Genomic DNA, 72089 nt, shown 5'->3' with positions numbered 1-72089 from the left:
ATTTTCCTATAAAAACTTGTCCTGCTGAAGTTTAGAGGCTTCTCTGCCTTCCCTTCCAGTCCTGCTGTGTCAGGGTTGGGTTAAAGAAGAGCCTAAGCCGGAGCTTATAATACAGAGACCCTGATGCTATTACCTTAAAATGTATCCTTGGTGGCCTTCTGGGGTTCACAAACACTTCCTGGCACAACAGATGTGTTCTTAGATTCTATTTGTGAGTATTTTTGCATATCTGTTTATGAGGAAGATTTGTCTGAATTTTTCTTTCTCTGTTGAGTAACAGGGTGACTGTGGCCTCATAAAATGAATTTGGTAATGTTCCTTGGTTTTTATTTTGTGGAATATTTGAGGAGTACTGGCTGGCATTCCTTCTTCTTTGAAAGGCTGGCAGTAAACTAAAACCATCTGGCCCTGGACTTTTTGCAGGGGGTGAGGGAATGCAGGGAAATTTTAAGTGACTATTTCTATTTCCTTAGGGAATATGGGTCTGTTTAAATTGTGTATATGATCTTGACTTAATTTTGCTAAGTGATATCTATGAAGAAAATTGTCCATTCCTTTAAACTTTAAAAAAAATTGTGAAGTACAAGTTTTTGAAGTACGACCAAATGATTTTTTGAATTCCCTTGGTGTCTGTTATTACATCTCTTCGTTTCTAAGTTTGGATATTCTCTCTCTACCTTTCCATTAGTTTGAATAAGGGTTTGTCTGTCTGGTTGATTTTCTCAAAGAACCAGACCATTGTCTCATCAGCTTCTTTGTCTTATCCTCATTTCTGTTTCAGTAGTCTTGGCCCTCTGTTTGATTATTTCCTGCTGTGTACTCCTCCTGGGTGCTTTTTGTTCCAGAGCTTTCAGGTGTGCTGTTAATTTGCTAGTATAAGATCTGTCGAATTTCGTTATGAAGGCACTTGGTACTGTGAACTTTCCTCTTCTCACCATTTTCATTGTGTCCCATACGTTGGGGTGTGTTGTGCATCCATTTTCATTAAATTCCAGGAGATCATTAATTTCCTTATTTCTGCCTTGATCCAGTAGTCATTCCATAGAGAGTTGTTCTGTTTCCATGAATTTTTAGGCTTTCTGGTGTATCTGTTGTTGATGTCCAGCTTTAATCTGTGGGAGTCTGATAGGATAGAGGGGGTTATTTCCATTTTCTTGGATGTGTTGAGATTTGTTTTGTGGTCAGTTTTTGGAGAAAGTTCAATGAGGTGCTGAGAAGAAAGTATATCATTTTGTGTTCAGGTGCAAATGTTGTGTAGATATCTGTTGGGTCCATTTATTAAAATTATATTAAATAATATATTTAATAAATTAAGTACATTAAAAATGTCTTAGCCTTCTATCAGCCCCCCCGAGGTCTCACTCCAGGGGCTGCTGTAGTGTGAAGCCAATTGTATGGACTCTGTCACATAGTCCACAAGCCACACTCTCCACACGGTTCCCATCCCAGGCCGTTCACTCTGCCCACCCTGTTGCTTCTGTCCCGGGTAGAAACGACCGCCCCGGCGTGTTCTTTCTCCACCACCGGCACAAACATGACTCTAAGGCCCGATAGCTTTTTATGTAGCTTTATATATTAACTTCCCAATCTACAAACCTTCTACATAATAAGACTGAATAAAAACTGTTCTTCTATAAGAGAGAAAAAGACCTATAGAATCCCTTAAGAATTTTCATATCTACCTATTGCCAACTATGGCCACCAGGGTCTAGGTCCGCTTTCGCCAGCTCCATCTTGATTCTCTTCCACAATCTCTTCCCTCTTCCATTTCCCTACCTTTTCCCCGCCCACCTCTCCACTGTATAACATGTATCACCTTAACATTAATCCAAAACCATCTGGTTCATAACTTTCGTTACCTCCATTATTTCTCTACTTAGTTTTCTCTGGATGGAATGGGGTATTGAGGTCTCCCACTAATCATGTGTGAGGTTCAGTGTGTGACTTAAGTTTTACTAATCTTTCTTTTACAAATGTGGGTGCCCTTGCATTTGGGGCATAGATGTTAAGGATTTTTTCCTTTGATGAATATGGTGAATAATTATATGAGTGTGATTAATTTTGTTTTGAAGTCTATTTTGTTAGGCATTAGAATAGCTACACCAGCTTGCTTCCTGGGTCCATTTGCTTAGAAAATCTTTTCCTAAATCTCTTACTTTGAGGCAATGTTTCTCTGTGATATTGATATATGTTTCTCGTGTGCAGCAATAGATCCTGTTTTCGCATCCATTCTGTTAGCCTGTGTCTTTTTATTAGGGTGTTTTCATGAGTGTAGCGAATCTTCTAGGGTTGGTGTTTGCTTATAGTATCTTCTGTAGGGTGGATATTATTTAAATTTGACTTTGTCACGGAATATCTAGCTTTTGACATGTATGATTCTTGAAAGTTTTGGTGAGTATATTAGTCTGGATGGCATTTGTGAACTCATAAGAATCTGCCAGACATCTGTCCAGGCCCTTTTGGCTTTTAGAGTTTCCTCTGAGGAGTCGGGTGTAATCCAAAGAGATGTGCCTTTATATGTTACTTGGCTTTTCCCCCTTGCAACTTGCAATATTCTTTTTTTTGTTGTTGTTGTTCTGTATGTTTAGCCTTTTGATTTTTGTGTGGCAGGGGGACTTTCTTTTCCAGCCCAATCCACTTGGTGTTCTGTAATCTTCTTGTACCTTTATAGGCAGTTCCTCCTTTAGGTTAAGGAATTCTTTTTCTACAATTTTGTCAAAAATATTTTTTGAGAGTTTTTAAGCTGGGATTCTTCTCCTTCTTCTATTCCTGCTGTTCTTAAGTTTGGTCTTTCCATAGTGTCCCAGGTTTCCTGTATAGTTTGTGTCAGGAAGTTTTCAGATTTAATATCTTCCCAGCTGTTGTGTCTATTACTTCCATCCTGTCTTCTACGTCTGAGATTCTCTTCCATCTCCAGTATTCTGTTGGTGATGCTTGCATTTGCCATTCCTGTTTGCTTTCCTAGGTTTCCTGAGGATTCCCTTGGGTTGTATTTTCTTTATTGCTTCTATTTCCATTTTCACACATTACAGTTTTATTCATTCCCTTGGTTTTCTTTAAGGGACTTGTGTGTTTCTTCGCATTGTTTGACTACGTTTACCTGGATTTCTTTAGGAGATTTATCCGTTTCCTCTTTAAGGACCTCTATTGTGTTCATAAAGTTGGTTTCGATGTTATTTTCTTGTGCCTCAGCTCTGTTGGACTACCCAGGGCCTGCTGTGTTAGGATCGCTGGGCTCTGGTGATGCCACATTTGCCTGGATGTTGTTGTTTGTGCATTTGCTGGCTCCAGGTATCTGGGTTTGGGATAGTTACAGGTTTGGATGACAATCTCTGAGTTTATCTTTGTTGGATGGACTTTTTTTTTCTCGGTTTCTGTTTCCTTTCTGATCTTCTTACCTGAGTGGCTTATGGTCTGATGAGTAATGAGTTCTCATGTCCTATAGGATGTCTCCACTGGGGTTTTGTAGTCTGCTAGACCTCTAGGGTTCTGGGGTTCTGGAGGCTAGCATGGCCTCTGGGGTTCTAAAACCAGCATAACTTCTGGTAGAGCAGCAGGCTTTTGCTGGAGTTGTGGGTCAGGATCCTGGTAGAATTTTTTCAATTAGAACTCATCACGGCCATCTGTCTCTGACCATTGCTGGTTATTGAGGGAACTACTTTTACCCTGAGAAGTGCAAACACATCTCAAATTTCCTTATGTATATTAAATAACTATATCGCTCAAACTTCCTGTTGGCAAGGAGAGGTCTATGTCATGGACAATATCCTATTTTTGCCTCTGGATCAAGGAGAATGGCAAAACTGAGGAGTCCATCAACAGGATTAAGAATAATTCTCTCTGAAATAGACCCAGAGAGACCAACTTTCCTTGGCTTGGCACCAGGGCTCCTCCGGCAAAGCCTGGTTATGCTGATTGGAGTGATGTTGCTCATCACCTTGGTCTGCTGTGGGCTCTGACCGTGATGGTTACTGTAAATGGTCAGTTTGTCAGACTCTGGAATCTTCATGGAGAAGGACCTCTGAGCATGTCTATGAAGGACAATCTTGATGACATTAACTGAGATGTGGGAAGACCCGAGGTGGGTCGAACTATTCCTTGGATGAAGGGGGCATGGGGATGCTGGGCTATGGGACATGGAGGAGGGCCGGGTACTGGCTCACATCATGCTCTTCTCTGACTCCAGACAGCATGTGGCCAGCTATATCCAGCTGCCACCGCCGCCACCACTTCGACTCTCCTGCCAGCATGGATGGCTATACCTTGAACTGTGAGCTGCCTTTGACAAAGTATGTTGTCGTAGCAACAGAAAGAGAAATTAAAACACAGTCTCTTCACCCAGCTCCTTACAGCTCCTACCCATCTGGAACGAGGACGGACAAGGTTGTCTCTCCACTGGACTTCCAAAGGTCAAAGGCCGAGGACGAAGAGTATTATTCCAGACTCGCCTCTTACACAGGCCTGACCATGGGCAATGGCAAAGGTTTTGTGTGTTTACCGGGCAGCCTCACGGAAGAAAACAGCCCTCCCCACACGAGCTGTGGCACAACTGGAACACAACAGCCTCTGCAGGGAAGTGTGGTCAGAATTAACCAGCCCTCCTGCAGCCAAGCTGGCCGTGCTCGTAAGCATACTTACATGATACCAGGTATGTTCAGGGTAAAACGACCATAATCTCTTCCCCATACTCAATGAAGTAATCCAGTTGTCGGACTCTGTATTCTAACGGCGGAACGGGATGAGTACTTTTCAAGTTAGGGACTTTTCCTCCCATTTTAGCTTTCTAGCAGATTACGAAAAATTAGGTGTCTCAAATTATTCCAAAAGTTCGGGATCTTTGAAGATTATTATAGGATTTTTCTAACTCAGATTCTTTCTGATAAGATCGGTTTTTCATTATAATTGCATCATTTTTCCTTCTTCCCTCACTTCCTTCCACCTCTTTTCACCTTCACCGACCCTTGAACTCCCTCAAGTTCTTTGTTTCCTTAAAAGTTTCTGGAAACATGATGCCCCAGGGAAGAGGGATGCTGGTGGGGAGCACCCTCTCGGAGGTGGGAGGGAGTGGGGATGCATGAAGAACTCGGGGAAGGGGGACTAGGAAGGGGGAAAAGTTTCGGGTTGTAAATAAATAATTTAATAAAGAAACAGTTTCTTTAATTGTTCTTACACACACACACACACATTTCCAAATACATATAGTCCTAAATATATACATATTCATATATATGTATCCATATATGTATTCCTTAATACATAAATACAACCTGCTCAGTCCGAACAATGTTACTTTTATGTATATGGTTTGTGATTTCAGAGCTGACCCCTCGGTTTTGGATGAGTAATAGAAGGTGCTTAGCCTTATGAGTCCCCCCATCCCCCTTCCATGGGAGCATGCCCATTACTGTCAACTCTGTTCATGTCTTGGTTAGGTAGCCATGTTGATGAGATTTCATGAGTCTTGCTTCTCTGACATTTGTGGGAGACACAGTATCATAGTACACGTCCTGTTCCTCTGGCTCTTACACTGTTTCCTGCCCCTTCTTTTACAATGATCCCGGAGCCTTTGATGCAGGAGTCATGTTGTAGATGCAGGAGTCATGTTGTAGCCAGGCAACACATGATCTCTTGTTCTTCGCATTTTGATCAAATGTGGTTTTCTGGAATGGTCTTCATCTGTCACAAAGAGATGATTCTTTGATGAGAGGTGAGGACTATACCATACATGGATGTAAGAATAAATACGTAGAATGTAGTTAGGGATTGTGCTGAAATAGTAAAGTGGTGGTTATGGGATCATCTCCAAGATCCATAACTTCTCTAGCCCAGGGTGGTTGGCTAGGCTTCTAGTACCAGATAAGGTTTCCCTCAAACCCAATTAGAGAGCTGTTGGTTACACCAAGGTGTGTGTGCCGCTACTGCACCTTCAGGGAGATCTTGTCATTCTGAGTGCTGTGATTCAGGGATCACAGCTGGGTAGGACTATTGGCTGCTTCCTTACCTGGAAGCTTGCATCGCACCTTCTAGCACCATAAAAGTTAGTCCTCAGAGAGGAGGCTTTCAGGTCAGATCCAGCTCAGGGACCACTGTACCCTGTTTCTTGTGTGTGGTGTCTATAGCAACAAAAACTTACCCCCCGCCTCTGGAAGGCAACCAAAGGCAACAACAATAATAATGTTCTGGAAGGTTCTTTGGCAACCCTGACCAACAAGTAAAAGAAGGCTCCTTAGGTCTGCTGTTGGGGATTTTGTTATTTCATTTATGGTTCATAGAGGGAAGACTATTAGCCCAGATGGGAGATTTTTATTTAAACTGTGTACGTATTTGCACACAGACTTCTGTGTATTATATATAACTTTAGGTAGGCGAATAATCCTTATGATTTTTTTCAGACATCTTTGTTCTTATTTTACCTTCATCTCCATTTATCTCCCTCCCCTCTCCATGAGGAAAGCCCCCAGTTTGTTCTATTTTCCCCTTCAAATCACATGTACACGACTCCTCCCCTCCCAGGTGCCCCCTACAAAGGCCCTTTTAACATTCCTAGTCTCTGTAGTTACTTCAGCTCTAAACTCAGATCCCAAGACTTGGGGCTAGGAATTATAAATATGAGATGTGACATCTGTCTATGTCCCTCAGGCACAGAATTTGTGTGTGTGTGTGTGTGTGTGTGTGTGTGTGTGCTTGCATGTGTGCACACGCACTCGCACACAAGTGTGTGACATATAGTTAGAGACCCGAGGACAATATTCAGGCTTTGGTTCTCTCTTTCCCCTGTATTTTGGGTCAGAGTCTCTCCAGCTTTTCTGTTGTTCCGCACATTCCAGGCTAGCTGACCCACAGGCTTTGGCTTGTCTCTTTGTCCCATCTCACCATAAAAGTACAGTGTCATAGACTTGTCACAGGCCACCCAACCTGCTGCTGCACACGGATTCTGGGGATAACACTCAGATCATCAGACTTGAGCGGCACATGCTCTTCTGCCAGGAAGCATCGCGCCATCCCCCACCAGACTCTAGATAAACTACTGTCATCATGCTGGTGGGTTCAGAGCTGTGTGTGCCTGGCAAAATGAGCTGGGGTTTGACTATAAATACAACCAGCCCACATGGGATAGCAGGGTATTCTGAACCATTTTTAATCCAGACTGTTGCCCAGTTCTGGAATTATAAATAAATCCAATTAAAAACTGAAAGAAAAAAGAACGAGCTAGGAAACTTCTTTTTCTGCAGCTTGTCACTGTCTCTGTAACAGGAACAATTCTGTGTCTAACTTGGCTGTACACTTATTTTTGCTTCTTATTAAGTAACACACATCCCTGGCACTCATCCACTAGTGTGTGAATATTTTTGCTGTGTGTAGTGTGTGAGCTGGGTGCACACACCTATGCATGCACACAGCAGCCAAGGTGTCCTGTGGTTCCTTTTCACAACTCTCTGCCTACTCCTCTGAGGTAGGGTTTTCCCTGGACCTGGTGCTTGGGTTTGTAGACTGGGAGTGAGCGAGTCCCAGCAATCCCCCTGCTTCTGTGTCTTTGGAACTGGGATTGTAGCCGTATATAGGGCGCCAGGTTGTGACATAGGTCCTGGGATCAGGTCCTCATGTTTGCACAGTGAGTGCTCTTTACTGCCCATCCCTCCTTCTCGCCCCACCCGCTTCTGCCACTTTATCAATTGTATGGTGCTATGGTAAAAGTATTTCATGAACTCTACCCACCTTGACTGTCTTAGGTGTACATTATAGTATAGTCGGTTACTGGCCTTACACCGTACAGCATACGTGTGGAGCACATCATTGTGGAAACTTGAGGGCCATCTTTTAGTCACCCTTTCAGCCTCTTCCCAGATCCTCATAGCTGTCACTCCACTCTTGAGTCTGTAAATTTGAGGTTAGGGGGAATGTCAGTAGTTGAATGCTTGCCGAGCCTCTCCTCGGCCATGGTTTTGAGTCCCCACATTGAATTCGGTGACTTTCCAGAAACATTTAGATCATAAAGACTCTGACTTAAGGAAGAGATAAATACATTGGTAGACTCATAGTATCATTATTGAGAACGGCATAAACTAGGAGGTGGGCCTAGTTGAAACGAGTGACTTACTAGGGAGCTTTCTTGCTCTGGTATTATCTAACAAAACTCCCTGGAGACATACTATACACAATCTACTATCCCAACAAACCAAAGTTCAGATACCACCCAAGTCCAACTTGATGAACCAATGAGTCTTATTGGGGTTACTTATAGGAATATGGGTGAGGCATTACGTTCAGGGGCATAAAAACTCAAAGAAAGCTGGGTCATCATGCTCTACTCCAGCATGGGTGACAGATTACAACACTGGTGACCTGGAGCTCACTACCCAGCCTTCAGGCAGCTCAGCTGCTTTCTGCTTCTTGCAGGCTGCCAGCCTGAACTCAGAGTCTTCTCTGAAGCTTGAAAGTGTCCTTTTCCAACCATGTAGGGTGCCTTTGGGGTTCTTTAGAGCTTTTGGTTTTTTTTTTTTTTTCCTTTTAATTAACAAAGCTCTAGTTGGGTTGTCAGTAGGTGGAAGTATCCTTGCACCTGGTTGTCTCTCCAACGGCTTTCCAAACCTGCAAACGCTCAGAGGTCAACAGCATATCTACATAACAAAACCTTTCGTGAGGATGGAACGGACAAGCTGAGGATGGAACGGACAAGGCAAAAATCCCAAACCATTACCCCACGCAAATAATGAAGTCACAAAGATGACCTTCGTGAAGCACTATCAAAGCCCTTTCTCATCTGCTGAGCAAGTAAGTGTCAGGTGACCCCAGAAGCTTGCAGCTAAGGAGATAAAAACAGAACACAATCGACGTCTAATGCAGTCCTGAAAGGATCCGTCCATTTCTATCAATTGCTTCCATCACAGATCAAACTGGGCACAAAACACGGATAGAACATGGTCCTTTAATCAGTTCTCTGTGGTCCTCAGCCCTTCTCCCTGGGCCATTACATTTGCATTCGCTGGAGCTCTTCCACGGAGTGTCCCTACATTTCTCTACACCCAATAAACTCAGTGGACCATCTTATTCTGCTCATATCTACCACCCAAGACCAAAGGGGATACAGTCCTGCTCTCCTTTGCACAGCCTGCTAGTTCTCTGGGTCAGACAGGCTCTGGGGTGGCACTGGAGCAGTTGCCAACCCAGTCACAATGCCTGGCTTCTACGTGCTATGTACAGACGTCAGCGTACAAAAGTCTGCTACGCGCTGTACTGTACGAAATTTAGCACAGCAAGAATTTCGGTGTCAGGTTGGCTCAGTGTCTGTAAGCTACTTTAAAATCACTTATTTGGCCAGGCATGGTAGTGTGCATGGAAAGAGGTTGATCTCTGTGAGTTCAATGCTAACCTTGTCTGCATACTGAGTTCAAGGCCAGCCAGGGCTATGTAGTCAGCCCTAACTACAAACAAGCAGACAAAACCCACAAAACCCCTACAAGACCACTTACTTGTAGGCTCTTCCACTTTTATAAAGGAGGGCACGTGAACAGGGAACTAAAGTGGATCCCACGGCCCTCCAAGGTGCTCTGAGTATAGAGGCTCACTGACGTGAGAAGGACAAAGGAAAGTCCGGTTTCATGAATTTCTGTTTGTCAACAGGCAAACATTGAGCCAGAAGGCACTGAAGGAGACCAAGTCACCAGGGGCTTCTCAGGCTAAAGTAGCAGCTTCACAGTGTAGTGATACCAAAGGCGAGGTGTCAGGATTGCCCAGAACCAGAGGTGCTTCAGTGGACTCGGAAGGGATGAAAACTACAAACACAAGGGAGGAAAACCAGGAGGTGTGGCCACCAGCAAAAGCAAGTAAGCCCAACAAACAAGATGCCCAGGGAGTGGGGAGAAGACATGGAAAAGGGAAACCTTTCTTATCTTCCTTTTTTCTTCTTCCTCTGTGTGTGTGTGTGTGTGTGTGTGTGTGTGTGTGTAAGATAGGGCCTACTGTTGTTACATTACTGAACTTGAGTGTCACATCCTGTGCCCCAAGCCAGGTTCAGTCAATTGTCATTAATAAGCCAACTGAAAAAAGACAAATTAATAGTGGAAAACAGAAAAACATGGCCACCAACTGGGAACCACATTTCCAATACAAGACCCTACAGGGACATTCTCATTAAAACCACTACGGTGTCTCTCCTTCACGTCTTTGTTTAGTTTTGTTTGCATCTTCAGCCAGAAACCTACATCTCCCAGTGTCTCCAAAGTTTCTACTAAGGTTGTTTTGATGTGATCCCAAAACACCTCTTCCCCAGACCTCCTCTAACCACGTCATCGCTGACAGCCAAGGTTGTGCTGTATCATTGCACAGAGCAGGGCACCTAAGCAGCAAGGGCAGAAATAAAGACTCCTGATGCTGACTCTAACTCCCTCCCTTGCTGTGTGTCTTCCCAGCCAGAATAAAGCCAGAAGATGCAGTGAGGCAACCCTTCCCAGCTCGTGGTGCTTGCACATGGGAAAGGAAATGAAACCACTGGTTTAGAGAAGACACAAAGGAACTAGGGAGACATGGTTTGCCTGTCTAGTGGCTGAGAAGGACTGTTTGCTGAAAGCCTGTGCTCTCTGACTCAAAGTCAGTTCTCTGAACCATCTGTTTATGGTGTGTGCATGGGCAGTGTTTTCAGAGAAATTTTACACTTGAGAACCAATGTCTTTAGGTTTTTCTTTTTCTTAGTCCAAGACCTCTCTAAATACAACACACTACATCTAACAACACACCACATCCCCCTCCTATTTATCTTCTTCGTTTTCTCTGCTCACAGATTTTGCTTATGAACATGAGTCAGGATGGAAAGATGGGAAATTATGGGAACTAGGAACAGAAAGGAAACCCCCACTGAAAAGTCTGGTAAAACAAAACAAAACTAAACAAAACAAAACAAAAAAAAAAAACTCTTGTCCAGCTGAGAAGCAAAAATTTCAGCAGATCAATATTTGCTTGGGGCCTTCTTCATGACCAGTTACAAAGTAGGAATCACAGAGCATGCCTTTGAACACACACACACAAACACACACAAACACACAATCCATTTACAAAAACCAGACCAAATCAAACCAACAACCAAACAAAATAACACAAAACAGTCCCATGCAACTCAAGTGGGTCCTGATTTTACTTTATAGAATTGTGATCCCAGCCGGTCATAGTGGTACACACCTTTAATCCCAGCACCCAGGAAACATAGAGATTTTGTGAGTTTGAGGTGAGCTTGGTCTACACAGGGAGTTCCAGGCCAGCCGGGGCTTCATAAAGAGACCTTGTCTGGAAAACAAACAAAGGAACAACTACAACCCATGCACCCAAGCCACCTCCAGAGCTGTCCTTATAATCTTATCAAAAAGAGAATGGGAGCATTTTTGGGGCAACCTTCAAGGTACAACTTCAAGGTCACCAAAATGGTATAGATGGCTAATGCTAATAAGGCTTTCTTTCCAGACGTCTGGACACACTGGGCACACTGGACTCTTTCCCAGGGTGGCTATCATCTCACATCATTAAAAAATGTGTTAAAAAGTTACTTTTGTGCTGGGCAGATAGCTCAGTACGTAAAGTTCCTGCTACTCAAGCATAAAGAATTGAGTACAGCTCCCCAGCACATTCCAAAGCCTGGTGCGGTTGTCGGCACCTGAAACTGTAGCTGGAAGAGGGCAGAAATAATGGATTCCTCAGAGCTCACACTGACCTCCAGTGTAGACAACCAGTAAGCTCTAGGCTCAGTAAGAGCCCTCTCAGGGAGTATTGGAAAATACCCAACGTTGACCTCTGGCATTCACACACACACACACACACACACACACACACACACAGAGAGAGAGAGAGAGAGAGAGAGAGAGAGAGAGAGAGAGAGAGAGATACAGACATATTCACACACACAGACACATTTACACACACACACTCATACACAAACACATTCAGATACACACAGACACACACATATTCAAATGCACACACACTCACACACAGACTCACACACACATGCACACACACAGACACATACATATTCACATACACACACATATGCACACACTCACACACCTGCACAAACACACACAGATACAGGCACATTCACACACACATTTATACACACATACAGAAACACAGTCAGACATATACACAGTCACATACACACAAAGGCACATACATATTCACACACACACACACACACACACACACACACACACACTTGAAGAAGATCTGAATAGTATAGACTATGTAGAGTTTCTGGGGGTGGCCAGGCCAAGAGGATATGGAAGCTAGGCACACTGCTTCTTGCACCCCAACCTTCTCTTCTAACATCCTTTGTAATAAATTAATAAATGTGCCCCCCAAATAGTTTTCTGAAAATAGTCAGATTTTTCTGATTAGTATCCAAATGTATTGTATTTTTACCATAAGTCATCTTAAAAAGGCCAAAATCGAGTCCAGGAAAGAGGTTTAGTTGTCCTTCCTGCTTCCTGATGGCCTGAGTTTGGTCGAAGAAACCCATGCGGTGGGAAGACAGAAGTAGTACCCTGTGTGTCTTATGACAACCCCTCACGCACACCATGACACGGCCCTCACACATACACACCTCCTCAAACACATACTCAACTAAATAAATAATAAATGCAATTTGAAAGATGTTTTGGGACTAGAGATATGGCTCAGCAGTTAGGAGTACTTGTTGCTATCACAGACCTGGGTTTGGTTCCCAGTGCCCACATGGTGGCTCACAACTTCTGTATCTGCAGTGCCAAGGGACCCACTGCCCTCTTCTGACCTCTTCCTGGAACCAGTCATGCATGTGCTAAACCTAGATATGTGTAAAAAAAAAAAAAAACACTCATGTATGTAAAAATAAAATAACTAAAAATTGATTTAAACGAACGCAATAAGGCTATATAAGCCAACAGCTGTCATTTTACCCATGTGTAGATGTAGCTTGTGTATCTGTGTAAAATCCAGTAGATAAAAGGGCATAAAATAGCAGAGGGTTAATGGTGTGCACCTTTAACCCCAGCACTCGGGAAGTAGAGGTATTCAGACCTCAAGTCCATCTTGGCTGGTTCAAACCAGCCGGTCACAGAGCGAGTTCTAGGACTGCCAGGGCTATACAGAGAAACCCAAGTCTTGAAAAACAAATAAACCAAAACAAAACATATAAAATATACTGAAAGATAAAACTGTGTAGAGTTTTGCATTAACTTCTTTGAATTTCAGCCCAACCCCCTTTCCAGTTTCCCTCTCCCTCTTTAGACTCCATCTCCTGTTCATTCACCTTGCTGCCCTCTGGTGGAATTGTTAGGTATTTGTCACAAATGGCACGAAATCCACAAAACCCACTGGGGTCAAACACCCTTGATTCTGCCAAAGCTGTGATCCAGGTGTGAGTAGCCAGGAATTTGCTACCACAGGTAAAAGTAAAGAAAAACCATTTGCAAACCAAATAGTACACTTGTGAATTATTTGCAGGCTAAAATATGAAATCAAGAAATGAAACAATAATGGACAGGTGTTCACACAGAGGAAGGTGTGAGACGGGGACCCTCACTGCCATGATGCCATCATTGCAGCCAGGCTGGCTTGCCATAAAGCTCCAGTGAGCCAACCATCTCTTCCATGCAACTCTGGGGTTACAGGCACACATGGCCATCCCCCGCTCTTACATGGGTGCTAGAGAATTTGGATTTCAGTCCTCTTGCCTGCACAGCGAGTCCAGTCCCTCTTAGCCATGAAACCTTTTCCTCAGCCTTGTCCTTTCTTTCCATTTCAATTAGTGATGTTATAGGGTGTTTCCAGAAATGCCCCGGATAGACGTAAAGTCTGAAAGGGTTACATCAGGAACTGCAAGAGTCATACACGGGGTTTAGTACATCTTTTTCTATAACTGGGTTTCTAGTGACAAGCCCAGAAAATTATAGGCTCACAGGTGGAATGGGAGAGTGGTCTGAAGAAGTTATTGATTGTCCTGGGATTCTTGCTTCTTTGCTGGCATTTAACTTCAACCAGAAGCCATGGTGAGGGGTTCTGCTCCCTTCTCGTGTCCCCAAAGATTCTCCCTGCCTTTCTATCCTGGGATGAGTTTGGCCTTAGTCTCATGGATCTGCCTTTCACTAAGAACTCAGGCACCTTCCTTTGCTTCATGGAGACTCAGTCTTTTCGTGTGAAAATAAGCCACAGGAAGTAAGCCAGTGCACACGATACTTGCAGACATTTTACACAAAGCATTAACTCCTTCCCCTCCAGCAACTAGGAGGCAGCCTCTTCCTGCTGCCACCAGGACAAGGGAGGGAGGCAGGAAGCTTGGGCTTTAGCCTCGCTTCCACCTAATCCAGACACAATGAGAACTGGAAGTCAACTGCTCAGGGTACATGACTCACCTTCCTCCAGACCTTTGCAGAACACACTTCAGTGGGGAATACCCTCCTCTACCCCCAGCTTCCTGGGGAGCTCAGTCCCCGAGTCTGAGTCACACCTGGCAATTGTTTCTTATTGCCTGACTCAGTGCTTTGCCATTTATTAATTAATCTATTGTTTGAAAACATACCACTTGTGTTGATAATTTCTGTACATGAAGGTTATAAAAATAAACTGAGTTCACATATGAGAAATACGTAGAACAGCTGCTAGGGCTCAGAGTAACACAAGAGTAGACAAATGTGTACATGTGTGCACGTGTGCACGTGCGTGCGTGCGTGTGTGTGTGTGTGTGTGTGTGTGTGTGTGGATTAGGGAGGGCAGGAGAGAGGGAGAGGGAGAGAGAGAGAGAGACTTGAAACTTGTCTATAACGTCAAGGTCATATCTGGGTAGAGGCGGTACACACCTTTAATTCCAGCACTTGAGAGGCAGAGCCTGGTCTACACAGTGAATACAGAACACCCTGAGCTACCCAGGAGAAACCCTGTTTTGAAAAACAAGCAAGCAAAAAAAGACAAAAAGTATACCCTCTCGTGTCACTATGCTACCTCTCTGCTTCTAAGTCACTTTTCGTTGACCTTGTTTTGTGACAGTGTAGCTAGGTAGCAGGTGTGCCTAAGCTTTTTACATTGTGACACAAAATTGTGTCCTACGAAGTTCACACTTAAAAAATCACAAGACAAGTTACAGAAAAAGAAAGCGCCCCCAAAATATTCACAATGTTTTGGGTAAGTTGACAGTGGGGTGGGGGTGCATTCTTGACTCTCCTAGGGCCCTGGCGGCCTCCTGACTCCAGACATGGCTGCAGAGTACCTTCTGTGCAACCTGGCACAGTTTTTAGATTTGTCTGTAGAGGGCACTGAAGGGACAAAGCCAGGCAGAGAGGACTCTCCATTCCCTGCTCTGTGGTAGTGTGATAGCCAGAACAGGACTCTGTGGGACTCTCTTAGAAAGTGTGTAGCAGTATCTGAGTGGGAAAGGTCCCTGCCAGTCAACCAACAACCCTCCCCCCAGCTTCCTGTTTGTCCAGTTCAGTGCCCAGCGTTGATGATCTTGGCAAGAGTATTCCTATTCTTCCTTGAGTTCCTCCTCCGCCCCTACAGACCACAGCTGCTCACCACCCTGGCTGCCCCAGGGCTCTTCTGAGGGCTCTTGAGCCCCCACTTGTCATAGAGTTTCTAGTGCTGTAGTAAAACACCATGACCAAAAACAACTTGAGGAGGAAAGCACTTATTTCTTTTGACCACTCTCAAGTTATGCACCATATATTTTAGGGAAGTCGGGGCAGGAACTCAAAGGCAGGAACCTGGAGGCAAAAGCTGAAGCAGAGGCCATGGATGGATGCTGCTTACTGGCTTGCTCTGCTTGCTTTCTGATATGACCCAGGAACCACCAGCCCCAGGATGGTGCTGCCCCCAGTGAGCTGGGCCCTCCCACATCAATCACTAATCAAGAAAATGTCTGGCACCTTACCTATAGGCAGATCTGATGAGGCACTTTCTTAATTGAGATGCCTTTCCCCAGATCTGAGGCTACTTTCCTGGAGCCCTTGATGTCCTGAGAATCCCATGAGAGTTCACTATAGATTATCCTGAAGCTGTTTGTATTTTAATGTTAATTCCACTTCTCTAAAAAGGGATGGCTAGTTAGTGACTCCAACTGAACCTTCCCATTTTAATTAGTAAAATAAAGGACAGCCAGTGACTGGGCGGGGCGAGGGAGGTGGAGAGGGCTGAGGGGTCTGAGGAGGTTAGAGGACCAAGAGTGAAGGTTGTGGAACTTGGAGGTTCTTAAGGACCAGCTGGACCCAGGTGGGATTTATTGGTGTTAAAAAGCTATGAACATTAAGGATTTTATAGGTCTAATATCTCATGTAGAAGGGCAGTTTGTATCTTTGTCTATTTGATGTAATCTTGTTGTGTAGAGGGTTTGTGAATTGAGAGTTGGATATATAAACCTGTATGAAAAACTATCGGGCTGTAGAGTTGTATTTATGTGAGAATTTGGGGTACAGAAACACCCTGGGACAGAGGCAGAGAACAGGCGGTGGAAAACCGCCAGGGAAGAGAGCTGGCGGACAAGTTGGGCCGTGGGGGTGGCTTGAACCAGGTAGCTCAAGCCAAGCGACAGAAGTGCTTCAAAATATACCTAAACTCAATACCTGAAAATCTGAAAGTACTACAGGAAAACATGGGGTGGGGAGAAGGTGAGGGAGGGGGAATGGGGGGTGGAGACCTTCAGATGTAAAATCAGGCAACAGCTTCTCAAGTAGAGCTCCAGTTGTCTGAGAAACACTAGCAAGAGTTTTTCAATAGTATTTTATTACAAGCTTTCTGCACAGCAAAGGGAAGAGCTAACAGAAAGAGGAGGCTGCTTACCATGGGGGAAATCTTTGTCAGCCATTCGTCCAAAAGGAAAGTAATAGTCAAATATAAAGTGAATTTAAAAACTACACACTAAGAACAAATAATCTGATTAATAGACACTTTCTAACTGAAGATGGACAAATGATCAATGAATATATAAAAACTTGGTCAGTGTCTTAAGCCATCAGCAAAGTGTCAATCACCCAAAAGTACTGATATTTTCTCTCATCTTAGTCAGACTGGCTATCATAGGAAAACAAAAAGCAACAAATATAAAGATCCAGGAGGAGAAAGGAACCTTTAAACATGATTGGTAAGACTGGAGATTGCTCCAAGCACCCTGGAAACCAGTGTGGAGCACTCGCCCTCCTCCTCAAAATTCAAATTAGGGGCAGGGGAAATGCGTCAGTGGTTCAGGGCACTGGCTATTCTTCCAGAGGACCCAATTTCACCTTCCAGCCCCCACAAGGTGGCTCACAGCCCCTGGGGATCCGATATCTCCTTATGGCTTCCAAAGGCCCCAAGTATACATGGAATGCACTGACAAACATGGAGACCACACAGTCGTCTGCATAACATTCTTAAGATTGAAAACAAGATTACTATGTAACTTGTCTACACCACTCCAGAGGCTATGCCCAAAAGAATGGAATTTGGCTTAATTAAACTTCTACACTCACCTGGGCACTACCCACAATACCAAAGTTAGGGACTGGGCCTAGGTGCCTACCAGTGGATAGTGAGTTAAGAGCAGACAAAGTCTGCAGTCAAGTCAAATTCAGCTCCTATCCTCTCATGATGGGAACTGGCCAAAATGGCTGCCACAGCAAGCTCTGCTGTCATGGGCTCTATGTCCCCAGCCCTGGGACCTAGGGATAAGTTTGGTTTCAGACATTGAAAAAAAAAAAAAAAACAAAAACAAAAAGAGCAGACAAAGTACGCTCTAATGATGCTGGCTTTAACATAAAGAAAGAAACTCCCACTGCAGGGAAATGGACGGAATTGGAAATCACCATGTTCGTAAAAATAGCCCAGACTCAGAAAGCCTGGCTCTCATATGTGGGACCCAGGCAGGAGGGGACGTGAAAAGAGCGAGAGAGATGATTAGAGATTTGGATAGAGACGGGGAGGAAGACTGAGTAGGTAACATTGGGAAGGGAGACCTTCAAAAGACTTTATACTCATCTACTCAGTCACCCTGAGGAAGTTTATACTTGGCACAATAAATACAAGCTAATAAAAATAAATTTTAGAGAAGAAAGATCAAGGTTGAAGATGAGCTCATTTGGTAGAAGGCTAGCCTGTCATAAACTGGGCAGGTGGCACGTGGCTGTAGCCTTGACATCTGAGACGTGAAGGCAGCAGAGGCAGAGAAACAGTAAAGGGGGGGGGGGGACAAGAACCACTCTATAAAGAAGCTTGACTTGCAAGGTTCACTGAGGCAACACATAAATATTATATATGGAAAGTACTTGTCTTTCCCAGAGTTCAAATATCCAAAATGATTCCGCACTCCTACTTACTAGATGCTGGCAATGTCATTTAAAAAAGAGAGAGAGATTTTTTTTTCCTGTTTTGTTTACCCTTTGCTTAAATAGTGGAAAAACGTGAATGCTTAACATCATCTCAAAACATGCAGACATGCCCCACAAATAAAAAGAAGGCAAAACAGATATTATGTCATACGTGTGCTGTGATAAATATGAAAGACAGCAGGTCTTTTTAATGTAATAACAGAGGCATCTTAAAATGAACAGAGTGGTTATGCCTGGGATCCAGCACCCAGGAGGCAGGGGCGGAAGGTAAACACCACACTTGGGCTACACAGTAAGACCCTGTAACAGAAAAAAAGACCCCCCACACAAAACAAAAAAAAAAAACCACATTCCAGTCAGAATTCTCCACCCCCTCCCCCCAGCACCATTTATACCAAGGCTTAATAGGAAGCTACAACAATCAAGATGGTGATTCTGAAATAATACATCAGTGAATCAACAGAATACAATTAAGTTTACAAACAGACCCTGCAAAAGCAACCCACAGATTGGAAAATGCTTTCAGTGCATAATACAGAATAAGCCAAAAAGCATGAAAAATGCCTGCATACAAATCTTTGCACAAATCACAACTCAGATGTGCAATATGTGAACTATTAGTGTCTAAAATAACCTTCATCTTGGCAACATTTTCTGTGGGCTTTTTAATTTTTACATTTATTGATTTATATGCACAGGGGGTAGACGCCCTCGTGGAGATCAAAGGACAGTTTTCTGAAGTTGGAGCTCTCCTTCCTGGGGATTTGACTTCAGCCTTGGCAGGAAGCACTTTACCATTGAGCCATCTTGCTGCCCCTAAAGCTCATTATTTCCCTTCACGTATGAACGTCCAGGAGTAGATAATCTGGGGCGGTATGGTGCTACTCCCTTTTCTTCAGGATGGAGCAAGGCATAGTTTGGCCTCAAACTTGTGACAATCCTCCTGCCTCTGTAGAAACTATCATGCCTGGCTGACTCTGCTCTTTAATGCTCCCATATTCATGTGCACCAGAAGAGGGCATCACATCCCATTACATATGGTTGTGAGCCACCATGTGGTTGCTGGGGAATTGAACTCCGGACCTCTGGAAGAGCAGTCAGTGCTCTTAATCACTAAGCCATCTCTCCAGCCCAGTTTAGAACACCTCATTTAAAGTGGGTATTTATTGTCTTCTGTAAATAATTATCTTTTAACATGTCTAAAATATCTTGGCAAAAAAAAAAAAAAAAAAAAAAAAAAAACACAGTTGGTGAAAAACAAAAGGCCTTATTCTGTATACAAAAGGAACAAAGACGGAATCAAAGAACCTACTGTTAAAGTAAGGAGAAATATCTTACAAGACAACTAGCTAAAGGAAAAAAGTGGGGCCTTCAAAGCGCTCCACATCAGGACCACATCCAGCTCCTGACTTATTACCCATCACTGTACACATTTGTTCTAGATAAAAGGCTACACTAAAGCACACGGTGCTCCTTCCTTCGGCTTACATCCTCTCTACCACGACCTGCAAAATCCCATCAACTTTTCAAAGTTTGAGTCAGTCCTTCCAAAACAGCCCCTTTATAGTGTGGCCTAATGATACAATTAATGATGCAATTAATTAATAGCATAGCTCAAAAGTGGTTGTAAAGAGCCTCATGCTTTGTCCTTGAAGCAGTCCTGGAAGGTGCTCTACTCTCCCTCTACTTTTCCCAGATCCGCCCCCCACCACACACACACACACACACACACACACACAACTTCATGTTCTCTCAATTTCTCAAAAAAGAAAAAAGTTGAAAAGCAAAACAAACAAGCAAACCAAAAAGAAAATAATAAAAAGACAAACACCCCAAGTCCATTTTATGTTAGTCAGCTACTCCTGGCTGTGGGAGCCTGCCCTGAGCTTAGTGGGTATGCTCAGCGAAACTCCACTGGAGAAAACTGATTTCCCTTTCTCAGAAGCTAACTATTGCATGAGCCTTCTTCGTTGAACTTCCCCTCTGTGGGCGTCTCTGCAAACACCTCAACCAGCAGGGTGTTGTTGATCCAAGAAAGGCAAGAAGGAAGTCTAGCTCAGTATGACTCAGTGGACAGTTTTCATTCGAACTTCTGGAGTCTGACACTGGGTAGTTTATTTTAGGAATATTTAAGCACAATTTCAAAATAGTTTCCAGTGGTAATTAATCCGTCCTGTGTGTACAAAAAAAAAAAAAAAAAAGCTTAAGATATGGCTATATCAAAACTCTTATGAGTACAAGCAGCATCTTCCCTACAGGTAGGTCCTCTGGATTAACTGAGGAAGCAGGCTCAAGGGAAACAGTGGTCCTGATGAGGGTGTCAGGGAAGACAGACTGCTGATTGACAGGTGAACATGAGTCTGAGGGAGGAGGTGTGGCCTGGCCATGCAGATAGTGCAGAGGCCACCAGCTACGAATCGCATCGTTCCTGCCTTCTGGGCAGAAACAGGTTACACATCTCTCCCCTCGAAGAGGCAGCCCTGAGTGCTGAACGTTAATGGCCCACGACTTCCTACCCACTTTCTCAGTGCTGAGACTCTGATTTGAACCTGTGCCGTCACAGGGTGCATGGGTCCTGTTGTGTCTGGAAGATGCTGCCTCCTTGGAGTCATTCATCACTTCTAACTCTTACAGTCTTTCTGCCTCCTCTTCAGAACTGATCCCCAAACCTCGAGGGGGGGGTTGACTACTATTCTTAAATACAGATAGAGATTCTATTATGAGGTTACTCAAGAGAACACAGAAGTAAAGTAACCATGTTTTATAGCAGCTAATAAAAATATACTGTGTTGGATGTGCTGGGATTTTTCTCTGTTCTCTCTCTTACAAAACACGCACACACAACCTCATTACACAGCCACTACATACCTCAGAACGTGGGATCTTTTGGCTTCATCCATCCTAGTACTAGTATGGCAGGACTTTTGCTAGATACATTGCAACCTTAGTTCAAAAGTATTTAATAAATAAATAAATCCTATCTGCTCTTGTTACAAAAAAGCTAGCTCTGTGAAAATATAAATAAGCTAATCTCTTTCCCTATGCAACCTTTTTTTCCCCTTTTTAGTTTTTTGATTCTTTGTGAATTCTACATCCTGCACCCCAACCCCACTCATCCTCCAGTCCTCCATAACCAGTCTCTGCCCTAGCAACCTGCCCCTGCCAAAGAAACAAACAGACTCCATAAAAGCACCTGTGTGTCCACACATCTTTGCTTACAAATGTTCACTGCAGTGAAGCATGGATGTGGCTTGAGGCCTCTGGCTCCTGGTGCACTACAAACACTGGATCCTCACTGGGACCATCCTCTCAGGTACCTCGTTGTTGTCCCGTGCAGTGAAGATCCTGCAGCTTTAGTTCTGCGGACCACGCCCCATGTGCTCCTGCAGTTCACGGATGGATGCCGTGGGGGCGGGGCCAACGCAAAGCCCTGGGTGGGCAAGCTATCTCACTCGATTTTGTGTTCCTGGGGCTGGTTCTACAGTGCTGCTCCGGCAAGGTGTGAGCTACTCTCCCAAGTGCTGCAAACTTCAAGGAGCAGGGCTAACTCTCTGTCACCCATGCCATTGCACAGCTGGGGAGGGTCAGGGCCAGCTCTCCCATCCTCATGGGTAACTATTTTTCTATCTATATGTGTGTGATGGTTTGCAAATGCTTGACCCAGGGAGTGGCAATATTAGAAGGCATGGCTTTGTTGGAGGAAGTGTGTCACTGTGGGGGTGGGCTTGGAGATCTTCCTTCTGACTGTCTGAGGATGGCCAGTCTGTTCCTGGCTTCCTTCAGATGAAGATGTAGAACTCTCAGCTCCTCCAGCCCCATGCCTGCCTGGATGCTGCCATGTTCCCACCTTGATGATACTGGACTGAACCTCTGAACCTGTAAGCCAGCCCCAATTAAATGTTGTCCTTTATAAAACTTGCTTTGATCATGGTGCCTGTTCACAGCAGTAAAACCCTAAATAAGACAGTGTGCTACAAAGCATTATACTGTAAATATTTAACATACATAATGAAATTTGGTTTTGTAGAATATAGAATATAGAGGTGGTGCTAGGTCATAAAAATTGGAGGCAAATGTGAAAGTTTGTGAGCAGCAATTCCCAAAACTCTACTCCTGAAGCAATGGGTACTTAAAATAACTTACTAAATTATTATACATGCACACCTTAGCCATGGAAATAACTTACTCAGTTACATGACAAACTCAGGTAAACCTCGAGTCATTCAGTGCCACGGTTCAAATCGTGAACAAGAATACTCAAGTCGAACTCACACAATAACTTAGTTTAACTTGGTAGATAAGCACTACCGCCCCCCCCCCAAAAAAAATTAGTTATCCCTTACTATTCTCCACACTGTGGCAAAACATCTTGCCTCATAGCTTTGGGGATTCAGTCCCTCCCAGTGGTAAAGTCATGGTGCCTGGAGTGAGAGACTCCACGGCAGCAGGAGTTCATGGCTCAGGCCCGTGCACTGGAGAACTGGAAACCAGGACTCAGGCCAGATCCAGAAGCCACTGGAACCTTCAAGGTGTGCTCCTGAGCAATCTGGAGCCAGCCAGCTCCAAGCCACCCTGGATGACGTGCCAAGAACTCTTTGGGTTTTCATGTCTGAGACAGGATGAGTTTCTTTCTCAGAGTGTGCTGCAGGCTGAGATAGTATTTCTCCTTAGAAGAAACACTGCTGTTCCAGGCATACACTTTGTCCATGAGTTCAACATGGAGATCCACGAGTGGACGTTTCCTAGAGGAAAAGAGAAAGGTGCAGTTTAATGACGGGCAAACACCAAAGGGAAGACAGATTGTCATTAGGGGAGAGTCAGCCAGCAAGTATTGAAGCCCTCTGAAACACATCCTTTTTAAATGCTCCTTAAGTTGCTTAGCAAGTAAACCAAACAACTTGGCCAGAGTCTCCTTCCACAGAGACCATGGGATTTTATTCTGAGAACACACCAGCTAGGGGATGAGCTGCCTGGATACCCCAGGCAGAGAGAGGAAGACTCTAAAGGCCAATGCCTGGTCCTTGGAGCATCTGCTCTGCAATGCTGTAGCCCTTTTGTCATCCTTTGTTATTGGGGAGCAAATTGAAAATTAATTAATCCTATACTTGAAAGACATAGTAGCTTCATTCCATTAACTAATAAACATCAAAGATGTTTATAGTCATCCTGTTATCTGTGAAAACCAAGACCATTAAGGGACCCATGTCTGAAACCAGGCCAGCACTGAACCCTACAGTGCACACACTGTGCTTTTTCTATAACACACACCTATCTAAGGCTTAATTTATGTTAGGCGAGTATAATAAATATATACAAAATACAAGGTGACTAATGCAATGTATTCATAAGCTGTGCAGAATCTATATTATCCCCTGAAGCAACTCTAACTGGGGAGGAATCATCTCTGTCCCGTGGAAGCCCATCGGGCCAAGCATGGTAGTGATATCCATCTGGGTAGCAAGGCGATAAACACGTGGTCAAGGATAAAGGCGAAGGGCACAGACCTTGGTGGCTCACCTGCCTTGCGCCAGCTGCTGCGAGAGTTTCTGCAGGTACACAGAGGATGAGCTGGAGGCGTGTTCCAGCCGGGATTCGTCTGCTGTGCACAGGCTCCAAAAGATATCAGCTTCGGGGTGAGTTGTGCAGGGCCTGGGATTCAGGGGACTCGAGTCCACATTTTTTATAGCTGGCCCATCTGTCTCTAGGCTGTTAGCTCCTAACGCCTCGTAGTTTTGAATAAAAAACAGCTTTGGTTTCCCTCTGAGAGAAGGGCACATGTCCCCCGTGAACATGTGCTTGACAGCGTCCAGGGAGAACCCTGAGTAAACCTGATCTATACCCATCATGCTTTGGGAGCCTCCCCGGCTCACCAGAACACACACGAAGCTGTCATAGTCTTGATGCTGGGTCCTACAGGCGAACTGGCGAACAATCCGGGCTATGTCACGTGAATCGGGAAACAAGAAAGGCTGAACACAATAGCCCAGGGAAGTGAAGGTCTCTTGAAGATATTCTGCAGAAAACCAACAGAAAACAACACAGAAGTGAGAAGAGCCAAGAGACATTGAGCACGGGAACCCAGCCTGGCCTGGTCTCCATTACGTATGCGCTTCTACGTAAAGATACGTCGAGACCTCTCAGAGTAGGAACAGCTAAACATGAAATGTGCAACTTTTGTGCCCCGGGTTTCTCATGAAGGCACTTTCTCTGCCCCCAGCCAAGGCTGACCCCACCCAATGCCACTAAACCTACCACTAAGCCAAGAAAGAACAAAACTGTTGTCTTGTCAACCAAACCGAAGTAGAAGGTTCTTCCAAAGGTTCTCGGAGTAGATAAGAATGAGAGGTGTTTGCTGGGTGTAAATGCAGGTGTTTGTTTGGGGTGTTTACATGGAAGTCTGGGTTATACGTTTCCTCTGCTTGCTGTGGACTTGCACAGAGGCGCTTGGATCTACGTCTTGACTATTTCTAGACGCCCAGTTTCACTCCCAGTCTGCAGCATTCTGGGCTGTCTTTACCGTGAACCGAAGCATAAGGTAGTAGAGCAAGTTTAAGCCCGACAAGCCTGCTTTCTAACCCCGACCTTGGACTGCAGGGCCTAAGAAAGGTGTGTCTCCCAAGCTGTAGAGGACGTGTTGACAGCCACCAATCAGAAAGAATGCTGTAAGGACTGAACAATATAAATTAAGGTACGGTGCTATTAAAAATAATATTCATTCTTATTCCATTTCTTATAAGATTTTCCACATATTCTAGAAGTTTCTATGGCTCTAGGTCCTATCAAGTCTGCTTTTTTTTTCATCTGTTCAGTTTTACTAGGGGAATAAACCAGCCTCTTAAATCAGTTAATATCTTTGATAATAAAAAAATGAGAATTTCTTTCTCTTCCCCATTCAAAACATCTACACCACTTTACATCGGCCATTGCTCCTTTGTTCTTTATCTGACAAATGCTGGGCAGAAGAGCTGCTCTGTCCTAAACCCAGAGACTCAGAAAGTATCCCATTCAGACTGTCCCGCTACCTCTCTGGGTCTGTCTGTGTCCGCAGTGCCAACCCCTCGCCAGTGGTGTGGACTTTCTAGAAGTTAATCCCAAGTTTGCTTCAAACCGAACCACACAATAACTACAGCAGTCTATCTTCTGCTGAGAACGAATGTTAAGGCTGCACTGAAAGGAATCAAGGAGAGAAAACTGAAGGCCACATGACTACCGAGTACCAGTTCTCAGCACAGCGTCCAACTAGGATTCATAGGAAGTGCAGATCATCACAAACAAGCCAGACGCACAGCTCTGGCTTCTCACCCACCCTGCCCGGCCAACCACAAGTAAGCTGTAAATGCAAGAGAGGAAGATCTCTCTTTGTCTTCTAGGTGTTTGGTGAGATACAGAAGGACAAAATGAAGACAAAAAGAACACAGCTTTGTGGAAGCAGTGATCCCTGTAACCGCCACCAGGCCAGTAAGAGCTGAATTTGCTCAGCCTATGAGCAGTGCCTGTGTATATACATGGTGTATGCTAGAATTTCCTTACCCTCCATTGACCAAGACGAAGTGGTTTTAAAATACATTCATGAAGTCTTACATGAGAGCTCAGGAGGCAGTGTCTTGGACAGGGCCACATGTGGGACAAATGGAGCCTCTCGGTAACATTTGCTAGCTTTCCAGACAGCCAACAAATGTCTCCTCCAACCCCAGTCAAGAGTTCAGTTGGCCCCAGGGTCCTCTGGGTGCCTCACCAGAGACTCTAAACTCAAAGAGTTCCCAAAGTCCTGACCCACAAAAACTGTAAGAGATACAATCAAATGAATAGTTTGTTTAAGCCCCTGAGTTGGTGAGTGGTTTATACACACACCATTAGATTAATAATGCTCTCCTATCAGGAAGAATGACCGATAATCATCTTTACTCAAGACTGAAGTAAAAATACAGATTTTGATTCTCTGCTTACCCACCCCCTCCTAGATCTGCCAGCCCACCCTCTCCTAGAAATGAATTATATTCTGTAACATTGAAAAGAGATAGAGAAGTACGGAGATCATTAAGCTCACAGTTAGCAAGCATCTTAGTAAGGAAATTCCGGACATAACTTACAGGTTGCTGATAGCCTATTAGATACCGCTTTCTCCTGGTAAGATCTGCGTGGTAGAAACAACCAGCCACACTGACTCACCCTAGCCATCTTCCTGGGGTGTAAGCAAGGCTTAAAGCACAGAACTGTACCCAGGTTGGGTCCGAGACAGGAGATCAAGAGAAGCTACTTTAGGACTTCAACCACTTGGCAGGAATAAAGACCACCTAAAGAAACACACATGCTCCTCCCTATGCAGACAGTTGAAACAACGGACCCGGAGAAATTATAAGTATCCCCAGAGTCTCATGCTGGGAAGAGGAAAGATTTGGTGGCTGGTCGGACAGATTTGCAGGAGAGACTAGAACAGAAGCAATGATGAGAAATTGCACCAGACCTTTTTTTAGGACAGCTTGGTTATGCAAACCTCCTGCCTTCTCCTTAAACCTAACTCATGGGTTAGGGGTTACCGAGCCTCTTTTTTCTCTTCCCAATGTGGCCACGCTAACTAAATCTCCCTTTTCTGCCTTTTCACTGTTGAGTGTGTTTTTAACTGGTCTACTGCAGAAAGCTTATTAGCACTGCAAGGCTAACAACTCCTGGGTAACCGGACCTCAGCCCCACTACTAGGTCCTTTCTCTTGCTATGGCGTATTCTCCCCTCTAGGGGGCAGATGTAGACAGGGAAATTCTGGTTCCAATGTACTGGCTGGCCAGCCTCACAATCCTCTGGTAAAGCCTTGGTGGAAAGCCCAGCAAGGCCTCTTACCCAGGCTGATGTGCAGAAATGTGTACGGGAAGAAGAGAGGCTGCTCTATGCCTCCTAACACCTTCCTTTTCCTCAGGTTCAGTGGCTCAGTGTCAGCCTCAGAGGGGCTAAGAGCAGGCTAAGCACCTTCTTATAAGTGCCACTGCATATGAAAGTCTCCTTAATTCTAAATTAAAATGGTCTTAGGGCAGACAGACTCTGTGTCCCATGTACAGCTTAGCTACCATGCCAGTGCTTGCAAACACAGAAAGAAACAGTTGGGTGCCGGATTTGGAAAATAAAACTAAAATACAGAAGCACTACTTCTCCTTCTCCTGATACCCCATGCCCACCCCATGCCCAACCCAGCTGCAGCTCGGAAGTTACAACTGCTTCTCAGAAACCATGGATGTTCCCTGGCCTCACAGTTAGAGCACGGCTGCCAGTAACCAATCACAGGCTCAAAACAACGCCAGGGCCTTATTCATTTAGAATTCATTTTGAGTTAAATAAGCAGATTTATCTCAGCACTTCCTAAATAGATGCATGAAAAAAACAAGAGGCGACGTGTCACCAGTCTATTTGTGACAAGTTACTGAGTGCCCTTTGTAAAGCCGAGATAAGGCAAATCAGTGAAAGCCAATGTAGGCAGGATATCCTGGGTGGGAAAGGGAGCTCCCCACCAAATCCTATAGGGATGGCAAGGAGGGCAAGGCTGAAGTGGATTGAGTGTGCTCATATGAAAGTGACAGGTCAGCCTTGGGTGCCCTCCTTCCATCTTGTGGGAGAAGCTCTCTTGGCTGTTCTGTCCTGTGTGTGTCCCGTGAGCTTCCAGAGATCCTCTTGTCTCCCATAGGAGGGCTGGGATTACAAGCTCTACATGTTGACCTTTATTTGGGATCAAGGGATTTGAACTCAGGTCAACACATTTGTAAGCATGCACCTTTACACATCGAGCAATCTAATCCTAAAGTTTCTTTCTTTCTTTCTTTCTTTCTTTCTTTCTTTCTTCCTTCCTTCCTTCCTTCCTTTCTTTTCTTTTCTTTTTTTAAGCTAGAGGACAATTCAATTTTTATTAGAACTTCACCCAGGTCTAGGAAGCTATAAAACTCAGCAGCTATCAGGAAGAGAAGAACAGGGAAGAAAAGGAAATTTTCCACTTATTTGAGCCAACGTTGATTCTGACACATAACAGAAAGCAGTCACCTGGTATCTGCGGCTTCTCTATGGGAGGGTAAATGCATACAGTCTGCACTTGGGAGGGAACAAACTACTGTGCTCCCAAACTTGAGTTTTACTAAGTTCCCCTTACTGTCTTACCAGAAGCTATGACAAGGGACACAGATGAAGCACACAGCTCACCAGAGAAGAAAGGTAACACGTGTGCACATGGATGATGAGGGGATAGTTCAGTGGGTCACTGGACAAATCAGCAGTCACTGAAACAAAGGGCAGTGTGGTCTTGGGCACTGGAGCATTGTGGGGAAAGCTGTAACTTAGGCCAGAGTCTGAAAAACCAGGGCAAAGGAAAGGAAAGTCCCTACACAAGTGGAAGATGTTGGTGAGGAAAGGCACAGATGGAGCAACAGGTGGATGGGAGCAGGGCCATCTGGCACATATCCAACTTTGCATCTGGTCACCTGGACCAGCTGAGGCCTCACTGCTCCACGCACACACTTCAAGCTACAAACCATCCTTTAAGAATCTTTATGGCTGGACACCTTTAATCCCAACACTCAGGAGGCAGAGGCAAACAGATCTCTCTGAGTTCAAGGCGAGCCTGTTCTACAGAGTAAGTTCATTCTTGGATAGCCAGGGCTATGTAAAGAAACACTGTCGAAAGAAAGAAAGAAAGAAAAAAAGAAAGAAAGAAAGAAAGAGAGAAAGGAGGGAGGGAGGGAGGGAGGGAGGGAGGGAGGGAGAGAGAGAGAGAGAGAGAGAGAGAGAGAGAGAGAGAGAGAAAGAAAGAAAGAAAGAAAGAAAGAAAGAAAGAAAGAAAGAAAGAAAGACAGGTTTCTGGTGTACCCAAGACAGATAAGATTACAGATCCGTGACTCCTTATCCAGAGTTCTAGCATCTGAAACACTCAACAACCTTAGGTTCTTTTCTGTCAGGTCATTTTCCGGGAAAGCCTCTCAGGAGGGGATGAGGCCTATCCCATATCATGTAAATATTCACTCGGTTTGCAACTGAAATATTAATATACTTGTCAAAGGGGCCACCTTGAACCCCAGGACATGTAGCACAACATCCTTTTAAATCTGAAATATGAGGGCCTCCAGCAAGGGCCCAGAGCCTGCCCCTCTTAAATACACCTTAGGTTTAGGCCTGGTGAAGTAAGGGCCTGAAAGGGAAATTTCATTAATAATGTTAAGATTTGGGGCTGGAGAGATGGTTCAGCAGTAGAGGGCACACTGACTGCTCTTCCAGAGGACCCAGGTTCAAACCCCAGCAACTACATGGCAGCTCACAACCACCATGATCTGACCCCTTCACATAGACATGCACACAGGCAAAACACCAATGCACATAAAATGAAAATAAATTATTTTTAAAAATAATGTTATACTTTTAAGCAAATATTTGCTTGGGTCCAGAAGATAGACATGCCCAGAAAACAAAAAGTTCCCCCTTCTACACACCTGTCCCCAGGAAGAAACCATTCTCAGTGCAATGATCCCATGAGAACCAGAAAGGGCCAGGATGGTTTGTCTACAGCTCCTCTGAACATAGCTCCCCTCTACCATTTTGGGGACCATTCGCCCCTTTTCTCCACGAGCAGAAGTTGTGATGAACAGTCTACCTCGTGTGCAGAAATGGTCCTATTTATAAATGTTACTACAAGAAAATAATATTCAAGGTTCCACTTCATTAGGGAAAAAAAAAAAAAAAAAACACATATAAGGAGGCACAGAGCAACCCCTAGCCTGTCACTACAAAAAGAGGAAGCTTCTTCACATAACACTACAGTGAAAACTGCAAAGTCTGCTACTAAATGTGTCTTAGTCAGTTTTAGCAAAACAAAGTTATCAGAGGCAGCAGCAGAGGGGAAAATACTTCCTCTTAAAAATCTGCAAATGTGCACTTTCCCTTCCTCCCTCCCCCTTCTCCCCCCATGCCCACCTCCTCTCTCTTTCTGCCTACTGATCAGGGTGCAGTTCCCAACTTCTCCAGACCCATGCCCACCTTTTCTGCTGCCATGTTTTCTACCACGGTAGTAATGGCCGAAACCTCTGAAACTCCAGTGGAGCCCAGAGCATCCCTAATGACATTCCTACCCATGCTGAGGGCCCAGGTTCCGAAGAGGAGGGCCTTGCTGTGGAGGAGACGGAAGCTGATGGGGAACTGTACTTCTGGGAGCATCTGAAGATCTGCCCTGACCATTCATGGAACAAGATGCCAACATTTTTAATGAAAACTGGGAGGAGGAGCTGGAAGCAGACTGAGGGAATACTTAAGATGCCAATGACATTCAGGGGATCAGTTCTCAAGAGATTAAACCTTGGGTGTGGTGAGCCCTACAAGGAGACATATTCCATGACCCCAGTTGGCACCATCCACCTCCACCAACACCACGTTATCCTAAGGTGGTCTTAGAACAGGTCAGCCTGAAAGTGTTGCTTTCTGCCTGTACAGCGCCTATGTCCCCCAGATCAAGCGTTGTTTCCTGGGTTTTAGGTGAGATCCTCTACCTGTGGAACTGCTCCCATTGTTCCTCATTAAGGGCTACAGACAGGTGTAAACCGGGCCCGCTGACCTCCCGTTTTGTTGTTATGGTTGTTAATGAACTCTTTGCAGTGTGTTGGCATTTTTGGCTGTGTCGAAGTTGTATTCTTTATAAATAAATTTACAAAAAAAAATGTCTTATGAAATTTTACAAAAGAAATCTGCAAATGCTGCCAATTATACAGACTCCAACACACACACACACACACACACACACACACACACACACACACACACAAACTCAAATGGCCAGAGCCTTAAACCAGGCCTGCCAGTGATTGGAGAAATTTGCTTCCACATGCCTAAGAAGATCAAGGTAAGGACACAACTGGCCAACCAGGACCCAGCAAGTCCTGGCTTTGCTAGTTTACTGATATAGTTACCCGGACACCATGAATATGTTAATTCTCCCAAACTGGCGTAATGAGGCCAAATTCCCTCAGCACTGTTCTCTACCTCAAGAAGAGCTCATTGACTATAAGGATTATTTTCAAGAATAATTTACCAGGATTAACTGTGTCTTTTCTCAATGGCTCTGAGACCAGTCTCCTCGGCATGAGCTCCATGCAGAGCTAAGCATGGTGCTTTGTTTGTAAGACGGCTTTTATAAGTATTTACCAGACAAAGAAAAGAATGCTTATAAATATTTGGGGTATTTGTATAGTCTTTAGTTAATGCCTGATTTGGGAGAAGAGGGGTAGGCTAAAAGGGGAAAATGAGTCCATTAAATAAGTCTACTAAACTCAAAACGTTAAAGGATTGGCTTCTGAAACATGGTGTTAGTAGAAGAGTGTATTCGACCAACACCAAACTTACTGAGTACCTATGTGCCTGGCACTGGTCTGGCTGCTGATGGCACACAGTAAAACACACTTAAGCTCTTCCACCTGCCTTTGTAGGACTTACATCGGTGCAAAGCAGCTAACGGCATGATCATACACTACTGCAGTCAAAGCCGTTAGCAAAGTCCCTGCCACACGGGAGGGAGATTCTGTCAGGCAAGCCACTCTGATTGTCAGTCCACACTGCTTCTGCCAGTTACAGTCGAAACCTTCACTTCAGGTGGCAGTTATCCTGTCTGCTTGTCTATTATCTGACCCCTGCGCACCAGCCAAATGTCAACCATTAACCATCTGGTAAAACTAACTAGACAGAGGACATCCCGCACATTAACTAGAGCTGGGTGAAGGACCCTAGTACTAGTAACACGGGAAGGAAGCGCAGAGGAGGCTTTGCAGCAAAGGACAATCCCCGCCCTAGAGTCCTCGGAGACATGAAGCTGGAAGAACGACGTGAGAGGAGACTGTCCTTCCACTCTGGATGATCAATGTCTTCCTGTTGTTCTGAGCCTCACAGAGGGATCTGAGACCTCTCAGGGGCCAAAAGCAAAGCGCAACACAATTTGAACAAACCTATGCCATCTTGTTTCTTACCTGCTGATTAGCCACCCGAACTGTGAGGATTCATAAGCGACCTCTAACCCAGTTGTTTGTTTTATTCTCAAAAGCCAAGAGCATATGAGTCAAGAGACCCCTGATTCTCGGGGAGAGAAGCACTGAAGTACCCTTTACCGGTGGGCCAGGCCCACTCCAGTCACACACTCCATCTTCAAGGTGTTGACCTTGGATGGAATACACTGAGGATTTGCTGCCCGGAGCTCCATTCTGTGCATGTGTGTCTGGGGAAGGATCATATATGTGGACATGAGCTCCATTCTGTGCATGTGTGTCTGGGGAAGGATCATATATGTGGACATGAGCTCCATTCTGTGCATGTGTGTCTGGGGAAGGATCATATATGTGGACATGAGCTCCATTCTGTGCATGTGTGTCTGGGGAAGGATCATATATGTGGAAGTGTACACATGTGTCGAAGCCAGAGGTCAACAGCAGGTGTTTTCACCTTACTTTTCGAGATTTTCCACTTGAAATTCATTCCCTCGAAAGTAACCGCCTTCATTCTACGGTGCCACTAATGTGGGGCTGTACCCCACTCACCCTGGAACCCAGGGTAGACCTCAGGCCCTCTGGTCCCCTTACTCATTTAAGAGCAGACTCAATAACCTAGTGCAAATCCGTGCTGTGTTATGACTTAGTAGTTTTCCACTAAAGTCAAACAAACAAAATAAGGAAACTGACATTAGCTGGTACTTCATTCCAGACACTGTCCTACATCCTCTATGAATATAATCTCACCCACTCTCCCAACCATCACGTGAGAGAAGTTCTGTTATGATCCTATGTTAGAGCAGAGACACTGAGCCCCCCATCACAAGCTAAGATACAGCGGAGCCATGATTAAAACCTGGGCAACCATTGTCAGAGCCCAACTCTGATGCTCTCCTACAATGGAAGAAATGCAGCTACACACACATAGAAATAGAGAAACAGAATTCAGCACAGGCCCTGGGGGTTAGCCATGAGTAGCTGAGTTCTTCTGGTCACAGCAGGCTGTGACTTGATCTTTTTGAGTCCCATAATATAAACATACAACACAGAAAACTCTGTATTTCAGACATTTCCTGACGACGAAGAAAACAAGACCAACCACAGTCAAGAGTAAGAAGACAATCCCACAGTGTCCTTTAGAATAGTCAGTGATTTGTTGAGAAGCTATTTCCTCGTTCTTCTATGAGTGCTAATAGTAAAATGGTGTCTTAAGAGTTAGGGTTACTATTGCTCTAACGAGATGCCATGACCAAAGCAACTCTTATAAAGGAATTTAATTGGAGGCGTGTTTAAAGTTTCAGAGAGGCTTTGTCCATTATCACCATGGCAGGGAGCAGGCAGGCATGGCACCAGAGCAGTAGCTTTGCATCCTCATCCATAGGCAACAGACTGAGCCTGGTGTGAGCTTTTGAAACCCCAAAGCCACCCTCCATGACACACCTCCTCCAACAAGGTCACACCTCCTAATGCTTCTCAAAGGATTTGTCAACAGAGGACTGAACATAAACATATGAGCCTACAGGGATTGTGTTTCATTCAAACCCTCACAAATGGAAAGGATGCCTCTCTGATAGCAAGAGGCAACACTGCTCACACTTCCCAAAATAAGACATGAGAAAGTAGGATTGGAGCTGAAATCCTGGGAAATCCAGTTTCATGTCTGCTAGTTTGACCTTCTCTTAGACTCTCTTCTCACAGACCTCCCTGTGGTAATATTTCAAGTGAGTCATCCCTCTGACTCATGCTAAGGAATGCTGAGAGACATGACAGGAAAGTCACCTCGGCTCTTGTCTTTCTCTTTTGATGCCTAACCAGTGATTCAGTCTGTACCAGACATCCAACAACTGAGCAAAACAATCAGGTCCAAACCATGATCAAGCAGAGAAGACCTGAGTAACATGTGGCTCAAACACAATCCACACCCCCATGTTAACACAGACAACGTGTTTTTAATAGCCCCCAAGGAAGGCTTGCATAGGAGATCCAGGTGAAGAGAAACATCTGACAATGTTAGAAACCAGAGTGCCTTTCATTATAAATGTCCCTTGCAGACCAGGACCACCCCTAGCCACATTACCCAGGATGCACAGGTAAGACAGGTAAAGACACACCAACTTCCACAACTCAGAACTTGTGTTATGGCCCCCCAAGTTCATCTCATGTTCCTCCTAACACACAAGCTCGACTGATTCATCTATGCCTGTTGTAGTTAAGCCACTTAAGTACTGACCAATAGAAAAAGGGTAGAGATGAGGCAGATCTTTCTCAGGTCTTTCTCCAAAATCTGTGATGAGATCCGATACATAGTCTCTACTCCCTCATCTGTCAATCACATACAGAGGGCCCTACAGAAGATTCTAGAGCCTCAACAGATGCCAGGACCACTGGCTGACCCTATGGGCTAAAATGTTCCCCTAGCCTGAACCACACTAGACTATGACATGGCTGAGAAGCAAACATCATAACAGAGTACACTCTGTTACTGCAGTTAGTGTCGGCCGTGCTGACAAACCCAACTTGCTTGGTCATAACCATGCTGCGGGGAATGCGTGAACCCAGCTTCTACACCAACCTGTGTCGTTGCCAATGCAATCGATGATCAAGCAGATTCCCAGGGGCCTGCTCTGCATCCTGTAACTCTCTTCATGTATGTGCTAGAAAGAAAGGCAGGGATTAGAGATGCTGGATACTTCCCTGAGACTCAAGGTCTCACTCGTCCATCTCTTCTTTTGGATCGTCTCAAGCATCCCTTTGGCAGGTGAATCACTCAAGAGACCCAGCCTAAAGTCATTGCAGCTGACATTTCTCAGTAATGTCAACTTTCCCCCCTCATAGGAATGAGCATAAGACAAACAGATATTTCAGTTCTCACTTCATTTGAATAAGAATCATAATTTTTTTTTAGCTTTGCAGAATAAAGAAAATTTGAAAGAGGGAAGGAAGATGGGTCACATGTCATTGTAGAAGCCTAAAGTAGCACCAAGAATCAACTTTTTAAGCCAGTACAAATGGAGGCTTCCCACTGCCTGTTCTGAAGAGGTTGTCAGCCCAGACAAAGTCAGGGCTTGACACCGTTCAGCACAGTGGCACTGCCCACTTGTGCGCTCGGCAGTTATGCCGAGAGCCGCCGCTTAGAATTTCCCTGCGTTCCAAAACTCATTCAAGCCTTCCACTTGAACATAATCTTTCTTTGCTATATTCAAGGTTCCTATTCACTGGGTTCTCGGAATTATACACAATCACCCAGTTGTCACAAAGAATTTTAAAGAACAGTTTTGTCTGTTAAGACGTCAGCGGTCTAGTATATACCCTTGCATGCAATACCAAATCAGAGAATTTATTCTTTACCAGAGGCAGAAGAGCTCCTGATTCCTGGATAGATGTCTTCACCGGTTTTCCTAGGGTATAAAAGAATCGTTTACAAAGTAGAACTGAGCCGACAACCAGGCTGGCTGAGTTTTTTCAATCATGATTGTCTTGTTTGCCCGTTTCTTTAGCTACCTATTCTTTCTCCAGCAAGACTCAGCCCAAAGTTTCAACCTCACATGGAAGAGCCTAACCCAAAGGAAAACTCAAGAGCCCTGTTATTCCAGAACCACGTAGAAGGAAAACCATGGCACAAAAGTGAAAGGCGTAGGCCTCGTCCAGGTGACCACCAGGTGACTGGTGAGCTTTTAACCCGATAAGAAGAATTCAAAAATGTCACTTCACTATGGCTTTCCTACATGGGCCAAATCTTTGGACAATATCTAAAGGGAAGAGCGTTGGAGTGTGCAGGAAAGGGACGCTTATGTATGTGTGCTCTGTGCAGAACAGATGGCCAATGTTTTCATAGTTCAATGATGCAGGGAGATGGCAAGATAAAATGTCAGCAGCAAGACAGAGCTCAGCAAGCCTGGAAAGTGCTGGAACCCACAGCAAACTCCGCTCCACAACAATGACTCACAGCCTGCACCAGTGGGGGGAGCACTAGGCTCTGAAGCCACGAAAGGGCTGGCTCACACCTCGGCGCTGAAGAGCTGTCATCTCATTAGCTCATTCAGTCTCTGGGCCAAGACTGCTGCCAAGTGAGACACGGTGTCTAAAGATAGAGGGGGAAGGGGGGGGCCTTACCAGCATCTGAAAGATTCTAGCTGGGGGGAGTGGAGAATTGAGTTGTTTGTTTTTGTTTTGTTTGTTTTGTCATTGTTTTGTTTTGAGTTTGGTTTTGTTTCAGAGGTGGGCTCTTGATATGTAACCCAGGCTGGCCACAAACTTGTTTTCCTGCTTTGGCTAATGAATGCTAGGGTTACAGTCCTGTGCTTTGAGCTACACTCAGCTTTGAGCTAGTCTCTCCCTGTCCCTGCCCCTGTCCCTCCCTATCTCCCTCTCTGTGCATCTGTGCATTTGTGTATATGCTTGTGTATATGTGTGCATTTGTGCATATGCATGCTTGTATGCAGATGCAAAGCAACCCTGCTTTCACTGTGGAGGCTAGAGGTTAATGTCAAGTGTCTTTCTTAATTGTTTTTCTTTTTTTACAGAATCTCTTACTGAACACAAAGCTAAGTTCATATAGGCTTGCTGGCCAGCGAGGCCAAGGATCTTCCTGTTTCTGTCTCCCTGGTGCTGGGATTATAGGCATGCACCACCATATCTGGCTTTTTATGTGGGTGCCAGAGATTGAAGTCAGGCTCTCATGCCTATGTAGAAAGCATTTCACCAACTGAGTCATCTCCCTGGCCCCTGAGATGAGCTTTCTAAGGGGCAACTAGCAGTATGCTAGATAAATTGTGCATTTAGAAGCTTATTTGGTTGATTGGTTGGTTGGTTTGTTGGTTGGTTGGTTGGTTGGTTGGTTGGTTGGTTGGTTGGTTGGTTTGGGTTTTGCTTTGGGTTTTTGGAGGTTGTTTGGGGTTTTGTGTTATTTGTTTTATTTTTTATTTTTCCAAGAAAGGGTTTCTCTGTGTAGCCCTGGCTGTTCTGGAACTCACTCTGTAAAGCAGGCTGGCATCCAACTCAGAGATCCACCTGCCTCTCAAGTGCTGGGATTAAAGGCTTGTGCCACCACCACCCAGCACTTTTTAGAAGTTTTAAAGAATAATAAACCATAAGTTTAGAAAAAAGTGTTTCAAAGACATCTATTGATTAACTGCTTACACCGGCCCAGGCTAGAAAAACCCTAAACGTCACAAGCATAAAATTGACCATGTCAATAATGACACACATAATTACATACTTTACAATGTTCAAAAGTAATTGTTATGTATTTGACACATCCATGCAACATACGTATATTAAAATGGATGATTAAATAACATCGACTTAATACAGAATAACATGTATAGACATTTTCTTGTCATTGTCCCCTAAAGAATAATGTATAAATGTATAAAAGCTATAGCATTTCCATTGTACAAAGTAATGCAAGTCTTCAGGAGCTGGCCTAAGTGTAGGAATGCATGTGGGCAGGTTATATGCAAATGCTACACCCTGCTGTATAAGGGACTTGAGCATCTGCAAATGTGGTACCCACAGGGCATCCTGGAATAAGCCACCAACAGACACTAAGGGACAGGTGTGTATGTAAACTTCCTGTTAAAGATAAAGAAGTTTAAATCAACCACTTCGGGGTTAATGGGTGAGCACTTGACCAGCATGCATGAGGTTCTAGATTGAATCACCAACAGCAGAATGAAAATAAACGCATAGAATTCAAACACTAGCTGGGTGTGTTGGCCTACACTTGCAGTCCTAGCCCTTTAGAAGATGATGGTTGTTAATGACCTACCTATGTAAGAAGACCCTTTACAATAAAAATTAGCAATAGGAAAATAAATAAATATTTACTGTGGTTATCTTTGGTATATAAGTTTTGCTTGATTTTCTTCTGTTATAAATGTTTATTGTAACAGAAAAGGAAGCCCATGAGATGTGAGGCAGACAGTACTCTCACTGCACGGTCTGCAGTCATGTACTCAAATCAGTCTTCCTTAGAAAATAGGAGTGTGGCATAGCATCTCAGCTTAAGGTTTAGAAGGAGTTAGTAACGGGGTCCCACCACCATCATGATCTTTCAGTGGGGGCCATTCGCAAGTCCAAACTGACCTGAGTGTTTGGCTTGATTATCTTAAGCCTCTTAGTTTAAGGCAAACTTGACCGAATGCTTTTCTTTTTATTAGTGAGTCAAGTCCCGGTCAAAGCAGATAGGTGGCTCTCCTTACAGAGTCACCGGGGTGTCGGGGTGTCGGGAGCCTCAAGTCCTCATCTGGACCACCTGGTAGAATCGCAGTGGAAAGAACACATCCCTAAGCAAGCCTGCTGGGTCGTTTTCCCACTTTAAACAGTGTTCAGAGTGCTGCTACCTCTTCCGCCACATCAGTGTTTTAAGAAACAGGCTGCCGCTTCAGAAACGAATCCCGTTCTCAACAGTTTTCTCTGGAGAGAAGAGCGGTGGGTAAGGAGCGGCAGGCGTGAGCGGCACCATCTGGTTAGTCAGGGTAAAATGGTTCTCAGTTTCCAGGAGCACATGCAGCCTACAGGCTACACATGCTGCGCCCACAAGGTTTCCATCGGGGCGCCGCCCCACTCCACGGGTTCGCGATGCCCCTCTGTTCGTGCCCCTCTACTGTGCACACAACAGATGCAAAGGCTCTTGGGTAGCATCACGCCCCTCCGTCGAAGCACAGAGCCCTTGCTGGCTTGCAACACAAGCTACCTCACCAGTGTGAGGCTGAGTCTTCACTTTCAATTTAGAAAGGCCTCAGTACAGCAAAGAGATGCTTTTTAAAAATGATGTTCTGGGCTGGAGAGATGGCTCAGAGATTGGGAACACTGGCTGCTTTTCCAGAGGTCCTGAGTTTAATTCATGGTGGCTCACAACCATCTGTAATGGGATCTTCTGGTGTGTCTGAAGACAGCGATGGTGCACTCATATACATAGAATAAATAAATCTCTTTTAAAAATGATGCTCTAAGCCAGGTATGGTAGTCCGAGCCCTCAGAAGACTGAAGCAGAAAGATGGTTGTGAGTTTGGGGTTAACCCGAGCTACATCATAAATACTGACCTAGCAGGGGTTACACAGCAAGGTTCTATCTCCTCCCCCACATATAAATACAAAAATAAACACACAACTAACAGATGAATTAAGACTTTAGGGAATGCCATGGCTAACATGCTATAACATTTTAAGAAGGGGTCATGTAGGTTGACATGAACAAACTTTTAATTGCATTTCTTTTCTTTTTTTACTGGAAAAGAGAAACTGTCCTCTCTGGAGTTTCTAGATTAGCCTTTCTTCTTCCTGCTCTGAGATAATTGGTTTCATGTGCCTATTATTATGGTTGGATTAATATTTAACACGGTCTGGTTATAGCTCCATGTAAGAAGCACAAAACCACATTGTTCACAGACACAGCCAGGGCAGGTGGCACACCTGATGGAGTCGGTGTCATTAGATGTAGATGAGCTAAGTCAGAGGGTAACTGAAAGTACCGAAGAGAAGGGTATTTCAGGAGCATGCCTACTGCTCTTTGAGAGCTTAATTAAAATATGTGAATAAAAGAAGTAGTCACCTCTAAAATGAAACTTTTCCTTTCTGTTCTTTTCGTTCTTTTTCTCTTCATTTTAGAGGATGAGGTCTCACTATGTTGCTAAGGAGGCTGTTCTTGAACTCCTGGGCACAAGAGAAGCTTCTACTTCAACTCTCTAGCAGCTGGGCCAATAAGTATGGACCACCACACAGCACACAACACACAGCACACATCATACAACACACAGCACACACCATACAACACACAACACACAACATACAGCACACACCATACAACACACAGCACACACCATACAACACACAGCACACACCATACAACACACAGCACACACCACACAACACACAGCACACAATACACACCACACAACACACAGCACACACCACACAACACACACCACACAGCACACAACACACACCACACTGTGTAACTTTTTTCCAGTGCTGAGGATAATAAAACCTGAGGCCTCATTCATGCGAGGCAAATGTTCTCTCACTGAACTACACACCTCAGCTCCTTGTGCCTAAATCATTAACCATCTATAAAAGATAGATAAAAGAATAGATGGCTTACTTTGAATGCCACGGTGTTCCACAAATCTTGGCTCTTTACTTCGACCATTCTGGAGCTTCAAATATAAAAAAGAAGGTCACACTGTGTTAGTTTCTTACGAGTCTCACTATGTCACACCTCTTTAAATAGCATGGTATTTTTACACAGAGGGGGAAAAAATAAAAATATCACCTTCATGGTTACCTAAAAATGAACTGCAGGGACCATTAACTCCATAAATCCCACACTATATTGTCAGAGAACAATAAGAATCAGCCCATAAGAAGTGAGACATTAGGAAGATGGGATGCAGAGGTTATTGCTTCGAAAAAGCTCTAAGCCAGCTCTTACAGTGCAGCATGTGTGTTATAAGGTCCCAACTTAGAATGTCCTGTGACCTGAGACTACCAATTAGTCTATTCCTTTAACATGGGGCAAAGCACAGCTTGACCGCAGGTCTGAGTTTTACATGACTACCTCTGTCTCTGAATCCCAACTCTGCCAGCCTTTGTAGTCCTTTACCTCTTTCTCTGCAAGAACAGAATATATATATATATATATATATATATATATATATATTAGTTTTGTTTTTTAATATACATGAATATTTTGTATGCATGTATGTGCCTCTCTGTGTACTCGGTTTCCATGGAGACCAGAAGAGGCATTAGATCCTTTGGAACTGGAGTTATAGACAGTTGTGAGCTATCATACATATGGGTGCTGAGAATCAAGCCTGTGGTCTTAAGTGTTAAGCCATCTCACCCACTTCAGCTAAAAAGGGTGTTGGTAGTGGTTAAAGACTCAGACACCCAGCACAGGGTAAGTAGCACATAATAAGTGTCTTTACCCAAAGCCCTGGGTCCGGCCGGCAACACCATAAACTAAATCAATAATGCCCAATTATGGCTTTTGAAAAAGAATAATTTCCAAGCTACAAAATCAGTGATCTGTGTGTCTGATTCACGACATCAAGAACTGAACCACCCCTAAAAGACTGAGCCTCCCTTCCCTCCTCTCAGAGGGTGCAACTTCTGTGAGATGACATCACTTCCTGCCACCATCTGATCAATAGCAGCTTGCCTAACCAAAGAAGTACATTCTCCATGACGCTCTGTCTGAGAGTACGTCTGTGTAAACTGAAGAAAGGCGTGCAAGCTATGGTTCCTCCATCCCTGGAATAATCCATGGCTTAATCAGAACCTGACCATTGCCACCCCACCACAAACAGATGCACATTGACTTTTATATGCAATTGAAAGGGGATCAGATCAAAGCTAGACTTTAAAAACACTATAGTGCAGTCATATAACTCCTTTTGGTTTTTCAGATTCTTGTATCAGGAAATGCCACAGTAATTTTTCAAGCACTCACGTAGCCTTTAGATGAGTCAAAACGTAACCCAGTTATATCTGCAGTTCCTAAATCTTGTGAAAAAGTTGCCAGATTCCTATGTTCTAGAGCCTGCTTACTAAGTGAGAGATCAGGTCACATGTTCGATTCAGCATGTGTAAAGAGAAAGGAAGCAAAAGCGTGCTGGATTCCGAGCAGGCTACACAGGGAAGATGCTGTGCTTGCAGAATGGGAGCACAGGGGTGAAGATATGAAGGATTTTAACTAAGAATGACAGCGTATGTTATAATAAACTCCCAGGTGGTGGGAGAAAGAGCTCAGAAAATCCTAAAGGACCGACCGTACCTAAAGGTATCAGAGACTAGGGCTGGGCTGGCTTGCAGGCTGATGTGGACTGACAGCCTTAGACATACGTGTCCTTATGTCAGTGAGTGAGCGGGGCAGTATACTCCTTCACTATTTAGCTTTGCAAGGCTACTGCTCCCCGTCACTAGTGTTGTCTGAGAAGCTGCTCATAAATCAGGAGAAGGTCTTCATGATACACATTTACAGAAGTGTTTATAATTCAACAAGTCTAGTCTCAGCCCACCTCAAAGTCCACATAACTACATTAATATTATACCACTGTTGTTCTCACAAGGAAAGATTAACCAGGGAGCAAGCACAAGAGAATTTGTCCTCCTCAGAACATAACTATAAACAATCATGTGACATTTATGATCATTAACTAGAAAAAGAAATCTTCTGTATGTCACTAAGTTAAAAAAAATAAAGTTTGCCAACTTAAAATGACACTCAGAAAGATGGCTCAGGGGTTAGTAGTGCTGCCTGCTCCTTCAGATGACCTGGGTTCAATTCCCAGCACCCACATTGTGAATTACAACTGCCTATAATTCCAGTCCTAGAAGATCTGATATCTACTTCTGACCTCAATGGGCTCCTGAACACGTCCATTCATGCAGGCACACATGCGTACACACAAATTAAAATAAGTAAGCGGAATATTTTCTAAATATCATTTCTAAAAGCAAAGGCACAAAGAGACAAGAATCAGGAAGTTTATTGTACATCATTTTTTTCTAGTAACAAAGAGGAGGAGGCAATCTATACATCAGCAAGAGAGAACTAAATACACTTTAGTACATGCAGCAAATGGAAGCCATGCCTATAATGTCAGCACTTAGGAGGAGGCTGAAGCAAGAGGAGGCTCACTGAAGGAGGCCAGCCTCGGTTACACAATGGACTTGAAGCCAGGCTGGGCTACTGTTAAGTTCTGGTCTCAAAAGAAAATAAAGGGCTGAGGGTGTCATTCAAAATAATACAAATAATGATTAAATAGAAACAATCTCATATTAACCATATGGAACAATGTCTCAGAATTCTCTGTTCAGAAGAGCAGACTCAAGATGTTACCACTTGTACAAAAGCAGACTCTGTAAGTGGGTAGATTCTCTGTCATGGTTATAGAAGAAACGGGTCAAGAATAGTCTCCCTAACGGGAAGGACATGAGTACCAGGAGGTGGAAGGAAACAACTTTAAAGTCTCTCTGAGGACATTTAACGTTTTCTTTCTATAGGTACATCCTACCTGTTTTAATTTTAAAAGTTGGCCCTTCAAAGAAACAAAGAATGAAAAGCTTATTTAGTTGTATAAATAGACACATTTGCTAGTGCACATAAGGCAGAGGCTAAAAGAAACATTCAACAGTAGTCATGCCTAGGTAATGGGTACATACCTATTTTCTTGTTATATATTTCATAAAATTCTCCAAATATATCCTTGAATACTACTAAGGTTTATAATCATAAAAAGTTTCACACATTCTTAATCAAACACATGTCTATCAGAATCTGTTTAGCTTTTAAAACATGAAATGAGATGAATATTTTTATTATATCTCTGGAACTGGTTCATGCTGGTATTCCATACCCAGGCTCCAGACTCACCCTTGAGTTATATAAATGTTCCTTGATACTCAATTTTGGGAGAGAAGCCTGGAGAGTATTCATACTTGGTCTTGCTTCTTGGCCTAGGAAGAGAGAAAGGGGCTATGGTTCATAAATCAAGTCCCAGTCAACCATCACCTTTCAAAACACCTTAAATCCGCACCTGCTTCAATTCAAAACTTCTGCAATCAGGATGACTAAAAGGGCTGGTGTGTGACTCCACCAAGTCTGGCAACCTAAGTTCAATCCCCAGGACCCACATGGTGTAAGGAAAGAAACAACTCACATATGGGGCTCATGAGTAAGTGCACATGTGTTCTCTCTCTCTCTCTCTCTCTCTCTCTCTCTCTCTCTATATATATATATATATATATATATATATATATATACATACATACACATGGAGAAAACTAAGTACCATTCCTATTTCTGATTCTTTATCAGAGGACGGGTTGCCATGCAGATAGCACCATAACCCTATAGAGAAACAATGACCTGCTAAGAGAAGCCAAGCTAAGGCTGAGGTTACAAGGTAAGGTGGTGTAAGGGAGAAGGCTGACCCACTTTATTAAAGAAAGTGACCTTTTCCATGTGGTTTAATGAAACACAGCACACACGTAGGTCAGCAACCAGACCCAGTGACTCCACCCAGAGGTAGATGGTGCTCATCAGATCCAACATGGACCTACAAAGTCCTGAATGCTCACAGCCCTTCTGCCCTTTAAAAGCTGAGAGCATCAGACATCTTTAAAGACCAGAGTGTTAAGAACTGCTTGGTGACAATTTTCAGCAGATTTGCCAGCGGAGTTGGGATACTGGGATATGAAGGCTACAAAGGAATATGACTTCTTGACATAGGCTAGAGGGAGCTGGAACTCTCAGGCTCTGTTTCAACCTTGCATCCAACAAATGAATCTTCACGGACCATTGCTACCGTGCACAGAGTAAAGTACAAAAGACCCCTGAGAAGTCAAAACGACTTACTGGACTGCGTGTACTTCTGGATTTTTGTCTTCAAGTCTATCCTGTGGATGTTCTTCAGGCATTTTTCTAATAAATTCAATTGATCCGAAGCAATCAGATTCAGTTTCTCCAGCTCAACCACCAGATCCAAGAAACTCTAAGAAAGCCACCAACAAGAAACACATGTAAGTGGAGTTGACAAGACCCCAGTGCAAACTCTAGAGCAGGAAAAGGTCATAACAGGAAAAGGTGACAAGATTAACCTTGTGTTAGACTCATTATCCCAATCTAGACAGCTCTACCCAGAAGTAAGAACCCTTCTGAATTTGACTCAAAGATGCGGGTGGAGCTCTAGTTCTGGTACAGAGGGCTTGTATAGCACACACGATTCCTTGGGACTGACCCCCCAGCAACACATAAACCAGATGTGGTGAGCATCTGTAATACCAGCGCTCAGGAAGACCAGAAGTTTCAAGGTCATTCTCTGCCACACAGTGAGACCAGCCTGGACTACATGAGCATCTGTCTGTTTGTTATGCTATCTCCTTTAGTCATAAACATGTTCTCATGTTTGGGACAGATAGATAAAAGGGCTGTTTCATATCAACATGGAGTCAGGAATACTCAGGCCTAAGAATGAACTCTTAATGAGATAATGTTCTTACAAAAATCCAGACTGACATTATAGTAAACGCTACAAGGGATTCCCAGAGTGGGTACTGAAAAGAAAATGTATCTGAGGAAAAGATTGATAACAGAAATCCTCACAATGTCATTTGGAAGTTCTAAGACTGTTCTCATTAATGCCTGATATTCAGGTCATCCTGACCCAGAGGGAGGCTATGTGAAGGAGTGGGGTTCAACCACCAGGATGGTTAAAGAACCATTATCTCAAAAGTGTGGATTCTATTCTACTCACATGATTAACATTAGGTTGCTTAACTGTTATCATTATTTTACAAAGACATTCAGGGTAATTAATCCTATCTAAGTGGTGGGGGTTAGTTAGAAACACCCCCCCAAGACTCCCGTTTTCATTTTCTTCTTCATTCTACGTTTGATGTGGGAACATGTTGCTCTCCCACATTCGTATAACCATGAAGGAGCCTGAGGGAATTCTTAAAGGTAAGGTAGCTACCGGGAAGACCTGTCACTACCAGAGATGTAGATTTGTCTTAGCTTACCCATAGCTTGGGCAAACCAGGTGAGGTCACCAGCAAATAAAACATTCTTCCAACAATCCCAACAGTTCTAATCCTACACTAGCCACTTCCCAGAGAGATGAGTCAGAAGGACCTATGTCCCAGGCTCTTTACACCAAACCATCCAGGAAAATACACAATGGTGGGCAAGAATGAAGAGAGTGGACCAGCAAGTGCTCCAGGTCCCTACTCCACACAAGCAGATAAGATGTCCAACCCAGAAGAGAGATGACAAATCAGAAAACTGATATAAGCCAGCCTGTCAATTTTACAGAAATCAGCACCAAATCTAAGCATAAAAATACCCAAAGTCACAAGAGGAGATAGGTCTAACCTATTCTTAATTAAAAACCAATTCTCTTGCTACCAGCCTTATGAAAAACCACCCCAGATGTCTGAATCCTGAAAATATGGCCGCAGGTTAGCCACTCCCCTGTCTTCATACCACCAGGAGCATGCCCTACTTCTGGTGGCTTTCTGGAACACGCATGAAGAGAAGATGCCTCACCTTGTCCTTGGTTACCTTCCCTCGGCCCGTGTAATCTCTCGTGAGGAAAATTAAGGAGGACACATCAGATTGATTCAAATTCTCACCAATCTCCATCAGCAGCACCCTGTAAACCACAAAAGTGTCTTTAGTATACCCGGACAAGAATCCAAGAGCCCATACCTCACTTAAAGTAACACTCTTAGACTAAGTCCTGTCCCGTGGACTATGCTTCAAATCTATTAACAGAAGCCTCGGTATCCCCCCAAGAGACTATAAGAAAATCCAAATAGAAAACTCATCTTCCTCCATCTGTTTGTTTGTTCATTTGGTTGGTTGGTTGGTTTGTTGGTTGGTTGGTTGGTTGGTTTGGTTTTTAGAAACAGGCTCTGCGATGAAGCTTAGCAGTCACTGTATAGGGAGTTGAGCCTTGAACCTGCCCCAATACACCAGCCTCTGCCTTCTAGGGGTTGGGACTACATGTGTGCACCACCACACCTTCTGTGCCAGCCTTTGCTTGCACCAGAACACAGCACTTCTCTTTTTAACAGCTCTGAAAACTACCAGGAAAAGCAGAGACTCCCCTAAAAAAAAACCCCTAGGTTCCCAGAAGTAATAGTGAAATGAAAGATATAAGTAACAAGAAAAGGATTTGTAGTCCCATACTCTCTGTCTTAGAAGCTCTGACTTATATGAACCGTACCTGAAGTCTCGGGATCCTAAAGCAAAGAAACATCTCCAGTATCTTGGCCCATATTTGCATATTTAAGAGTAAAAGACACCCACCATGGGGCTCATGACCACAAATCTTTAGACTGAAAAGCCCCTCTTGATACAGTCACTTCTGTTCTGGCTGGAGCAGCCATCACTTTATCGGGACGCCTGGGATACCTCGTGGTACTGTAAGGAAGGCTGATTGTTCCAGGTAGACTTTAACATTCTTAGGGAAGTGAGAGTCTTCCATCTTTTTTTGCCCTTAGCCAGCTGCCTGGCCTGTGCTGATGGGAAGCCAGCTGAACAGGTGAATAAATGGGCCAATTACTTCACGCCAATTGCTAGCCCCTTCCAGAGGGCCTGACACCCCATTCCCACTCACTGCACCTGAACCTAGTCTCTGAGACCCAGCTAGTGTCCCCCAGCTGTGTGAGGTCACATGGCTGGACATGTAAAAATTATCAAAAATAACAATAATCCCAGGCATCTTGCATACAAAGCCATTTGGTACACCATCCAAAGGGAACTCATAAACTTGTGGAGTTCATGATCATCTGTTTCATGGCGCTGAGGTTCAGCCTAAGCCAGTGCCAACCACTGAACTCCAGCTCCAAACAGTGTCCCACCCCACTCTGCCTGTTCAGAGTTTTATTATGTTGCCAGGACTGGCCTTGAACTCACAATCTTCAGTCTCCAGAGAAGCTGGGATTGCCAGTCTTTGGCACCCAGTGTAAACTACGTGAGTTGTATATTCTTCCTGTTGTAAGGCTAGTAATGAGCTCAGCCTGTGTGGGCTATAACTGGTGTGTCCGAGGGTTAACACAGCCCTTCTAACAATAACTCTCCACACTTTCCAAAACCCATGCTGCCTTGGCTCTTTATAGTAGTTTTGGTGACAGACACCATCTCTAAATACATATTACAAAACTAACTAACAGCCTGGAAAAAGGAAGCAACTTAGAGGAAGGAACAAGGTCTCTTTCTTGCTCAAAAAACTCAGTCCTTCCACAGATGTCTGCATCAGGGGAACAACTGGGAGGCTCTAGTACTTAAGGGACTTCAGTAGTTGGTCCAGCTTTCACCAGAAGGGGGCTGAAAGGTAGTTTCCTTGAAGAAATTTTCAAGTTGGGCTCCTTAGAGCCAGGAAGAAACCGCAAACACAACAAGCCCCCACCCTCTGCACTTCCTTGGCTGCCCAGGGCAAGAACAGGGGGAGGTTTGGAAAGAGTCACGGTTCTTTGACAGCAGGAAGATTACTCAGATTTGGTATTTCCTTTCTCAGTACCAGGAATTTCTAAAGCATTGCAGCTCTCACACCATCAGGGACTAGTAACAGAGAATGACTCTATGCTGTCTTCTTTCTTCCTTTCTTGTCAATCTGTCCTTCTGGCAAGCATACACCATCTGTCCTGTCCACTTCCATTATGATCTTTTACTTGGTTGCTTACCTGTTAAACAATCATTTTGTTTTTGATTCAAACAAGCTATGATCCCACCGGAGGCAAGAGGATTGCTATGAGTTGGAGGCCCAGTTTGGGCTACACAGTCAGTTCAAGCTCACCTGGGCTAGAATAGGCTACCAAAAAAAAAAAAAAAAAAAGCAAAAGAAACAAAGCAACAGAACCCAGAAGTTCCACACTATAAAGTGGCGGCGTAAGTGGTTTGATCAGAGAGAAGAGGAAGTGATAAAGTCTTCTCACTGTCCTCCCATCTAGACTACCTCTCCCCCTCCCCCTGGGCAGCTCGGGTCAAAGCCGGTGAGTTACCTATAATCAGAAACAAGGTGAGGGTTTCTGCGCAGGTAGTCCTCCACGGCTGCTTTGTCTGTCTTCAAAATCCTCTTGAGCAGGTCAAACCGCCTCACTCTGTAGAGCAGTTCAGCCAAGGCTGCAAAAGAGAGCTGGCCTCTCTCACTTAAGCTGTCCAGAAGGTCCCTGACGTTAGGTGGAGCCTGGTTCTCCGTCACATCTCTACACAAGAAGAGCATCATCTCCTTCTCATCCTCATCAAGAGCCTCCTCCACCTGGTGAATGACCTCAGCAGACACAGAGCTCAGGGCCATGTTCAGAGTCAGGGCAGCCAGGTTCTTGTCCAGGATCCATGCACTCAGCAGGGCTCCGGGAACCGCGAGAAGCCAGCATCATTGCTGAGGGCTCTCCTCATTTCTTTCAGAGTTCTTGCAATAGAGCCGCTCTGTGGTGAGAGACAATCAAAACACTTAGGCTGGAGAGTCCCGGCACGGGTCCTCCCTTTTCTGACTGTTCTCCCTGCTAAGTCAACAGGCAGAAGTCCTCAGTAGACAGAGGCAAAGACTGATCCGAAAGCCAAAAGACACAGAGGAAAACCCAGACACTCACGGGAGTGACTTTACAGACAAAACTGTGTCCAAAAAATTCCCACATGGTTTAATCAGAATGTAAAGTAGGGCAAGGGGAAATTACTGCTGAGGACCTAGTATGACTAAGTTACCATGAGAGAACCAGAATGGGGGCGGGAGAAGGGGCGGGGGCGGGGGCGGGGAGAAAAGTCCAGTGACTAAAGTTGATATGAGAGAGGTCACCGCCCACTCTCCTTAGTCCTACACAGGGGTCCTGAACAAACGCAGGTTTTGGCAAAAGGGGGCCCTTTTGAAGGGACCTTTTGAACAAGAAGAGGTTTCTGCCCTCCCCCGTCCCCTTCTCCAGTTCCTCTCTTCACAACTGAAACGTATGCGGCAGCCTCCGGCCCTTGCCCACAACTCCATCACGAATACCCACAGGACCTGCCAGCAGGGCTTTGTGGTTTACGATATAGTCCTAGGACCTTGAGCTTGAGAAACGTACCAGGTCCCCCAACCTCAATATACCACTCCACGGCGGCCATGGCCATCAAAACTCTCACTGACATCAGTGGAAGTGGCCAGATTTGGGAGAACCACACTCCTAAAAGATGCCCGGCTCAGGGCATGGCTGTGTACTGTCAATTTCTTCTGTCAGAACTGAGTAGTTTTAAACTGTAGGCTATAAAAGATTATCACTGTATGTTCTTTTGGTTTTAACTTTACAATGTATTTATTTATTTTATTTATTATATTTGCTGGGAGGGGATTTGTGGGCATGCCACATGCAAGTGAAGGTCAAAGGACAACCTTCAGGAGGCGGTTCTCTCCTTTTATGTGAACATCAGATTTGGCAGCAAGCACCTTTGCCCACGGAGACATCTTGCCAGCCCTTATACATGAGACCTTGTCTGTGAGAATATGTGCAAACAATCAAACCACTCTGATCTCAAAGGGGGAAAAAATAGAAACGTAATCCAACTGTTATAATGGTTTCATGCACTTTGTATAACATTTAAATATTTATATTTATCTAAGATTGGTGTGTCTATAAACCCTATGTGGTCTATGCTGCCCAAGGGTTATCTGATACCTGCCTTTGCTCATCCTCCCCTGGCTGTGGCTCTAGGATCTGGCCAGAGACTGTGATGTGAAGTATGCTGATCCTGCCTTTGCATTCTTTGGGGATGCACACTAGTAATCCCAGTGCTGAGGAGACAGAGACAGGGGCATGCCTGGGCTCACTGGACAGCCAGCCTATTTAGAGAGTTCCTGGCTAGTGAGAAACCATCTATGCCTCAAAAAAAAAAAAAGTGTTGATTAATCTGAAAACAAACAAACAAACAAACACGTAGCTGCAGTTTACAGAGAAGCAGCATGAAGCACAGAAGCACCTGCTCAAATACACAGCTGTTACCAGAAGTTAAGATGTATATATAGTGAGTCAAAAAGAAAGCAGTGCGGGCTGGAGAGGTGGCTAAGTGGTTAGAGCACTCACTGCTCTTCCAGAGGTCCTGAGTTCAATTCCCAGCAAACACATGGTGGCTCACAACCATCTGTAATGAGATCTGATGCCCTCTTCTGGTGTGTCTGAAGACAGCTACAGTGTACTTATATAAATAAGAATTTTTTTAAATTCTTATATAAATAAGAATTTTTAAAAATCCACAGTGCTAATCATTTAAAGTTTACCATATATTATCAGTGATAACATGTAGAATGATCCAAACAAAAGCTATGCAAGACCTTAATGGGGAAAAAACATAAATTATTAAGAAGGCATTACTAAAGACCCAGATAAATGGAGAACCATACTTTATTCATATGTAGGAAGATTCAGTATAATTAAAAATATTCTCTCCTGGGACTGGAGAGAGGGCTTGGAGGTTAAAGGCACTGTCTGTTCTGCCGTAGGACTTGAGTTGGATTCCTGGCATCACCCATGTGGTGATCCCCTAATCCCAGGTAACTCCAGTGATCTGACCCACAACTCTGGCCTCCTCAGGCACTAGGATACACACACACACACACACACACACACACACACACACACACACACATGTGCAGGCAAAACACCCATATGCATGAAAAAGTAGCTCCCTCCAAAATACTGCTGAGTAGATTAAAAGTAAGACTCATCTTTCCAGGCAGCGATACAGAATCAAACTGTGAAGAGCATCCCGAACACTGTGCTTTCTGGTGAGGTGTTAGAAGCAGCCCCTTAAAATTCAGGCTCCAGCCTGAATACAAACATTAAACAGTTACAGAAGGTACAAACATTATATTAAACAGTTACGGAAGGGCAAAGCCAGAGCAGCAAAACAATTAAAATAAATAGAACACAATCAAGCAAATAACTGTAATTATTCACAGGCAATAAGGTTTCCCATGGAGGAAAAGCCAAATACACCGGCAAGCCAACTGTTACATTAATGAGAAGTCGAAGTTTTGAAATCTGTGATAAATAAAACAAACCAACTATAAGCCAATAAACCAGCACAATCGGGGAAAATGTAAATTTCAAAAAGATACCATTTAAAATAGCAACAATACTTCACTTTTAGTAATAAGACATTTAAAGGAGAAATCAGGAAACTTCGTTGAAGAGTTAAGCAGATGGTTCGATATATACCATGAGATAGCTGTGTGTGTGTGTGTGTGTGTGTGTGTGTGTGTGTGCGCGCGCGCGTGCACGTGCATGCACACAAGTGTGTGGAGACCAGACAACCTCTGGTGTCATCCTTCAAGCATCAGCTGCCTTAAATCTTTTGAGACATAAATGGTTTCTCACTGGCCTGGAACTCCACAAATAAGCCAGGCTGGCTAGCTGTCCAGTGAGCCCATGTCTCTGTCTCCTCAGCACTGTACAGCCTTACAGAACACAAAGGCAGGATCAGCATACTTCACATCAGTTTCTGGCCATGGTGCAGTTAAGTTGGAAACCACCAAGAGTCACAAGAACTCTTAGTACGTTTGGGAACTAGAATTTTAGTTTCTGCATCTTCTGAACAGAGCCTCTACCAAGTACAATCGTTAAAGAAAAGAAAAAAGGGGGGTGGAGAAAAAGAAAAGGAAGACAGGTATTAAAAACTGCACATCATGGAGAAACTTTCAGAACTTATTTTCTATGTATGTAGATGAATGGAACTTTGAAGAAGAATAGCTAAAGGCATCCCAAAGTTATCCACAAGGACAGGTCAGATGATGGAGTGGGCTTTGTGGTAGCTATAGGAGTTTTTGTTTTATTTCTTTTGAAACAAGAGTCTTATGTAGTCCAGATTGGCCTTAATTATCATCGTGTTTTTCAAAAGATGTTCTTGGTCCGCCTGAGTCCTGGGATTACAGGGTCATGTCATTATACCTGGGGTTTGGTTTGGTTTGATATTTTTCTGAGACAGGATCTCACTATGTGGCTCTGTCTTGGATCTCACCATGAATTCCAGGTGGCCTTCAACTCACAGAGATCTGCTTGCCTCTGCCTCACAAGTGCTGTGTTCAGCACCAACCTGGTTTTGCAGTGCCACTGACTGAACCCAGGCCTTGTGCTTGCTAGGCTAGTCCTCTTCCAAAGGATCCATGTAGGGATAACCTCTTTTGCATTCAGTGGAAGCACCGGCCGTCAATAAGAAGCTGACTGGCCAATGAGCTGAGGCAGGATTAGAAGGTGGGACATCCGCTAGAGAGATTGGGATTCTGGGATAAAGTCAGAGGCACAGAGATTCACCCCTTAAACAATGAGGAAGGCGGTCACTTGTAACGGAGGACATTGGCACGTGTCTATTTAGAGTAGAATAAATGGATAATTAAATTCCGAATTAGTCAGGGAGCAAGCCAAAGCCATCAGCCTAAATATTGATTCATATATAAGAAGTCTGACTCTCGGAGTCAGACGGGTGGAAAATCCCGAGGTTACAGATGGCACCACCAACGGAACCATATTCCGGACAGAGGCTTTTAAGCTCAGTGAAAGGAAAGGACTCAGTCATGGCTGTCAGGAGCCAAGACATCTCTGTGGACTCCATCCAGCATGCCACTTACTTCTGCAGTCACTTGCTCTCACTCCCAAAGGCAGCACAAGGCCCTCCCTGCTCAGAATCCTTCCTGCTTTCCAAGCATCCAGTTTTGATTGATCAAGTTCCCATCAATTTACCCTACCTCTCAGTTTCAAACAGTACTGCCTCTGTAGTCAGACGGAACTGGCTTCTGACCTTTTCTAAGTGCTAAAGGAATTCCCCTTTCTTCTGATGAAATCCTCACTCACTGTCTCTACCTTTTTCTTCCACACCTACATAGTTCCCCATCTAGTATGCAATGTCTTTAACTTTGACAACCCAAGTACTGAAAACCTAAAACCAGTCTCAGTTTCATTTCTGGACCAAGTCATGAGAACATTGAAGTCACTGCTTAAAATAGCAACACAGTCTCAGAAAAGGAGACGGGTCTAGAGACAGAATCACTTCAGGCCTTTCAGTGGTAATACACCTGATATCTATATTTCCAAAGCAGCTGAAAGTGCTGAAGATGCTCTAAGGTGAGCTTCTGGCAAAAAGGTCCTGAGGCTTCATGGGCCTCTTCACCTAGACTGCAGCAGAGGTAACTTGGTGGTCAAACACCCTGCGTAGACATGAGTGTGTGACTCAGAGCTGACACTCAGCATGTAAAAGGAATGAATGAAGAGTTACATGTGACAGTGCTGAGAAATGATCTCACCACCACCCCTCCTGGAAAATTGGGTTTCTCTTCCTGTAGCCCTGGCTATCCTGAAACTCACTCTGCAGACTCAGATCCACCTGCCTCTGCCTCCTGAGTGCTGGGATTGAAGGTGTGTGCACCACCACCCAGCTTCACTTCGTTGTCTCTACACAGGACCTGAGACCAAATTCTCTGGCCAGAATCTTAAATTCCTTTACCTTTGGCCTCCTGACATCCACCCCATAACAACTCAGTAGGCAGACAAGCCGGACATGCCCAGAAATTCTCAGCTTTAGTACCAAAATCCCTGTATCACAGGAAATGTTATGTCCTGGGCTAACTAGAATAGAAGTCACCCTGCACCCCATTTTTAGATCCTGAGTCTTTTCCACTCACATCTAGAGTAGCAAAAATTGGGGGCAGGAGGTAGCCAATATCAAGAATTAGGAAGAAAACACATGGAACCTATGATTTTGTAAGCTAATTAAAATACGCAATTTTCAAAGAGTTTCAACAGGTACTCAGAACAATTCTTCTCTTACATGCTAGAGGTTAATGTATATGTTATATGATATGTAAATAACACATGGGAGGTAAGGGAGGGTTCAGTGGGTAAACATGCCTGCCACCAAGCCTGAAAACCTGAACTCCATCCCCAAGACCACACCCCTCTGGGGACTGACCCCCTCCAGGTTTTCCTGACCTCCATAAATGTACCTTAATACATGTATGCGTGCACGCATGCGCACACACACACATTAAAAACAGAACAGCCGGAAGCTGAGGAAGGAGGCTCACACAGCACAAATGGCGGCACCACTTCCTGTGTCCTCAGCATCTGCTGGGCGGTCTGTTTACAGGACTCTGGTTACCTTCTTTTCACTTCCCTAGGAGAAGGCTCCAGTCACAGTTCTCCCCAGTCCCACCTGCAGTTATCCGGCCTCAGCCTCAGCTCAGATACACAGCTGAGGCTCTTCCATATTAAACAAGTAACTGTCACACAACTCCTGAGCCTGGGTCCCCTAAACCAACAAACACTTCGCTTTCTCTCCTTCTACAGAGCTAGGACCCCATGAAGAAATGGCCTGCATTCAGCGTTGAGTTCCCTACACTTTGACCCACTCCGTGGCAGGATTCCTAACGGACCTCATCCCCACAATACCACTTAGTATTGGCGCACGCTGGCACCTAGAGCAGGATGGACAATGACTCTGAAGTTTTTTTTTTTATTATGCAAAATTCTTTTATTATGCAAAATTCTAACAGTTTGTTTATCGAGGTCTTGGAGGGTGGTGGTTTTTTTAAAAAAGTGTTGCACTGAATAGTATTTATCGTGATTACTGGATTTTGGAACACTCTTAAACCTAACCCTTGTTAGGTGTTGGAGAGTGGATAGCCACGCTTGCCTCATCCTGCCCAGTCTTGATGACACACTGCTCTTGTCCAGACCTCTGTGAATTCCTAACTGTCCTACCCGAGGGCTCAGGTTCAGTTCCCAGCAACTACAAGGCTCACCACGATCTAACTACAGTTCCTAGGGATCCAACACCCTTTTCTGGCCTCCTGAGGCACAAGGCATGCATTTGGTGCACAGAGACACATGGGGGCAAAACACTAATGCACATAAAACAAAGTTGTAAACATTTCCAGAAGAGTTGAGCACACCCATTGCACTCCATCCATACTTTAAAAACCATGATACAGAAACAGCTTAGGTGTCAAAGGATGGGATAAACTGCTATAACATCTTAGAACAACACACCTATGGAGGAGAGAATCAGCAGTGTTTTCCCCAGCCCGGGTGAGACAGGAAATGAGGAGGCTGAATCAGCACCAAGACTGAACCACATCCGAGAACTACAGATAGCCCTTTGATGAGACTCCTCTTCTTTGCCTGTGTCCCTTCCAAACTTTCCAGGCTCCTAAGGTAAGAGAACTGGTAAGTGGGGGCTTTAAAGCCAGGCCTGGGGACACATACCTGTAATCCCAGCTACTCAGGAAGTTGAGGCAGAAGAATTGAAGGCCCCAGACCTGACAGGAGTCAGTGAGTTCCAGGCAAGCCTGGGCAACTTACTGAAAGCATCTCTAAGGGTAGAAAGAGACCTAGGGATGCACCACTCGCTCGGCTTGTGCTCCTAGTTCAGTGCTTAGTGCTGTAAACAGAAAGCAAAGCGGGGGGGGGGGGGATTTTTATTTTAAAGGGACTGCAGCCAGGTACGGCAGCGCAAACCTGGAATCCTAGTACCTGAAGGAAGAGGCTCAACTTCTAGGTGAACCCAGAAGCACGAAGAGAGTGAACAGTGAAACTGAATCCAAGAGATAGAGCAGCCTGCTCCATCTTAGAGTTAAATTTCTGCCGGGACAAACACAGCCCAAGCACTAAGAACATCCTTCCATTTCTGTGCATTATCCATAACCCAACTCCAAATACCTCCCGTGTTCTCCAACATGTTTTTTTTTTTTTTAACCTCTTCATAGTTGCCTCCATTGAGAAAGCTCCCCCGCCCCCTCTCAGCTTGCCCCGGTCCCCAAACTGGCTCATTCGCCCTTATTCACAGCTGTCTGACTGTCCTTAGGCATTTCTTTTGTGCTGTGACTGAGCTAGACTGTGGTGAGGGACAGACTCTCACCTCCAGTGTGTGGTAGGCCCTGCCAGGCTCGGGGGCTCAGAGCTGACTACCCAGCTACAACAGACAGGTACACACAGAACGTCCATCTGTCCCTTTGCAACCATGCCTGAGGCAAGGTGGAACTGGTGGCATTAGAGGGGCATCACAATTGGAACCGACTCAGAGCTGGACTGTTCTACATGGATGGAGTTAATGGTGGTGTTGGTTGAGGGGATTATGGTTATAAGAGGTTGGGTATGATCCCAGGAAGAGCCTGCTGTGAGCTGCTAAGACCTCATCCAAATGGAAAGACAGTGTCTCCAGCCAAACTCTAGCCTTTCAGGGCCACCTAGTTCTCAATACATTCTGATACATTTTAATTAAAAAAAAAAAAGTATCCTCTGCGCTTACTCTCGATAAGCAGTCATTTCTTAAACTCTTAAAAAATGTATGTGCCAGAGCGTTCATTCACCCAACCTCAAACCCAATTTTCTATATGTGTGACTGTTCCGGGATATATTCAAAAGTACCTAAAAATGGTGTGGTTGTTGTTTTGAGACTGAGTGTCTCTACATAGTCCTGACTGTCCTGGAACCCATTATGTAGGCCAGGGTGACCTCAGACTCACAGAGGTGTGCCTTCTTCTGCCTCCCAAGTGCTGGGATTAAAGGCATAAGCCAACACGCCCAGCAAAAGTACCTAAAACTTAAAGTGATTTCCCCCAGACAAGACAACAATCTAATATTCTCAGAGCTACTATCTTATATGGGATGGTGTCAGTTAAAAATACAATCACACATGAACTGTTGCACTACACCACTCAATTTATTGGGAAAAACCACGGGGCAAGATTTGCTGTGTTCCTAAATTACAAAGCTTTGATTTCCTTGGCAAATTAAAAAAAAAAAAAAAAAAACAGGCCAAACTGCTTAGTTTAAGCAAGATTTTAAATTTTAATGCTTTGGCAAAAACTGAGTCCAGAGATTAAATCTCATTTCTAAGTTGTACAATGAAGAGGTGGGCCTTGTCTTTCATTATCAGTCTTGCTGTATCTAAACCTTCTGATGTGGAGTGCAGGAAACTGGGGGGGGGGGGGGGGTTATGTTCATGTAACAACAGTCAGGAAAACCACATTATTTCTCAAAGTCTGAGACCACGCCTTTGATCCCAGCATTCAGGAGGCAAAGGCAGAGGCAGATGGATCCCTGAGTTTCAAGCCAACCTGATCTACAGAGTGAGTTCTAAGACAGCCAGGGCTACACAGAGAAAACCTATCTGGAAAAGAAAACAAACAAAGTAAAACAAAGGTGAGCCAAGAAACAACCCTAAATGCCTAAGAGAACACAGCTCAGCGTTTACATCTGAGGCTTGGCTTGGCTTGAGATAAATTTTCAACCAGGCAAACACATGTGACTGCTTACACAGAAGCTCAGTTCAAAGGCCAAAGTTGTACATATGACCACAATATGAAGCTTCTAAAAATTCCTTCCAATGTAGAAGTTTTTCTAATTATAAACAGCTCCCTTTTTTGTAAGAAACTCCTGAAGCAAGCTAGGAAGCAGCATTTGTTTGTGGCCCCTGCATCAGCTCCTGCCTGAAGGTTCCTACCCTCCTTGGGTTCCTGCTCCTGCCCTCAACTGCTTTTGATGATGAACAGTTACATGGAACTGGGGATTGGGGTGGGGTGTCAGGGGACCCAAATGGACAAATAGAGAAAATAAAGTAAAGCATGCTCTTCTGTTTCATCTGATCACCCTTGGTAGCCCCAACTTCTCACCTATCTGGTTTTTTTTAAGATTCTTTGACATTTTTTAAAACAACCATGGTTAAAGAGACTTGTTCCACATTTAGGCTGAGTGATGGCTGGCTTGTTTATGGAGAACCTAGGCAGAGAGTGATTGCATCATTTCTCCAGGGTACAGCCTTGTGCTATATATAGAACCCCCCAGTTCCCACCATAGCATTTTAATAGTTTCCCTAGGCCTTTAAGTACAGCTTTAACTATCTGCCAGATTAAAATAGCATGGCCTTGGGGTTTAAACAGGGCATAAGTCAGGCATAAAACTTTTGTTCAGATCTTCAGTAATCACCAGGCCATGGTTTTGTAACTTGTTATTACTTTTGTGTTTCCTAATTAAAGGGGGCTGGGGATCAGTCAGCAGAGAAGGATTTATGCATACACTTACATTTCCACTAAGGGACTTTGATGGAACCCCCATCCGTAACACCTAGAGGTGTTGAAGCAAGAGATCTGTTAAGTGCCTACCTTTTAAAACAAAGATCTAACTTTATTTTTTTAATATTTATTTATTTATTATAAGTACACTGTAGCTGTCATCAGACACACCAGAACAGGGCATCAGATCTCATTACAGATGGTTGTGAGTCACCATGTGGTTGCTGGGATTTGAACTCAGGACTTCCAGAAGAGCAGTCAGTGCCCTTAACCACTAAGCCATCTCTCCAGCCCCATCCTTTTTAAAGATTTTATTTATTTTATGTATTTGAGTACAATGTAGCTATCTTCAGACACACCAGAAGAAGGCATCAGATCTCATAATTGTGAGCTACCATGTGGTTGCTGGGATTTGAACTCAGGACCTCTAGAAGATCAGTCAGTGCTCTTTAGCCACTGAGCCATCTCTCCATCCCCAAGATCTAACTTTAGAAAAAATGCTTTTCAGTCAAGTATGGCAGTGCACACCTGTAACTATGGCAACAGAGAGGACCAGGAGTTCAAGGTTGGCCCAGGCTCCAGGAGACTCAATCTCAAACAAAACCAAAAACTAAAGCTACAAGAGAAAAAAAAAAACAAAGAGTATTTAAAAAAAAAAAAAAAAAAAAAAAAGGTCACAGATGCATAAGGCAAAGCTGGGTTTTAAAAACCTGGAACATTTCACAGGTCCACGAAGCTCTGGTTCCCACTTGTAAAACAAGACCTTTGAAGGGAGTTACCCACTTCAAATCCCACTAGACCTTGGAAGTAGTTAAAGCAGCAGGAGTTTTCAGTCACACTGAAAAACTGAGCTATTATATCCAGATCAAGCTGTGATGGGTCTGGGTGCCGGGGCTCACATCATCAATCTTAGCACTTGGAAGCTGAGGAGGATTTGGAGAATTCAGGGCCAATCTGTGTTACGTGGTGAGTTTCAGTCCAGCCTGGGTGACAGGAAATGCTGTCTTAAAAAATCAAAAGAGACTACAGTCTTCTTCAACCAAAGAGTTTACTGCAGAACAAGATCTTGAATAGGTAGTAAATCTGATACCAAGTTGGCAGAACTCAATTCTTACAATGGATTCAACCAAAGAAAACCCGAGAAAGGAAAATAATGAAGCTAAGATTTGTTGTTGTTGTTGTTGTTGTTTGGTATTAAATGGCCAAATTTTTAAAAAGTGGCTATGAGTACGGATCATCAAATGAGCATAAAGGAGAAAAACAGATTTTACACAGAAAGACAAGATTCAAGGACACAGACAGACAGACAGACAGACACACACACACACAGAGTCTTTTTCTTTCAAACGTGACACAAAGGAAGGAATTATTCCCCAAAGCTAAGAATTGAAGAAGGAGAAGAAAAAGAAAAAAAAAACAAAACAAAACAAAAAAAAAAAAAAAAAAAAAAAAAAAAAAAAAAAAAAAACATCTGAGCCAATGAAACAAATCCAAATGGCTGTTGCACAAGATGGGAAAGGGGAGGGAGACTAGGTTGGGAAATGTAGAAATGACAGTACCACAAGCATCAGTTCTGAAAGACTGTTTGGAGAAAGACATAAAAAAATAAGTGGGGACGGTTGGAGGGAGGGAAAATCCCTCTTTTAAATGCAATCCAAACACTGTATTTGGGTTTTGTGTGAGACTAGAACCAGCAAACTTTGGCTATCTCTAGGGAATGGACTTGTGGGAATTAGGGGCCGTGTCTGTATTTACTTTGCAGGTACTAAACCCAGGTATATTTTACTTATATTAGAACTTGCCTGAAAGGTTTTGGATATCAAAATACCATGCAAAGGAGCTGCAGAGATGGCTCAGAGTTAAGAGCACTGACCGGTGTCGGTGTCTTAAAACAGCTTCAGTGTACTCATATACATAAAATAAATATTTTTATAAAAAAGCAATGTAAAATTCTTGGTAAGGGGCAAGACAGCTGCCCCAGGTGGGGTGTTGAGTCTTCCCAGAAGTAAAGGTCAGTCAGCTAGGGCATCACAACACAGCTAGTGGTTCTTGCTTCAGAGATTTAAGAAAAACAGTACTTTGAGTATAGGAAGGCCCTGAATCAAACCAGTACTTCCTCACATTGGCCAACAGGCTTCTTCCTGGGGCAGGCTGTCCTTGAGCTTTGTCCAGGCGCCCTCTATGCTGAGATTATAGAAAAAACAAAAACAAAAAAACAAACAAACATCCAGAGCCACTCGCTAAATTAACAAGGAGGCATTTGAGTCAGGAACGAGTTTAATTTAGTAAGTCTTTGACTCTCTTCAAGAAAGACTTGGATTTAAATGTGCCACGAGTCTGGAGGTGCTGTGAGTGGATTCCCAAAAAACACAGAAGAAACCAAGAGTGGAAGATAGAAAACAAACTCTTTCCAGAGTCAGTTCTCCAAAGTCCCAAGTCCCAGTGGAACAAATAGGAGGGGTTCTCAGATTACTCACACCAGGCGGTCGCTGGCCCATCCCACTCAACAGTGGCTTTGTTGCCTGTCTTCTCCCGGAGACCTCCAGAAAACTGGATCGAAGGAGACACTGGGAAAAAACACGAATAGGAGTGGTCTCGTCAGTGGGCGTCCTGGAAAGTCGGCCTTCAGAGCTGGCCTAAGCTGCTAGCCAGGTGAGGCGCCCAACAGGTTCAGGAACGAGGGACGGACGGCACTCTCCCAGCGCTAAGGACATCGCCAGAGTGCTCTTGCAGGGGCGGAGTCCCCCCCGAGTGTGACCCAAAGAGAAGGACGCGGAGAAGATGCGAATGGACCCCATTCCACCAAGACTGAGTCGAGGCCATAGCTGGATTCCAAATGCCTAACGTAAGAGGGCGGAGGAAAGTTACAGGAAGCCAGAAAGGAAACCAGCTAACGCCTCTACCGGCGGAACAGACCAAAGCTCAGACCGCACACCCAACTTCTCCCCCACCCCCCCATGCATGCCCACCACAAGAGGGGGGGGCGGAGGAAGGACGGACGGACGGACGGACGAGGGAGAGACCATTCCCACCCCCACCCCCGGTTTCTCGAAGCTTGGGAAACTGGTTTAGGTTAGCAAGTAGTGACTCGCTAAAGAAACAAATGTCATCAAAAACAATGTACAACATAAAACTTCTAGAAAAAAAAATGAGTGTAGTGGTGCACGTCCAGCATTGGGGGAGGGCGGGGGCTGACTCCTGAGGAGAGAAGATGAGGAATTGCAGGCCACTGAGCACATAGTAAGACCAAGGCTCAAAAAAAAAAAAAAAAAAAAAGAAAGAAAGAAAGAAAGAAAAAGAAAAAAGAAAAGCCCATTTTTACCAGGTCATTCAACAGAAAAACTACAAATAAAAAAACTGTTGAGCAAAATGATAATTTCTGTAAAGAAAGCTTTGAAAATTAGCTTCCAGCTAGATGCTGGTGGTGTAACCGGGCAAAACAGTACAGAAGTTACTCCATCTTGAATTCTTGCGGAGGCTATTTCAGGTTTAACTAGAATTTGAAACTGATGGAGAATCCCATGCAAATTTGCTCAACTCTATTCTAGGAACCCAAGTTCAAGACTCCCCAGCTCGCTTAGCTTCTGTCATATTGGCTTCCTGTGCAAACCTCCCCTCCAGCAAACTCCTGTCTTAGCTGTCAAACTGCTTGCTTCCCCGAGGCCCCACCCCCACCCCACCCCCAGCTGCCAAGTGAGGTGTCAGGACGTGGTTTCTGCCTTCAAAAGCCCCATACTCTGTACATTGGTCACTGAATACACCCAATACCTAAGTGCCGTCCTAGCTGGCTGGAATAAAGACTTCCAATTGGCTATAAACTAAGTGGTTATCTCTGGTAGGTTCCCAGGAACAGTGACTCAGAGCTGCACACCTTTAACCCTAGCAATGCGATCTGGAGGCAGACGAAGGTGGATCTCTGCTGTCTAGACCAGCCTGGTCTACATAGTGAGTTCAAGGAGGTACGGGGTTACACAGAGAGCCCTGCCTCAGAAAACAAAACATAAAATCAAAAATGATTGGCTTACAAACCAAGGTTGTTCGTGATACCAGAGAGCTGAGCTTTTTGCTTTGTTCAGAACCTTCTTAGAGATGTTTTATATTTTAGATCATACCTCTTGGTCAAGGTCTGACTTCTATTACTCTCTACTGGACCCACCCCTTTAGTGTAAGAACAAACTTCAAAGGTTACCTGAACGCAAGGGATTTATTAGAGTCCTTGAATTTACTTCCTGCTTTCCAGAACTTACTGTGAATATCATGGCCTTTGTTCTGCGGCTTTCTTTGTGAATGTTCAAGTGAACTTGTCCACCTAGATAGATAGATAGATAGATAGATAGATAGATAGATAGATAGATAGGTGTGTGTATGTGTGTGAGTGAGTGAGAGAGACAGAGACAGTGATAGAAATAATCAACTTTTCAAAAGGAAAGCGGGTAATTGGACAGTTCAACTCCAGGAAATGAGTAGTTTCAAGACGTTTTGTGCATGACTAATTGTGGCTCTGGCAGCAAAATTAATCTTTACTTTTCTGACGGGTTACAAGAATGCTCCCCTTGGTATTTGTGAATGCTCTCTCCTGTCCTCAGAATGTGCTCTCTACAGTTCAGGAGTACTTAGGGTCATTAAGGGCTACCCTTCCCCAGTCCCATCACCTGAACACACCAGCCCGCCTTGGGCCAGGGGGTTGTCACCACCTGCGGTGGCGCTGCGCCCTGTCCTGTACCCAGCCGGTAACTCGGGTAGAGGAGACGAGGCCCTCTGCGCCCTTCCCGGCTCCACCCGTTGTCCCCAGGGCACAGGCTCGCAGCGACCTCCAGGGCCAGGCCAGAAGGCGCACGGCACAGCCCCCGGGCACTTAGGGGCCCGGGCTCGGCGCAGCGCCGCAAGTAGCGCGCGGGTTACACCACGCAGGTCACATACCCGTCCTGCCCTAAGTGGCCGCGTGAGAGGCTCAGGTCTCAGACTTCACTGCACGTCTTAGGATCCTCAAAATGGAGACGCCCAGAAACCGAAAGCAGACGTGGCAGCGGGCGCGGCTTCCCTGAGCTCTGGGCCAAGCTTTAGTAACAACAAAGGTCCTCTGAGCAGTAAGCCAGGAAACTGATAAGCACGTGAGCTTTCTCTCCAAGTCTTTTACTTGACTTTATAAAGACTAAGGGCAGGGGAAGGGGGTGGCGGCTAGATATGTATTCCACTTTTAATTTCTAGAAATGTTTGAAATACAGAAAAACACAAATAAAATAGCAAATATCTATTTCTATCATTTTGAACTCAACATGTGGACTTCCTTTTCTCATCAGGTAGAATTGCCTCAGTGGAAGGGAACAAACTGTCAACACATCTTCTGTGCTGGTCACTTTATTAACATGAGGCCTGTCCTAGGGCGTGGTTAATATACACAGTGACACTCCCCTGGAGAGAACTGGTTCTCCCTCTTCCAGCAGCTAACAGTTGCACATAGCATCTTGGTTAGGGTCAGGACTCTGCCCACTTCCCTGTCTCAGTGCTGGGATTTTGTCTGGTTTGAGCCTGTACTGGTCTTGGGTGTATTAGCAAATTCATGTATTAATTTTTACTAATATTAGTTCTGTTGTGTCGAGAAGAATTTCCTTGGGGTTATCCACTATTTCTGTCTCTTCCAAGCTTTCCTCTTTCTCTTGTGCATAGATTCCTATGCCTTGAGTGAAGGTGTGATAAACACATTCCGCTTCCAGCTGAGTGCTCCCAAGTGTCTTCCTCTCCACTCTGTGTAGTTGTGGGTCTCTGTTAACTCCCATCTACTACAAGAAGAAACTTCTCTGATGAGGGGCGAGTGAGACACTGAGCTATGGGTATGGGGATATGTCATGGGATTGCTTTATTACTTTGTTCTTTTAGGAGAATAATACCAGGAGATTTCCCCCTAGGGAAATGACATATGTCATCTCACGCTCTTGGCCACTTTATCAGTTTCATATATGAGACGCATCTCATGGAGTGGGCCTTAAATCTGAATTTTTAAAAGTGGTTGGTTACTTCCATTACATATATGCCACTATTGCACGGTATACCTTGTCCACACACATAAACATAATAAAATAAAAACTAAGCCTTTAACCTTTTTTTTAAAAAAAGATTTATACATTATATATAAATATACTGTAGCTGTCTTCAGACACACCAGAAGAGGGAATTGAATTAAATTCCATTACAGATGGTTGTGAGCCACCATGTGGTTGCTGGGATTTGAACTCAGGGCCTCTGGTAGAGCAGTCAGTGCTCTTAACCACTGAGCCATCTCTCCAGCCCAGCCATTAGCCTTTAAGCCTTGATCTAAATTACACTTTAAAACATGTTACTTAAGGGCTAGGCCAGATGGTAAGACTAGTAAATAATTTCCCTGCTCACAAAGACTGATGACTTGAGATGAATTCCTAGAACGCATGTAAAAGTAAAAAGAAAAAACCCACACCCACACAGGTGGCCTCTGAGCGCCTTATGTATGCACTGTTGTACACATATGGAACACACAAAATAATAAGTGAAAAATGTAAACCATGTAACTTAGAAAGCTACAGAATATATATCCACATCGAGGATGAGCCCTAACTATACATGAGTGTGTCTTACTCTTTCCATGTGCATTTCTCTACTAACTTCTATTCTTACGTCTTACAGTAAAAATGTAGTTTAACCTCAGCCTCCCAAATAGCTGGGATTCTAGGCCTGTGCTCACCAGACCCAGCTCAAACTTTTAATTCATTCATTCATTAGTATATGTTATTATTTTTTCTTGTGTATTAAGTTTTATTTCTCATTCTTACAGAGTTCTTATAAATTATACGTGGATAACTAAAATTTAACAAGTATATGTGTCCTTTTTCTATAGGAGAGCATGCTGAAAGGACAAAAATGTTGTATCAAGAACTTTTAGGGGGTCTTAGATGGTTCAGTGGTTAGAGCACTGACGCCCTTCCAGAGGTCCTGAGTCCAATTCCCAGCAACCACATGGTGGCTCACAACCATCTGTAATGGGATCTGGTGCCCTTTTCTAGTGTGTCTGAAGAGAACAACAGTATACCCACATGCATAAAATAAGTAGATAAATCTTAACAAAAGAGGGGAGGGACTTCTAGAAGGGTATGGTGACACACACCTTTAATCCCAGCACTTCAGAGGCAGAGATAAGCTGATCTCTTTGAGTTCAAAGCCAGCTTGGTCTAAAAGAGCAAATTCCAAGACAGCTAGGGCTATACAGGGAAAGCCATCTTGAAAACATAAACCAAAAAGGATTTTTAAACAATGTTGTAAAGAGTTTCCCACAAACTATCTAGTGACATACTGTCCCCAGATTCATTTTATGAACCCCATCAAGATTCTAGCACCTCATAGATAACCTAAGAGTCAGGCATGGAGGCCCATTATACACTTCTGCCGTGGGCTCACAAACTTAGCAGCTCTATGGAACTGTAGTCATGTCCCTTCTTCTTAACAAAGAAATGAAATTAGTTGTGTACTGTTAGGATATTATCATATTTTCTGTTGCTGTGTGTCTCCTCACCCCACCCTTATTTTGAGACAGACTATCACTATGTAGCCCTAGCTGGCCCAGAACTTACAGTGGTCCTCCTGCCTCTGCCTCTCCAAATGCTGGGATTAGGGCTATGCATCATGTACTACCACACCTAGCAATCTCTATACATCCCCATGCCTATCTGTGTTTGCGTACATATACATATATACATATATTATTTTGCTGTAAATGTATGTCTGTGTATGTGTACATATGTATGTGGATACCCATGAAGGCCATATAATGTCTTATGAAACTAAAGTTACATTGCTTATAAAATATCTTGGTAGTAGGTGTCAGTATTTCTTTGATTGTAATCCACTCACCTCTCTAAGGGCTAGGTCTAAAGTTACGCACTAGCTACATGATGGCTTTAAGAGAACATGTCTGTGTGTGCACAGATGCATGTGGGTACCTGAGTTACAGCTGTTTTTGAAACATCTGGTGCAGTGTGGGTGCTGGGGACCAAACTCAGGTCCACTGGGAGAGCAGTAAGCAATCTTAAGAACCATTTCTCCGATCCCCAGCCTTATATTTTCTAAGATCTTGAAAATTTTTTTTGTAAGTTTTTACATTTCCAGCTCATCAATGTTACATTCTGACTTTAGGGTTTCCTCCTAGACATTTCAAGACATTTGGCATAAGTATGGACATTATCAATGTGATGCTGATTCTCTGCCTACTAAAGACAAACCCCATACTAGTGAAGGCACACTCACTGGGAAGGCTGTCCACACCAGCATCCATCATGCGCCTGAGCAGAAATGGTGTCATTAACTAGATAGGTATGACAAATCCCACAAGCCAGTGTAAAGTCAGATCTGTCTAGGATAGCATGAGCTTAAAAATCAGTTCCTAACCAGCTCCAGCAAGCAGCAGACCATATCAGCTTCAGCCATGTGGCTCTGCCTTTCGTGTCAAGAATAGAATGGATTACTTGGACAATTAATGCTGGTCAGCTGGAGCTAAGAAATTAATGGCAATGAAGAAGAGACCAGCATCACTGAGATGAACTCTTCTGAGAAATGTTTGCTTAAAGCACCAAGAAGCTGTGTTTCAGACATAGCCCAGGCTGGCCTCAAACAGACAATCCTCCTGGTCCTGCCTCCCTCAGAAAATAATATACGGAATTACACTGATAAAATTTTAAGAATCACAGATGAGATTTTTGAACTTTGAGCACTGCTGAGACAGCGACCAACTATGGGACTTTTAAAGATGGACTAAATGCATTTTGCAGTAATCTAGGACTTATGGCCCCCGGAGACTCCTTCCCGTCTTTGAAGAAGCCTATACAGGCCAGAGAACGGAACATGTTGCTTTGAACATGCCTGACCCAGGAAGTAGCACTCTTGGGAAGTGTGGCCTTGTTGGAGGAAGTATGTCACTGTGTGTGTTTGCTGGGGAGGGGAGGGGGTGTCTTTGAGACTCCCCCTCCTAACTGCCTGGATACAGCAATCTTCTGTTTGCCTGTGGAAGAAGGTGTAAGACTCTAAGCTTCTTTTCCAGTACCAAACATGCCTGGATGTTGTCATGCTTCCTGTTATGGTGATCATAAACTGAACCTCTGAACCTGTAAGCTGTCTCAAATTAAATGCTGCCCCTTATAAGAGTTTTAAAAAAAAATCAGTTCCTAAAATGTTTTCAGCTTGTATAGCTAACTTTTCTCTGCATCCCACAAATGTACATTATCTTTACTCTGGGGGCCTTTTCCAAATGGTCAGTCAGCTCCAAAAAGGCAGCGTTGAGTAAGCACAGGAGCATGCCTGGGTCTTCCTCTGTTTCCATGGATACCTCATCTCCTAAAGCAATTTTCCTCACTATTGCACTTTAAGTTGCATTTTGAATACTCAGGTCTCATCCATTTATTCCACAGTAGCCAAAAATGCTTTCAGTGATTCTGATCTGCCTAAAACTCACTGTTAATGCTTACTGGAAGCTCTATGGTGCCCAGGAATTCCTTAGGATTATTAATGACAAAATATCATGATCAAAAGCAACTTGGGGAGAAAGGGGGTTGTTCGGCTTTACAAATCCTGAACCACAGTCCACTGAGGGAAGCAAAGGCAGGAAGTCAAACTGGGTGAGAACCTAGAAGCAGGAGCTGAAGCAGAGGCCATGAAGGGATGCTGCTCACTGACTTGCTCAGCCTGCATTCAGGACCATCTGCCCAAGGGATGGCGCCATCCACAATGGGTTGGGCTCTCTCCCATCAATCACTAATTAAGAAAATGCCCTACAGGCTTGCCTACAGCCCCATCCTACAGGGTTGATTTCTCAGCTGAAGTTCCCTTCTCTCAGATGACTATAGCTTGTCTTTAGTTGACATAAAACTAGCAAGCACCAGCTGTAAATGCCAGGAAACAATCTGCCAGTTCTGAGGGTGTTTAAACTTAGAGTAAGATGTTCTCCACCAGAAGCACCTTCTGGTTTTAGCCTAATGTCACTGGGGTAGGTATCCACCCATAGAAGTTTATGCCAAACACAGCTCCTATCTCTAGAATAAGCCAGTGAGGTGAAGAAGAGTGCCTGAGGCTCCAAAGACCATCTTAAGCTCCATATAGCTCATGAGACCAGAGCCTGCTGCATCTTCGGTTAGACTGTTTGATGGGTTCCATTTAATCTTGTTCCCAGATACCAAGTTCATTACAACCGTTCTTCAGTTGTAAATCTCTGGGCAACAGTATTATGAAGTGAAAGCTTCCTCCCTGTGCCAATGAATCTTTCATGGAGTACTTTCTTGGAGCACTCGATGTCCTGGGAGCCTCAAGGAGCTTTCATAAGGATCTGAACTTGAAGATGACGCAATTTAGCATATGCCTTCACCCATATACATTAATATTGATTTATCAGTCTATGATTTAGTGGGTAAATATCTCTGTCAATCAATACTTGCTTGATATTCAACTTACCCTTATTTGGCCCAGAAAAAAACCTTTCAAGTTGACTTCTTGCTCCTTTGTTTCCTTGAGCCCTTCCTTGGTAACTACCTCTAAATGTTTCATGTGCAGCTTGCTGTTCCCATGATCCAGTGCTGGAGTCACTTGTTTCTTTGAGGGGAGGGTCTTGATTCTCTTTAATTAAGCAGTTAGTATTCGGAAGCCAAGATTCAGATACCGTGTGTGCTCAGTGTCATAGGCAGGTAAGTTAACGGCTCTAAGGCCCCTCAATGGACAGTGTCAAGGTGTGTGTTTGTGTGTGTGTGTGTGTGTGTGCGTGTGTGTGTGTGTGTGAATCATCTGTATAATCTTCTTTCTCTTCTTCAGAGGCTGGACTCTGGTTTTTCGGCTCTCCATTTCTGCAGGCAGATCTGGAATTTGCTGGTCAGCCAGTTTGTCCTTCGCTCCCCTCTTCCGTTTTATCTGCACGTTTTTGTCTAATGTTTTACTCTTTCCTGCTGCCTTTTTTTTGGCTTCATGAATACCTTGCCAGGGGCTGGCCAACAGCCTCATGGAGCAGTGCTTGGGCTCCGCCTCTGCTCCATCCGGCTAACTTGGGCATCATGGCAGCGTGGGGTGGGAGATGCGTGTGACTCTGGATCTGTCACAGAGCTGCACTCGGCCAAGTTCTTTATCACTGCAATAGAAAGCAAGATAGGCCACCAAAAGATAAAAATCCATTATATGCTTATAATTTTTAAAGCTATCGATCCAGGCGTGGTGGCTCAAGCCTTTGATTCCAGCAGTCAGGTAAGATCTCTGTAAGTCTGAGGCTAGTCTAGTCTACAAAGTGAGTCCAGGACAGCCAGAGCTATTACACAGATTAACCTTGTCTTGAAAGACCAAAAATGTTGTTGTTGATTTTAATCATTCTTATTCTCATTTGTGGGTATTAATTTTTAATTGATAAAATTATAAATAATTTGTTTTACTGTCAATCAGTTCATTGATTAATTGACTAATATTAATTAACTAACGCCTTTGATCATTCAGTTCTCAGATAAAAGACACAAAATTTTTACATTTATAATTAGCCTTAATTAGAGCTGGGCAGATATCCACCCTCTATGCTATTTTGCATACTTCCCTGTCAATAACCCCGAGTTATCACTTGCCCTGTTCTGCCTGGGACACTCTTAACTCCAGTTAGTCAGCCCCCATGGCCATGATTTCATGACTCACCTACCCCACAGCATCTTCTCCTCTCTCTTCAACTCTCTCCCTCTTCGTCTGTGGTCTCTGCCTGGAAACCAAAGCCCTGCTACAGGCTGTAGGCATCTTTACTCACCAATCAGGGACAAGTTGGGGGACAAGGTTACATAGCATCAGTTGGTATGTGGGAGGATCTTCTCACCCCTAAGGGCAACCAGATGGGGGGGCAGTATTTAGCATTATAATACATAGCAACAGATCAAACTGGACCCAACTTCTACACACACACACACACACACACACACACACACACACATACACACACATACACACACACACACACATACACACACATACACACACACACACACACACACACACACACACACACACACACATACACACACACACACACACACATACACACACACAAAACCAAACTAATAAACACATAAATAAATTTAAAGGTAAATTTTAAGGTGATGGATTTTTCTAATTACTCTGAATTGATCGTTACACACTATGAGCATGTATTTCATAAATGTGTATAATCAATAGCATGTTAATTATATATTAGGGATTAAAGGCATCTGTTACCATGCATGTATTTCATAAATGTGTATAATCAATAGCATGTTAATTATATATTAGGGATTAAAGGCATCTGTTACCATGCCTGGTTGATTGATATTGATCTCTGGGACCCCAAAAATGTCCTTTGGCCTTTACACATAGACCCTGTGTCCTTCTCTTTCTTGCTTTGTTTGTTCAGAGCGGTTCTGCAGTGTCCTAGTGGCTTCCTGGGAACAGGCGGTGTCCATGGTCTGCCTGTGCCTTTATTTGCTTTTTTGTGTGTTTACTTCCTCGTTGTCTTGTTCCGGTGGCACTCACTATGCTGCCCAGCCTGACCTGATGGCAAGTTACCCTCCCTGGTCTTCCAGGTCCTTGCCATTCATTCAAAGTTGGAAGCTTGCTTCATTCAGAACATGGACCGCACTTCCCCCACTGTCTCTCAGCCGTGGTGCTGCAGGTGAGTCATTCCAGGTCACTTTGACTCCACGTGTTCTGTTTTATCTGTAAGAGCTCACCCCATTCTTGTCTGGGAAGGCACCATCTCTCTTAGTCTTTGGCATTCTCAAACCTTGCAATGTATTCTTTAGCTTGAGAATCTGCCATCACTGAAATGGGCAATTGGAGCTTAATCTGAAATATAGGGGGTTTTTGGGTTGTTGTTGGTGGTGGGTTTTTGTTTTTGTTTTTGTTTTTTTTTTTTTTGTTTGTTTGTTTTTTGTTTTTGCCTATTTAGTTGATTGTCTTTTCCATTTATTTCCCTCCATGTTTAAATTTTCCTTTTCCCCTTGTTGGGCCAGTGAGATGGCTCAGCAGATAAAGGCACTGAGCCTAATGCCTTGTGCTGTCCCTGTGTATCCCTGGCTGGCTTGGAACTTGCTCTCAAGACATTTGCAGAAGGAGAGAACCAACACCTGTAAGCTGTCCAAAGTTGTCTTCTGATCTACACACACACACACACACACACACACACACACACACACACACATGCCAGTGGCCACACAAACACATATACATACATAATAGATAAA

General features: G+C 44.1%; 1 protein-coding gene across 5 annotated transcripts; it reads right to left on the bottom strand.

Moving 5' to 3' along the window:
- Positions 1–18474: 18474 nt before the first annotated feature.
- CFLAR (CASP8 and FADD like apoptosis regulator) lies at positions 18475–69442 on the bottom strand (the record flags this gene model as incomplete). Of its 5 annotated transcripts, XM_080933174.1 has the most annotated exons (12): positions 63766–63846; positions 63093–63154; positions 61323–61412; positions 48818–49244; positions 46359–46464; positions 44670–44805; positions 43686–43768; positions 40407–40461; positions 35651–35700; positions 34875–34956; positions 23832–24327; positions 18475–23056 (listed from the first exon to the last, which is right to left on the bottom strand). In XM_080933174.1, exons 4-12 carry the CDS (start codon positions 49111–49113, stop codon positions 22918–22920), a joined length of 1443 nt encoding a protein of 480 aa, XP_080789300.1. In that variant the 5' UTR covers positions 49114–49244; positions 61323–61412; positions 63093–63154; positions 63766–63846. The 5 variants fall into 5 exon arrangements, with proteins under 5 accessions (XP_080789300.1, XP_080789302.1, XP_080789301.1 ...); XM_080933176.1 differs by lacking the exons at positions 63093–63154; positions 63766–63846 and adding an exon at positions 69310–69442; XM_080933175.1 differs by lacking the exon at positions 63093–63154 and having other exon boundaries at positions 63766–63828.
- Positions 69443–72089: the final 2647 nt, after the last annotated feature.

The sequence above is a fragment of the Micromys minutus genome (genome assembly GCF_963924665.1).
Source record: "Micromys minutus genome assembly, chromosome: 19".
In the NCBI taxonomy this organism is placed as follows: Eukaryota; Metazoa; Chordata; class Mammalia; order Rodentia; family Muridae; genus Micromys; species Micromys minutus.
The sequence above is the reverse complement of the archived record's forward strand: the minus strand, read 5'-3'. Positions and strand labels throughout refer to the sequence as shown.